Source organism: Onychomys torridus, chromosome 12 (genome assembly GCF_903995425.1).
Source record: "Onychomys torridus chromosome 12, mOncTor1.1, whole genome shotgun sequence".
NCBI lineage: Eukaryota > Metazoa > Chordata > Mammalia > Rodentia > Cricetidae > Onychomys > Onychomys torridus.
This window is the reverse complement of record NC_050454.1, coordinates 501,921-574,009: the sequence shown is the minus strand read 5'-3', so window position 1 is coordinate 574,009 and position 72,089 is coordinate 501,921. Positions and strand designations below refer to the sequence as shown.

The 72,089-nt window shown below is 41.5% G+C and overlaps 1 protein-coding gene across 1 annotated transcript; it reads left to right on the top strand.

Annotated features, from left to right (window-relative positions):
* The first annotated feature begins 16,779 nt into the window (after nucleotides 1-16,779).
* Nucleotides 16,780-45,876, top strand: Lamp3 (lysosomal associated membrane protein 3). The gene is made up of 6 exons (XM_036203285.1): nucleotides 16,780-16,828; nucleotides 23,077-23,771; nucleotides 24,609-24,737; nucleotides 34,673-34,730; nucleotides 37,059-37,229; nucleotides 45,743-45,876. Exons 1-6 carry the CDS (start codon nucleotides 16,780-16,782, stop codon nucleotides 45,874-45,876), a joined length of 1,236 nt encoding a protein of 411 aa, XP_036059178.1.
* The last annotated feature ends 26,213 nt before the right edge of the window (nucleotides 45,877-72,089 follow it).

Below are 72,089 nucleotides of genomic sequence, written 5' to 3'. Positions count from 1 at the left end.
TTTTACACATGCCGCCATGATAGTCAGCAGGTTGTTAAGACTTGTGGCCCACTGTTTCAGGTAGTGAGTAAAGTCATGTTTGGCAAACAGGCAGTACAAGAGGTGCTGTAAACAAAATGCTAAATAAATCAGTGTCCAATAGTTGGCCTTTGCTACTTAGTTTACTTCTGTATAATTCAGGGTTGTCCCAGAAAGTTGTAAAGCTGCAGCTATCCACTTCTGGGTGGTACCTGTATAACATGCAGAACCATCAGCAAACCAGGGCCTGCTCTTCTTCTTCTCAGTCAACTAATCATGAGGATAAGGCTGCATCCATGGTTTAGATCTGGAAATTGGTTTGTGTATCAAGAATTCCTCCTGTCATGATCCAATTTAGACTTTCTTTCATTTGAGAGGGTTTTGTTGTTTTATTTTTGTTTTCTTATACAAATCAAACAAAAATGCAGTAGATTTCTTATCTATGCCTAGAAACACCATGACTTAGTTAGCCAGTACCAAATGAATCATACAACCATGAAAATCACTTTGCCAGATGGGTTAGAGCATTATGGATATTGCTTTGCCTATGCTGCCCATTGCAATAGCTATGATAAACCTGTTTTGGGGGACTCAGTGTTGCCTAGACCTTGCTACCTTGGTGCCCAACTAAACCTATCACATTTAATTCATCCAGCTGAGCACCAGCATCTCTGACCCTAAGGTCTGGCACAAGGTGAAAAGGTGGTTGGTCACAAAGCTCTTCTCACTGCTTTGCATCTTATAGGATTAGTGGAGGGCATTTCTTCTGGGCCTTCCCATTGTAGAGGATCAGAGTTTACACAGAGTACCCACACTAGCATTGCAGTTTCCCTGAGCCTTCAAATTCTCTTCATCAACACTAAGATAAGGACTACCAGGGATCTCCAGCTCCTCTTCAGTAGGCCATCTTTTGACAAATACTTCAGCCAAACATTCAAAGAAAAAATTGACACATTTTAAAAACTGCTTAAGCTTCTATGTTAAACCTAGAATCTACTCAGAGGGCCGTTATCAATAAACTCAGCCTGATTCAGGGTACCATCTACCATTATCCCACTTAAAATCTATTCCAACACATATTCTCCAGATTTCTCTTTGAAGGAATTAGAACACTCATTAAGTTCTTTAGTAGTGTAGCATACCTCCCTATGAACTATACTTTCTAGCTCCCCTTTAGCCTTAAATCTGCTTATAGGTCTAGGGGTAACTGGTGGACCCTGAGGGACATCAGTATTGCCTTGTCTGGCATTTCCTTCAGGGAAAGTCTCTGCTGGTTTAGCAGACAATGAAGGATTGATTTTTTTCAGATAGAGGTGGAAAAGGCAATGCTTCAGGTGGTGGAAATGGGGGTTGGCTCTGCTGAAAGTGGAGAGACTATTTCCTCAGGTAAGAAAATCTGACAATCCAAGGGTTCAAAGTTCTTAGCCTCATTAGGGTCCTCCCACACACCTCCATCCTAAGTTACAGAATCCCATTCTTTACCAATTAATGTACTTGTTCTAACTGTCAACACCCTCTGAGGCTGGGACTTGAATTTTCACTGTAATCTAGCCAACCTCAGAATGAAGGCTTCAGTATGATTTTCTGAGACTTGTGCTCTGTGGCTGCTGGAGAGAAGATTCTCTTCCAGGGCACTCTTAGAAAGATTCAGACTTTTTTTTTTTTTCACATCTGGAGCTAGTCAGTTTTATCACTAAGTTCATTGCTATCCTTTGTCACCATTTCCTGTGATGCTAGAAACTGGTTAATTTTATCATGGAGCTCATTATTTTCCTTTGTAAATTTATTCAGAGATGCAACCAACCAAAATCCCATACTTTTTCAAAATTTTCTCACAATTTTTCAAAAGTTTTATACATGGAGTCACCACATTCCTTGCTTCTCAGAATAGGTGAAGTAGGATAACCAAATGTAATGATAAGTTTGTTAAATAGTTTGCACCATGGGGTTTTAGTGATCTCCAAGTTTCTAGAAGAGACAACTATAGGTGTTAGCAAGTTGAAAATCCTGTTTCTAGATACTTAAAAATTTCATTCTTACACTGTGTAGCTCTAGAACCACTTCTGGTACCCAAATATGTATTAGTTAGGGTTCTCCAGAAAAATAGAACTGGCAGAATCAATCAAAGAATCTATTTATATAAACATAGGATGCATTAGAGTGGCTTGAAGGTTATGGTTTGACTAGTCCAATAGTGGCTATGTCTCACTGAAAAGTCCAAGAATCCAGTAGTTCTGCTCATGAGGCGGGATGTCTCAGCTGGTCTTCAGTACCCATTGGAAAGCTGAAGAAGTAGGCTCTAATGCCAGTGAAGGACTTGCTTGCCAGTGGGAGGGAGGGAAAGCAGGCAAAGAGGAGCGCTTTCTTCCTCCATGTTTTACATAGGCTGCCACTAGAAGAGGTGGCCCAGATTTAAGGTGGATCTTTCTGCTTCAAAGATCTAGATCAGGGTCAGTTTTTCCATTTCAAATGATCCAATCAAGAAATATCCTTCACAGGAATACCCAGAACTTGGGTTTTAGTTAATTCCAGAAGCATTCAGGTTGACAACCGAGAATAGCCAATGTACGGCTATTTTTTTTTTTTTTTTTAATGTATGTCATTCCTGGAAACACTGTGATTCATCAGTCAGTATCAAAGTTCCAGCATCCAGAATCATGCCAGCATCAAAATACTTTACCTGTGCTTGTCTATTATAGTTTAGACAATTAAGACATTGCTTTTCCAGTTGGGGGCTGCCAACTAGATCAGGCCCTCTGGATAAGTAAGACAGTTCATTAGCTTGAACTGTTTGGGAGGTACCCAGGCAGTGGGACCCAGTCCTGTCCTTAGTGCATGAGCTGGCTGTTTGGAACCTGGGGCTTATGTAGGGACACTTTGCTCAGCCTGGGAAGAGGGGACTGGACCTGCCTGGACTGAATCTATCAGGTTGAGCTGAATCCCCAGGGGAGTCTTTGCCCAGGAGGAGATGGGAATGGGGGTGGACTGGGGGGAAGGTGGGGGCAAGGGGGGCGGGAGGGGGAGGACAGGAGAATCTATGGCTGATATGTAAAATTAAATTAAATTATAAAATAAAAAAAGATACTGCTTTTCTGTGCTTCTCATTTGTACAACTTTGTTCATCTTGACTTTGGTGATTCTCTGGGGCCCAGTTAAACCCATTACATTTAATTTATTTAATTGGGCAGTAGAATCTATGACTCTTAAGGTTTGGTACAATGAAAACAGTAACTACAAAGTTCTCCAAATGTGCTTGTTTTCTTTTCCCCATTTTGTACCCTATAGCATAAGGGAACTTCACAACTTCTGGGCCTTCTCATTGTGGAGGTTTCTTAGCTACTGTTCTTTCTATTGATGCGAAGAGATGAGCCACAGTGATCAAGGATATTCTTATAAGAGAAAGCATTTAATTGGGAATTTGTTTACAGTTTCAGAGAGTTAGTCTAATGATGTTTGTGTGTGTGGGAGCATGGTAGCACTCATGGTGTGTGAGCAGTAGCTGAAAGTTACAACCTGATCCATAGACAGAGATAGAGATAGAGATAGATAGATAGATAGATAGATAGATAGATAGATAGATAGATGGATGGATGGATGGATGGATGGATGGATAGATAGATAGATAGATAGATAGATAGATAGATAGATAGATAGATAGATAGATAGAAACTGGACCTGGCATGGGCTTTTGAAACTTCAAATCCCAGCCCCACTGACACACTTCCTCCAACAAAGCTAGAAGTCCTAATCATTCTCAGGTAGTGCCACTCCATGGTAAATAAGTATTCAAATATACGAGCCGGAAGGGGGCCATTCTTATTCAAAACAGTACAGAAGGATTAGGTTTTACACAGAACAATCTCCCTAGCATTGCAATTTCCTTCCCCTTAAAATCCCTTCATCATCACTAAGCAAAGAGACATCAGGCATCTCCAGCTCCTTCCTTTCAGTAGTCCATCTTAGAAACGCTTCAGTCAACCAATACAACTTTTGATACTCCATTTTTACCAAATGAGCTTCCATATAAAACTTAGGGTCTCCATTCAGTAGGCCCATATTGATACTCCACCTTATCCAGTTTTATATTCTTTCCATTACTTCATACACTTAAAATCCATTCTCACATATATTCCTCCAACTTCTGCTTGAATGAAATAATGTATTCATTGAACTCTTTAGTGGTGTAGCACAGTTCATCATGGACTACATTTCCTATCTCACCTCTAGGAGCCTTTATAATCTTATTATAGGTCTAGAAGCAACTGTTGGTGGGCACTGAGGGACATCAGGATTGCTATGCCTGATATTTCCTTCAGAAAAAGTCTCTGCTGGATCAGTAGACAAAGAAGGAATAATTCCCAGGGGATAATGGTGGGAAGATTGATATTATAGGAGTATGCACAATCTGTTAAGGATGGAAAGACTTCTTTCTCAGATGAGGTAAATCATTCAGAAGCTGACTGCTCAAAGTTTTCTACTAAGGTCCTCCCACACAACTCATCCAAAGTTTCAGATCTTATTTCTTACCAATCAGTGTTCTTTAATGGCAATATACTCTCTGAGGCTGGGAATTGAATTTTCACAGCCAATCTTTTTTTGTAAAATTAAATTACTTCATTTATTGTTTTCCAGCCCAATCATGTTTTCCTCTCTCTCCTCTCCTTCTAGTTCCCCCACACCCTCCAATATCACCCCCATATTTACTTGCTCTTTTTTCTCTTCAGAAAAGGGCAGGCCTCCCCTGTATATCAGCTAGCCATGGCATATCAAGTTGCAGTGAGACCAGGCACTTCCTAACCTATTAAGGCTGGACAAGGCAACTGGGAGGAAAGGGTCCCCAAAGCAGGCAATAGAGTCAGAGATAGCTAATGCTTTTACTGTTAGGAGTCCCATAAGAAGACCAAGCTACACAACCATACGTACAAAGGGCCTAGGTCAGTCCCATGCAAGTTTTTTAGCTGGCAGTTTAGTCTTTGTGAGCTCCTATGACCCCAGTTGATTCTGTGGGTTTTCTTGTAGTATCCTTGACCCTTCTGGCTCCCACAATCCTTCTTTCCCCTCTTCCACAGGATTCCCCTAGCTCCACCTAGTGTTTGGCTGTGGTTCTCTGTATCTGTTTCCATCAGTTTCTGGGTGAAGCCTCTCTGATGACAATTAGACAAGGCAACCATCCACGAGTATAACAGAACATCATTAGGAATCATTTCATTGACTTTTTAAACATTACCAGTCATGTTTGCTTCTATTCTAGGTCTGTCTAGGCTGTCCAGTCTCTGGGTCCTGGCCCTTCAGGAAGTGTCAGGGATGAGCTTCCTCTCATGGTATGGGTCTCAAGATGGATCATTTGTTGATTGGCTACTCCCATAATTTCTGCCCTACCTTTACTCCAGCACATCTTGTAAGCAGGGCAAATTGAAGGTCAAAGGTTACATGGCTGGGTAGAGGTCCCAATCCCTCCACTGAAGGTCTTGCCTAATTACAGGAGATGGCTGGTTCAGGCTTCATATCTCCTATTGTTAGAGTCTTAGCTAGTGTCACCTTTACAATTCCTAGGACTTTCCAGTGCTCTATGTTTCTATCTCATCCCAGAGATGCCCCCTGATTCCAGTTGTCTCTCCCAGTAGTCTCTCTCTCCATCCTCCCCCAACCTGGTGCCCCCTGTTCCCATCCTACTTCCTCTATCCAGACCCCTCCTCCAGTCTACCTGAGTAGTACTCCATTGTGTAAATATACCACATTTTCTTTGTCCATTTTTCAGTTTATGGACATCTAGGTTGTTACCAGTTGCTGGCTATTACAAATAAAGCTGCTATGAATGTAGTTGAGCAAGTATATTTGTGATACAGTAGAGCATTCTTTGGGTATATGCCCAGGAGTGGTATAGATGGGTCTTGAGGTAGGTTGATTCCTAATTTTCTGAGAAACCACCATATTGATTTCCAAAGTGGCTGTATAGGTTTGCAATCCTACCAGCAGTGGAGGACTGTCCCTCTTACTCCATATACTCGCTAGCATGAGCATGTCCATTGTGTTTTTGATCTAAGCCATTCTGATAGGTGTAAGATGGTATCTCAGCGTTGTTTTGATTTGTATTTTCCTGATGGCTAAGGATGTTGAACAGTTCTTCAAGTGCTTCTTAGCCATTTGAGATTCCTCTGTTGTGAACTGTCTATCTCTGTCTCCCATTTTTAAAATTGAATTATTTGGTTTGTTGATGTCTAGTTTCTTGAATTCTTTATATATTTTGGCAATTAGCCCTTTGTCAGATGTGGGGTTGGTGAAGATTTTTTCCCATTCTGTAAACCATCCTTATGATAGTGTTCTTTGCCTTACAGAAGCTTTTAAATTTTATAAGATCACATTTATTAATTGTCAATCTTAGTGCCAGCACTATTGGGGTTCTGTTCAGGAAGTTGACTCCTGTGCCAATGTGTCCAAGGTTATTCCCTGCTTTCTCTTCTATCAGGTTCAGTATATTTGGTTTTATGTTGAGATCTTTGATCCACTTGGACTTGAGTTTTATGCAGGGTGATAGATACGGATCTATTTGCATTATTCTACATGCTGACATCCATTTACGCCATTACCATTTTCTGAAGATTCTTTCTTTTTTCCATTGTATAATTTTGGCTTCTTTGTCAAAAATTCTATGTGGATTTACATCTAGATCTTTTATTTAGTTCCATTGATTAATCCTTCTGTTTTTATGCCAATGCCATCTGATTTTTATTACTACAGTTCTGGAGTACAGCGAAATCAGAGGATGGTGATACCTCCAGAAGTTCTTTTATTGTACAGGATTGTTTTAGCTATCCTGGGATTTTTGTTTTTTCATATGAAATTGAGTGTTGTTCTTTTGAGGTCTGTACAGAATTATGTTGTAATTTTGATGGGAATTGCTTTGAATCCCTTGAATCTGTAGATTGCTTTTGGTATTTTGGCCATTTTTACTATGTTAATCCTACCAATCTGTGAGCATGGGAGATCTTGTCATCTGATAGCCTATTCTGTTTCTTTTTTCAAAGGCTTAAAGTTACTACCATACAGGCCTGTCATTTGCTTGGTTAGAGTTACTCCAAGATAGTTTATATTGTTTGTGGCTATTGTGAAGGGTGATTTTTCCCTGATTTCTTTCTCAGCCCATTCATCATTTGTATATAAGAGGGCTACTGACTTTTTTGAGTTTATTTTGTATCTAGCCACTTGGCTGAAGGTATTTTATCAGCTAGTAGAATTTTTTTGGTTGCTTATGTATACTATCATTACATCTGCAAAAAGTGATACTTTGACTTCTCCCTTCTAATTTGTTACCCCTTGATCTCCTTAAATTATCTTATTGCTCTCGATAAAACCACAAGTACTATTTTGAATAGACGTGGAGAGAGTGGACAGCCATGTCTTATTCCTGATTTTTGTGGAACTGCTTAGAGTTTCTCTCCATTTAATTTGATGTTGGCTATTGGCTTGCTGTGTATTGCCTTTATTATGTTTAGATATGTTTCTTGTATCCCTGATCTCTCCAAGACTTTTATTATAAAAGGTTGTTGGATGTTGTTAAAGGCTTTTTCATCATTTAATGAGATGATCATGTGCTTTTTTTCTTTCAGTTTGTTTATATGGTAGATTATTTTGACAGATTTTAATATGTTGTACTGGGGGATGTCTTTCTGTATGCTGTGAATACATGTTATTCTCATTGGTTAATAAATAAGCTGCTTTGGCCTATGACAAGGCAGCTTAGAGGCAGACAGGAAAGGAGAGAGACAGGAAAGAGAAAGGTGGAGTTGGAAGAGATGCCAGCAGCTACCGAAGGAGCAGCAAGATGCCAGCAGACCAGTAAAGCCATGGAATATGTGGCAAAACACAGATTAATAGAAATGGGTTAAGTTGTAAGAGCTAGCTAGCAAGAAGCCTGCTATAGGCCATGCAATTGGTAATTAAAGCTTTTGAGTGATTATTTTATAAGTGGCTGAGGGACTGTGGGGCTGGGCAGGACTGGAGAAAACTCCAACTACAATGTTAAACCATCCCTGCATCTCTACCATAAAGCCTGCTTGATCATAGTGAATGATCTTTTCAATATGTTCTTGGATTCAGTTTTCGAGTATTTTATTGAGTATTTTTGCATCAATGTTTACTAGGGAAATTAGCCTGTAATCCTCTTTCTTTTTTGAGTCTGTGTGGTTTAGGTATCAGGGTAACTGTAGTCTCATAAAATGAATTTGGAAATGTCCTTTTGTTTCTATTTTGTGGAACAATTTGGGGAGTATTGGTATTAGCTCTTCTTTGAAGGTCTGGTAGAATTCTACATTAAAACCATTTGGCCCTGGGCTTTTTTTTTGGTTGGGAGACTTTTAATGAGTGCTTTTATTTCCTTAGGAGTTATAGGTGTATTTAAATTGTTTATTTGGTCTTGATTTAACTTTGGTAAGTGGTATCTATTGGGGAAATTGTCCATTTCTTTTAGATTTTCCAGTTTTGTGGAGTACAGGTTTTTTAATTATAGCCTAATGATTCTCTGGATTTCCCAGTTGTCAGTTGTTAAAACACTTTTCTTTTATGATTTTGTTAACTTGAAAATTCACTCCCTGTCTTTTAATTAGTTTGGATAAGGTTTTGTCTATCCTGTTGATTTTATCAAAGAACCACCTCTTTGTTTCATTAATTCTTTGTATTGTTCTCTTTGTTTCTATTTTATGTATTTCAGCCTCCAGTTTGATTATTTTCTGCTGACTACTCATCTTGGCTGTGTTTGACTTTTTGTTCTAGAGTATTCAGATATTCTTGTAAGTTGCTAGTAAGAGATCTCTGAAATTTCTTTATGAATGCACTTAGTGCTATAAACTGTCCTCTTAACCCTACTTTCATCGTGTCCCATAAGTTTGGGTATATTGTGCATTCATTTTCATTGAATTTTAGGGAGTCTTTTTTTTTTTTTTAGTTTTTCCTTGACCCAGGGGTGATTCAGTAGAGAGTTGTTCAGTTTCTACAGGTTTGTAGGCTTTCTGTTGTTGAAATCCAGCTTTAAACCATGGTGGTCTACTAAGGCACAGAAGGTTATTTCAATTTTTCTGTATCTGTTGAGACTTGCTTTATGACTGAGTATATGGTCAGTTTTGGAGAATGCTCCATGAGATACTTAGAAGAAGGTATATTCTTTTGTATTTGGGTGAAATGTTCTGTAGATACCTGTTAGGTCCATTTGAGTCATAACATCTATTAGTTCCATTATTTCTCTGGTTTTTTTTTGGGGGGGGATCTGGATGATCTTGAGGGTGGGGGGAGGAAATCTCCTACCATTAATGTGTGAGGTTCTATATGTGATTTAAACTTTAGTAATGTTTCTTTTATAAAGGTGGATGCCCTTGTGTTTAGGGTATAGATGTTAAGTATTGTACTTTTGGTGGATTTTTCCTTTGATGAATATGAAATGTCCTTCCCATCTCTTTTGATTCACTTTGGTTAGAAGTCTAATTTGTTAGATATTAGAGTAGCTACACCAGCTTGTTTTTTAGGTCCATTTGCTTGGAGATTCTTTTTCCAACCCTTTACTCTGAGGTAATGTCTATCTTTGGTGTTGAGGTGTGTTTCTTGTATGCAGCAGAAGAATGGATTCTGCTTTCATATCCATTCTGTTAGCCTGTGTCTTTCTATTTGAGAATTGAGTCCATTTATATTGTGAAATATTAATGACCAATGATTGTTAATTCCTGTTATTTTGTTGTTGTTGGTAGTGTGTTTGTGTGTGTGCGCATGCACACACATGCGTGCTTCCCTTCTTTTGATTTTGCTGGTGTGAGATTATTTATTACATGTGCTTTAACTGATGTTGTTAACCTCCTTGGATTGGAGTTTTTCTTCCAGTACCTTCTGTAGGGCTGGATTTGTGAATAGGTATTGTTTAAATTTCACTTGGTCTTATATCTTGTTTTCTCCATTTATGATGGTTGAAAGTTTTGCTGGGTATATAGTCTGGGATGGCAACCATGGTGTCTTAGAGTCTAAAAGCCAGATCTAGCTGGCTTTTAGAGTCTCCACTGAGAAGTTGAGTATAAATTTAATAGGTATGTATTTATATGCTACTTGGCCTTTTTCCTTTTCAGCCTTTAATATTCCTTCTCTGTTCTGTACATTTAGTTTTTTGATTATGTGGCATGGAGTTTTTTTCTAGTCTAATCTATTTGGTGTTCTGTATGATTCTTGTACCTTTATAGTTATGTCCTTCTTTACACATACACATATACATGAATGTCTTTTTGATGCAGAAGTCTCAAAAATTGATAAGATTTAAGTTCTAGAATTGTTTTTAACCATAAAATTAAATTAGAAGTCAATATATTAGTAACATTTCTATATACTTAAAAATTGAGTAACAATATTTTTTAAAAAAAAATACCTGTGAATCATAGTGTATGGTGGCACATGACACATGGTACATGCCCATAATCCTAGAACTTTGAAGGCAGGAGGAAGAGTGAGGAGGATCATGAGTTCTAGGTCAGTGTGGACAAATCCTATCTCAAAAAATAGAATAAAATAAATAAAAAACAAAAATAAAGTAGAAGACAGCAAAGAATAAAAGAATAAGATAGAAATAAATTAAATAGAAAAGAGAAGGAAAATAAAGATATCCAATGAGACCAAATTTTGGTTATTTGATATCACAAATAAGACTGATCAACTCTGTTAGGATTTGAAAATGAAATATCCTCTATAGGATCATGTATTTGAAAACTTGGTCTCTGGTTGTTGGCACTAGGAACTTGTGGATTCTTTCATTATTTTAGATATTTGATCTAGCTGCCTGTTTAAGGTCACAGAGGCAGTACTTGAGGGTTATAGGATGGCTCCACTTCCTGTAAGAGCACTCTGCTTCCAATTTTCTTGAACTGTAACAAGCTAAGCTGACAGCCTCTTCTGTGGAAGACAGAGGCACCAGGGGCCTTCTCTGCCATGACCATCTATATTCTCTGAGTTATGATCTCAAACAATCCTTTCCTCTTATAAGTTGCTTCTGTCAGATTTTCCTGTTAGAATGATGAGACAAAGAACTAATACAAACCTCAAGACAGACTGATTATTAAAAAGGTAATATTAGGGGCTGGGGATTCAGCTCAGTGGTAGAGTGCTTGCCCAGCAAGTGCAAGGCCCTGGGTTCGATCCTCAGCTCCACAAAACAGATAAACAAACAAAAAAACACAAGGCCCTGGGTTTGATCCTCAGCTCAAAAAAAAGGTAATATTAGTTACCAATATTATGAATAAAAGAAGTTACATCACTGGATATGCTGGAATATTGCAAGGCTGATAAAGGAATGTGTTAAAGAACTTTATGATAATAAATTCAATAACTTGGAGAAACTGAAAGTCAGAGCTCTGGGATGTTGTGACTCATGGAGAAACACTTATTTGATATCTGGCCCCAGCTCCTAAGAACTTCTTAAAGACTTCATTAGACAGAGGTTTCCAAGAGACTCTCTTGCTCTGTTATTTGGTCCCCGCCTCCTACACTCCTAAGATTTTGTATTAATATCTTTTATTAATCAGTGCTTTCATTCTTTGATGTTTTCATGTATGGATACAATGAATTATATCATACCAAGCCTCCACTCCATTTCCCCTCCAGCTCTCCCTGGAGCCCTCTGACACAATCCCTCCAACTCCATGTCCTTTTTTTTTTTTTTTTTTTTTTTTTTTTTTTTTTTAAATACATCTTTCCTCATGAAGCTAGTGCTGGCCATACTCATGGTTGTACAAAGATCTGCTGGAGCCTGGGCAACCCACCAGTGGTCATAATCCCAAAGAAAATTCACTATCTCTACCCTAGCCATAATCAACTACTAGTAGGTGTTCAGATGGCTGTAGTGTCTCATAAACCCCATGCACATCCATGCTGAAATATTGACTGGTTGGATCTTCAGGTCTTGTGTAGGTAATTAAAGGTATTTGGTTTGAGTGCAATGGCCACAGGATGTTCCACAGATAGCACTTCATGGCACTCACCCTCATCCTCCAGCTTTTACATTCTTTCTGCCTCATCTTCCACCATGCTCCTTCAGCCTTGGGGAGGGATTTGATGGTAATTAATAGATAGAGCTTAGAATTCGCAGTCACACATTCTCAGTGTTTTGAATGGCTATGAGTCTGCATTGATTACTGCCCACTGCAAAAGGAATCTTCTTTGACTGAGTCAAGATCTATATAAGTATTTAGAAGACAGTTTGGCAATGTGTAAGTAAGTTTCTGACTAAAGCCTATGGCCTCCTTTATTTCTTAAAAGGAGCATGGCTTTCAGGACCTGAAATTTATCTTTGTGGGTCCTCAGGAACTAGCAACTGCTTTATTATTGGAGGAGTAAAATCTCTCTCTCTCTCTCTCTCTCTCTCTCTCTCTCTCTCTCTCTCTCCCTTTCCATCTCTCGTTTTAACTGCTTCTAAAATACAGAAGTGACATCACTCCCAAATCAAAAACAGGAGCCATGAAATAGACCCTTAAGATTATGATCTCTTAGGCACCTTCCAAGGATACTGTACCCAGATATCATCCAGTAAACACTGGAAGAGTGATGGTTGAGCCTTTTCTCAAATCCACCCAGCTGAACTTCTCTGTCTCTTTTTCAGTTTCCCAAATGTGCTTCTGCCTGCTTTCTGCTCTGTGGGTCAATTGTCAATTTACCTTTCAGTCATATTCACCACTGCTCCTCAGAGACTTCTAGTGAAGCCTATATCACTCCTTCTAAGATTCTGATCCTTGTGGACCATCAGAAAAGATAGAGGCTTCAGAATCACATAGGCCACAACTCAAATCATAGCCTGTGGTGTGATGTTGGGTAGTCCACTTTCACATCATTAATACAGGGATTTCATTTTTTTTTTTTACCTTAAAGAGTTGCTATTTGTATTACATAGTATCAGTTACACTGGAGAAATTCCTTAGGTAGAAATTGTTATCATTACTATACAATTATGCTATTACAGTTGTTCTCCAAAGAACTCAGATTCTCTGACCTTCAAAGACTTTCCAAGGGCCACCCACAATGAACTCATCTATGACTATTGTATGTTGTGGGATAATCTTTTTGTACACTGTGAAGATGTCTCTCTACCAAGGCACCTTCTGATGGATTTAATAAAGAGCTGAATAGTCAATAGCTAGGTGGGGAGGATAGGCAGGACTTCTGGGCAGAGATATGAACTCTGGGTTACAGTCTGGTGTAGGAAATTCACCAGCAAAACACTAGGGAAGTTGGCCATATAGTAAGGAGGAGAGGTAATGAGCAATGTGGCAGAATGTTGATTAATATAAATGGTTAATTTAAGTTATTAGAACTAGTTGGGAAAAGCGAAAGCCAAGTTTTCATAATTAATAAGAAATCTCCATGTTATTATTTGGGAGTTGGCAGTCCAAAGAAAGTCCGACTATAATTGCACTCTTAAGGTAATGTGACTCCAGCAGAAAACTGCTCAGTCATTCTGCCTATTGCATATCATAGATACTGTTTCTCAACTAGACAGCAAATAACTTGAAACCAGATACCGTTATGTTAGGCTTGAACTTTTCTTCAGCAATAAGACAGTCTAGATTCTCAGTCTTGGATTCGTTGCTCAGCATTTTTATTTTTATCTAAATGATCCTGGACAACTCAATTACTTCTCTACAAAATGAGAATAGCATTAATAACAGTAGTGTGCACATAGGGTACTTGTGGGACTCAGATGGAATAGGAAGAGCACACGGAACATACTGTTTATTGTCTGTTGAAAGAGTTGACCCATAGATTGGAAAGTAGACAGTTATTGAGGCTTAACTAATGGTTTAACAAAGTTACATTTTCAATCCTAGTGCAAGTTTTGGGACATATACTTAATTCAGTCTTTTGACCAATAGGGTAAGGCAAAATAGTTGTGACAAAAGTTGTATGCAGAGAATGACTTGTGAATGGGCTCAAAGCTGAACATCAAGTCATCAGAAGAGTATGTGCATGCTCCTCATCCAGTTCTCAGCCCACAGACAGATTGCTGGCATCTTTTCTAACTAATAGAGAAAGGAAAGATGTCAAGGAAAGGCTGCCTTTCAAAGACTGCGGGTATTTTCTGTGTCCTTGGAATGTTTGTTTTGTAAAACTGAGTGTGACAAGGTGTGCTTACCTTCACCATACAACACAAGAAACCGAGGCTTAGAGAGTTGAGATCAGGCTGTGCCCTGCTCTAAGATACTCCACATTGTGTAAAACCGTGGCATTTCAAATTGTGCTTTGCACTTGAGAGACTCCCTTTCATAAGCAGATTTTGACTCCATTTTCAAGATAGATGGTGATGGCACCACCCATGTGGCACAGACAGATAAATGATTTATTCCTGGAAATAAAGAGGGGCCACTCTATACATTTATTAGGGTGAACTGAGATGGTAGGGGAACATGGGTATATTAAAATTGTATCAGGGAAATAGTACCCAAAAGCTTATTTTGCATACCAGACCTAGGGAAGAGTTTAACTTCCTTTCCAAACTCCATAAAGAGGTGAAGTTATAGCTCTGCAAAGGCTGTCCCACCAACCTGCCTTGTAGATCTGCAAAGGCACTGTTGTGCCCACCTGCTGTCTGACAACCTGTTTGTGGGAAGGATTGGCAAGCAGAGAACTCCCAAATGTCCCAGGGCTTCAGTTTATCTTAGTTCCCATTGTTGATATGGCTTTCTCACCTCTGTCTGTCCCTCTGTTCACTCATCTGGCCGTGCTCTCCATCCGTCTCCTCATTCCGTCATCTGGATTTGGTCCTGGTCTTTCACTTCTGTAGCTGCGCTCAACTTTGTGCCTTCTTTTCCACACCCATGGCACTCACAGCCACTGTAACTTCTCCATCTTCCTCCCTAAGTCTCAGCAGGCCCCTGTCTTACCAACAGGAACTCTGTTTACATTCCTAAAATTTACATTTAGATCTTGTCTCTCCTCTGCCTGATGGAGTTTATGACTTTGGTCTCTTCCAGGACTAAGCATTTTTGTTTGGATCTAGCATTTGAGGGTTCTGCCCTTCACCAAGGAGCCATCAATAGATGTTTAACCGTACCATGAAAGCAGGATCTCTTCAGGTGTCCTGAGAACAAAATTCCTCCGAAGATTCAGAAGGCCCACAGCCAGAAAGTTAGCAAAGGACCTGTGAAAGCTTACGCCTCACTCTAGCACCAAGCTTTCTTCCCCTCCACCAGAAGAGTGCCAAACCCAGGACAGAGAGAAAGAATTCTGTGTGAGGTTAAAGCTGCCTTTCCCGGGATGAGGTCTGGACATTACTGTCAGTGTAAAATGATCCAAGCAAAGTTGGAAAGATTTATGTGGGTTGGCAACAAACAAACAAATGCTTCTCTTAATGGAGACCAGAATGAAGAAAGAAGGGCTCCATCCAGATGTGCCTGTGCTCTTGCCTGGATCATGGACGGGATCCTTCCGAGAACGCAAAATAAGGGAAATGGCATGCAGCAGATGTGAAAGCTGGTTTTTGAGACTGACTTGCACAGCAGTCATTTTAATAATCTCTGTGTGAGTTCTCTGATGCATCTAGCTTCTTTCACTTCTCTGGTGCTGGAATCTCTTCCTAATTTGTCCCCAGTGATCTGTATGGAATATGCAGTTTGAAAGCATGTGACTTTCACGTTTTTATGTGACCCAAAGAAGCACAGGTAAGTCTCAAGTATTTTGTAATGTTTAGAAGCCTCAGGTCTGAGATGAAATTCAAGAACTTGGAAGAATATAAATAGAATTTAGGGTAAATGGGTTAGAGGGTAAAAAGTAGAATATATCATTGGATTTCTAGTTTTTAGATATTTGCAATAAAGGCAATTTTTGTCATTTTAATTTTTAGCAATAAATATATAGAACCAATTAAAATGGAAAAAACATTCACTTCCAAAAATTCTTTAACTCTGCTGTGACCTCTTAGCTTTTTATAGATATTCTGTAGACACACACACACACACACACACACACACACACAAAGTGTGGTGTGTGAGTGATCTGAGTTAATATTAATAATTAAGGTTGGAATGAAAGCAAGAGTATCTAGCAAATAGCTACCACTGAACCACTTGTGAATTTATTGTTATCTGATAGATCCTAACATTGTAAGAAAACACAAATGCATTTGTCTATCTTTTTACATTAGTATACTCACAGCAAAAAGTCACCAGCTTAACTCATCTGGTGAATGGCCAGACTCAGACTCTACTCGCCATCTCCCTAGTTCTCACAAGATTGCAAGTGAGGTAGCTATGAACATCACACTGGCATGCCTCATACTCAGAGACAGGGTTCTAGAACCACTGCTCAACCTCGTGACTGAAGGACTGACTGACAAGGATTTACATAAATGTCCTCAAGCTATTACATAAAGAGGAGACCCAAGTTATAAGGGAAGGAACTGCCATGGATCTGCTACCCTTTTTGGAGAAATGATTTCTGTTGCCCTTTACCATATCCAGCCCTCACCTACACCTTCACCTCCCACAAATACTCCAGGAAGAGGCAAGTGTTTACTTTCCCATTGTGAGTGGCCTGTGGTTTCCCTCAGGTGCAGCAAATCTTTAGCTCTATTAGCTACTTGTCTTCATGTGAGTGAGATCAGCTTCTCTGTCACAAGTGGATGGAGGGGAAGGCGTTTGGTGTTCCTGATGTTCTGTGAACCTGCTCTGAAACTGACTTCGTTCCTGCCATTCAGAAGGCCTACCTGTGCCCAGCTAAGCACACAGCAGCAGTGCATCAACCTCGCCTGACATGTCTGGGCAGCTCTCTGCAGTGGCTGTGCTCTTCCTGTCCCTAGCTGGTAAGCGGCATAGCCCATTTTCTGTGATGCCCAAGTTTTATCTAGTTCTCTTAAATCTAAATGCTCACTTGTGCTCTGGACCTAAGGTGAGGCAGGGTGGGCTATAGATATGGTTTCTGTTACTCCAGGTATTTAGTGTGAAGCCATTTAAAACCTGTTAGTTTACATAGATGGAGACCACCTTCTATTTTTCCCAAGGACCTTTATGACTTGAGTTGAATTTCTGGAAGTTAGAATGGGTATCAACCCCACAAGACATTGCCTCTGGCACCCATGTTAGTCTGAATATTATATAACAATGCGAGTTTGTAAAAATCACCTTAATCTAGGAGAACTGAGTCATGGCTTAGGAATTGGAGCTGTTATCTAGTCACATACTGCATTCTCTGTTTTCCTTAAATGTGAGTGGTTTATTTTATGTAAACAATGACGTTTGAAGCTATATCAGCTGTCATCTGACCAGTTAAACCATCTCACAAAGGTGTAAATTGAGGCGTCAAAAAGGTTATTAAAATACTGCCATTCCACAATCAACTCAGAAAAGTTGCTTAGAATAATCACTGGCTGTCTTAAGTACCTACTCTTACTTGAGTGTTTTATACACAAGATATTGAGTTCTATTGGGTTGTTGTTCTATTCTGCTTGCAAGTGTACTGGTTAATTTCCAGTTTCTTCTAGAACCACTGAATTTAGCTCATGAGACCACTGACTCAGTCTACCCTGCACTGGTGAATGCAGTGGAGGACAGAGGCCTTCATTGTTTTATGAATATTATGGAAGCTGTGTGAAGGGACATGGCAGCTGCCTTAATCCAAGTAGTTTTTGTTTGTGCTGTTCTGTCAGGATTATAACTTTATGTTCTCAGAAGTACAGAAAGAAATAATTTGGGGATATAGTGAAATGGTAGTCCTGGCTTGGCATCAGATCCACTCACTAGCACTGTGGGAAAAACTCACAGCTTATTATTTTAAGCTAACATGAATAGTAAAAATTGCTGCCTATGCACATACTCTCATCCAGTTGGAAGTGAAAGCAGGATGATTTACTCCCCCAAACACAGGCTCAGCTTACAGTCAAGGTTTCATTGCTGAGGAAGAGGCTGGGCCTTGGAGGCATCACCTTCCCCTCTTTTGTTTTGTGAACACATTAGTAAACATTTTGTCTTTTTAATTACCATTTCATGTTCTCTTTTCTAAGTGTCACACTGAACACATTTGTTTGCTCACCTGTATACATTATTGGTTAGTACTCGCACATGGGGGATAGATTTTTTTCCTTCTAAGATCGGGTGCCACCACTTTCTTCTTGTTTTCTTATTTAAAACAATTTTAAAACTCAAATATATTTTGATCATATTCATCCCCTCTCCAAAGTTATTCCAGATCATCTCCCCCTCCCTACCCACACAAATTTAAGTTCTTTCTCAAAAAACAAAAACCCAATATAACAACAACTACCCCAAAACAAGTAAGCAAAATAAAACCACACCCCAGAAGAAAAACAGAACAATAGAAACAACAACAACAAAAAACCCTCCAAACTGTAACCAGATACAAGCACACTAGAACACTGTGGAATCCGTGATGTATTGGCCAACTACTCCTGAACACGAGGCCTGTCCTGGAGCGGTAAATATACCCAGTGTCACTCCGGACAAGGAAACTTTCTTTCCCTTTAAAATCCAGCAGGTATAAGTGACAGTTCAGTTATTAATCTTTACCCTAGTGGCTAGGTTTTCATTCATTCATTCACTCACTCACTCATTTATTCACTCATTCATTTAAAAATGTAAATATAACATAATTAGAGGAAATAAAGATTACCACAGCAAAGTTGGACAAGGTAATCAACAGAAGGAAAAAAAGACCAAGAGAAGACAGAAGAACTGGAGACCCACTTGTTTGCACACTCAGGAATCCAATAAAACTACTAAACTGAAAGCCGTAATACATCCACAAAGGACCTGGTACAGACCCCTGCAGGCCCTGTGCATGGTGCTTCAGTTTCTGAGTTCATACCAGCTTTGCTTGTGTTGATTTAGAAGGCCTTGTTTCCTTGTTGTCCTTAATCCCTTCTGGCTCTTATATTCTTTCCAGCTACTCTTTCACAGGGTTCCCAGTGCCCTGAGGTAAGGGAATTGATGGGGGCATCACATTTAGGGCCGAGTGTTCCAAGGTCTCTCACTTTTTACACAAAGTCTGGCTGTGGGTCTCCGTAATTGTTTCCATCTGCTGCAGGAAGAAGCTTCTCTGATGATGGTGGTGAGCAAGGAACAGATTTAAGAGTATAGCAGAATGGCCATTAGGAGTCATATTTATTGCTACTTTTTTTTTTTTTTTAGAACAGTAGTGTTTGATTTTATCCTAGGTTCCTATGCTGTCTAGTATCTGGTTCTTGGTCACCCAAGCAGTGTTGGGTATGGGTTCTATCTCATGGAGTGTGTCTTTTTTATTATTAAGAGATTTTTCTATTCATTTTACATACCAACCACAGATTCCCCTGTCCTCCCTCCTCCCACCCCTCAGCCTTCCTCCCCAACCCACCCCTCATCCCTACCTCCTCCAAGGCAAAGTCTTCCATGGGGAGTCATCAGAGCCTGGTACATTCAGTTGAGGCAGGTCCAAGCCCCTCTTCCCTGCATGAAGGCTGCCCCAAAGTATCTTACCATAGGCACTAGGCTCCAAAAAGCCGGCTCTTGCACTAGAGACAGGTCCAGATCCCACTGCCTGGAGGCCCCCTAAACAGTTTAAGCTAAACAACTGTCTCACCTATCCAGAGGGTCTAGTCCAGGACCATGGAGACTCCTTAGCAATTGGTCCACAGTACATACATGTGTTTCCACTAGTTTGGCTAGTTGTCTCTGTACTTTTTCCCATCATGGTCTTCCCATCATAGAATCTCTCCTGTCTCTCATCAACTGGATTCCTGGAGCTCTGCCTGAGACCCAGCTGTGGATCTCTGCATCTGCTTCCATCAGTCACTGGATGAGGGTTCTATGATGACAGTTAGGGTATTCAGCTATCTGATCACCAGAATAGGCCAGTTTAGGCACCTTCTTAGACTACTGCAGTAGTCTAAGGTGGAGTCATCTTTGTGGATTCCTGGGAACCTCCTTAGCACTCTGTTTCTCCCTATTCCCATGGTGCCTTCATTTATCATGGTATCTCTTTCCTTGCTCTCCCAATGGAGTGGGTCTTAAGTCAAATAAGATGTTGGTTCGTTACTCCCACACACAAGCTTTATGCCACCATTGACCTGCATATATTTCAGGAAGGTCAACATTGTTGATTTGTGGCTGGGTTGGTGTTCGTGTTTCTTTTTTAGTTTAATGTGCAGAGTAGTGTCCTCTACCAAAGATGCTAGCCCGTGGGGTGAAGGCTCTGTATATGCACCAGCTTGATTTCTCCATGTTTAATGAGTTGTGTAGGTTTTGTCTTCAGCCATGAGGCTTTACCATCAGTTTGTAGAGAGAAAGCTCTAGTCTTGACAATAGCTTGGATTGTTTGGAGCTTCCCATGGGACACATTTGACCAACAGCTTAATTAGATGTAACCAAATCCCAGTACTGGAAACTTCATTTGTGACAGTTTCCTTTTGGGGCTCTGTCTCCTGCATTATTGGTGATATCATTTAGATTGCCTTCATACGTGTGTATGTTTTAGGAAGCTTCTACTGTATTAGGTTTCCATCCTACCTCTCAAATTGCCCTTAATTTTAACTGTCCCTCCACAAATTTCCTCCCCTTCTCCCTTTGTCCCCTCCCTTTCCCTACTTGATCCTCTTGTTCCAGCCCCTATCCATCCATCCATCCATCCATCCATCCATCCATCCATCCATCCACAACTATCCTATTTACCTTCCCTAATGAAATCTCTCTGCCTAAATTAGTCCCTTGTTCTATACCTAAACTCTGTGATTCTATGGATTGTAGCTTGGTTATCCTTGACTTAACAGCTACTATTCACACATAATTGAATACATACCATATTTGTCTTTCTCGGTCTGGAATACCTCATTCAGGATGTTTTTTTCTAGTTATATCCACTGACCTGTGAACTTCATGATTTCATGTTTTTAAAACTGCTGAGTAATACTCCCTTGTGTAAATGTACCACATTTTTTTGATCTGTTCTTCTGTTGAGGGACATCTAGGTTGTTTCCAATTTCTGGCTATTATAAATAGAGCAGCAATGAACATGGTTGAGCAAGTGTCTCTGTGGTAGGATGAAGAAGAAATACCTTTGACTTGAAGCCATCATGTAGTAAGTGTCTAGTAATTGGGAAGTTTTAAGGGTATGTAGTATAGTGTTTGCCTGTGATATACAAAGCCTTGAATTTGATTCTCAGTAGCATAAACACCAAGGGTTTTGTCATTACCTATTAACACAGAAAAATTAATCACTCAAAATGTATCGAATGGAAGGAGACCTTATAGATTATATTGATTGTAATGAACATGAGGATTTTATAAACACCAGGGTAAATCCATGACCCCTTTTCTCTTTGCATCTTTTTTCAAGTCTCAGCCCAGAGCCAGAAACTACAGCGTAAGTGTCTGAGTAACTGCAATAGAACCAAAGAAGTTTGAAGGGACAGAGCTGTTTCCCAGTACACCCAATCAAAGTGTTTCCAAGGGCCAGTTTAAAGATTTTGTCTACGTTTCTGGGTTTGTATGTACTTAAAAAGAGGCAAAGATAGAATCTGGATGAAAGAGAGACAGGTTTTAAACTCCCTGAAGGATATCCTTGGAGAGAATTTGTGACAGCAGCAGACACTGTATACTCAATTATTATGAAGGTTTTCAAAGAAATCAATTTATTTGAGTTGTATAATAAATCTAGAATGTCTCCAATTCAAAGCTACTGAACACTTTTTATGTACAGGCACTTGTGGTGAAAACTATGCACACAATTCTCAACTTTAGGCTTTAATCTAGTGAGTGAGATGCGTAACAAAGAAATAAACCAGCAAGTAAACATTTCTTCAAGGATAGAATTCTACTCACACCTACTGGCAATGTGTAATTAAATATTTTGATATTTTTGCCATAAGTGAGTACAAGAGATGATATGTGAACTGAGATGGAGAACCATGGTGACTGGGGAAAAGTGAGGATACTGTGAAGAGATAGCATTTAAACCAAAGCATGAAGGACCAGAGCAATTATAGCTTGATTTTTAAAAAATTTTTTTTAGTTAATAAAGTCTGGATTGCTCAAAAGATTAAGAAAATAATAGAAGTTGATCTATATTTAGAAAAAATAATATGGAAGGGACTATCTTTCAACAAAGTAGTCTCTCGGGAGGTGCTGGAAAGATGGCTCAGTGGTTAAGGCAGGCTTCCTGCCTTATCAGAGGACCTGAATTCAAATCCCACTATGGGCAGTGCACAAACACTTATAATTCCAGCTCCAGCTCCAGCTCCAGGGTATCTGATGCCCTCTTATTACCTCCATGGGTACCTGTACACACACACACACACACACACACACACACACACACACACACACAAGAGATTAAAAAAAAAGAAAGTAGTCTCTCATCATTGGAAGCAATTAAGCATAGATTGCATGAATATATATCAATTAGGCACAATTTATCCATCCAATTAATGGGTAAACTAAATAGCTTGTTAGACTTATTTTAACTTGGAATTACACATTCCATGAAAAATAAAAAACCCTATAATATATAATGCTGCCTCAATCTATCAAATAATTGGGGCTGGAGAGATGGCTCAGTGGTTAAGAGCACTGGCTCTTCTAGATGGTCCTGAGTTCAATTCCCAGCAACCACATGGTGACTCACAACCATTTGTAATGAGATCTGGTGCCTTTTCTGACATGCAGGACACTGTATACACACTAAACAAATAAATAAATCTATAAAATAATCATAGCCACTGTTCACTTCAGGATATCTTATGAATTCCTTTTGGTTTCACAGTTGAACATGATCCCTTTGGTGTGCATTGGTACCAAAACCTATGTAGACAGAGGGATTACATGCAGAATGCCTGGCATATGTAAACATGTAAAGAACATATGTATAAACCAAAACATTACAGTGATGGCCTAGTATTGGAATCTTTAGTGATCTTCACTTCATTGTTGCAACCTTTGAAAGTTTTCCCCAAACATGAAACTGTGCACACTGGTTTACTTATGAACACATTAAAGTGGGGATGGAGGAGAGACCTTGTAAGCATTTGGTCAGTGCTTGTAATGTGTTTACTTTCTTAATTTGCAGTAATTTTACATGGCCATCAAGTAAGAGAAAAAGAATTTACAAAAACCAGAGACTATCTTCAATATGCCTCAACAGCAACAGGACAGACCACAACAAAACCTCTTCAACAGCTGACTAACGAAACACGTCATGAAATATTAGCAGTGAGGTCAAGGGATGATCACATTCAAATGGCTGGGGGAACCTCCACCTCTGAAAACACAGATCATACAACAATCAAAACAATAATCCCAGGAACTACGAAAAGCCTTCTCCCCAGCAGCCCAGTTAGCTCCACCTTTGTCACACCTAATACCTCACACATGACTGCTTCATCTACTGAAGGTACCATTGGCTCTGGTTCAATGGCACATTTACCAATTCATACAACTGGAGCGAGTCTATCCACTGTTAACCATATAACTGGAAGAACTCCCCAACCTGGTGGTCAGACTATCCTCTTCAAAACATTTTTCACAGCATCACACAAAAGTACAACCAATCAGAGGCCAACGCCACCCACCTATGTGCCAGGAACATCAGTACCTACACACAAGGACAGCTTGACAACCTCCCCTACTCCCTTGGTTCCTGGGCCCACTCTTGCAACCCGGTCATCACCAGCCAAGACTGGAACTTATGAAGTCCTAAATGGAAGCAGTCTCTGTATAAAAGCAGAGATGGGGATAGAGCTGATTGTTCAAGAAAAGGATTCGGTAAGTTGGGGTCATAGGATGATAAAGCTATTTTCAAAGTCTGATTGGAGTTGTTTTGCTAAGAATGAGCAGTTCTTGCTGGGTGGTGGTGGCACATGCCTTTAATCTCAGCATTCATGAGACAGAAAAGAGCAGTTCTCTACAAACTGTCTTTAGGTGAGACAGGTAGCTAGCTGTGGATTCATCTTTCCAGTGTTCTCTACCATAAAGGAATGTGTTCCAGACAAAAGTTAAAATGGGGAAGGCAAAGAGAACTTCAGCATGTGTACTTCTCACTGGGAGCCATCATTGGCAATAATAGGGATGCTGAAGGACAATCACAGCCTGGCCTTGTCTCTCTCTATGACTTCCCAGTCCCAGTTCCTCTCTCAGAACCTGATGTTCCCCATGGTTCCTGCCCACTATGATGTTCATACAAAAATCCAGTTAACAAAAATATATAAAGCACTTTATTTATGAAGGAGACATCATAAATTATTTTCTTTTTAGTTTTTATCCTAAAAAAGAACTCACGTATCTGTATTTGAGGCAGAAGTACCTTTAATACAAGCTCCTCCCTCTATCACCTTTCAATACATTGAACTGAACAAAAATTGAATTCCATGCAGTTTGCCTCCTAGGAGTTACCCATTAAGAAGTCCCTATCATGGGGAATGTCTTCAAAGAAAGCTTTTAAGCACTTGCTTGGGTGTGAGATGGTGCCATCCACCAGGGGAATCTGTGGTATTCAAATGAACATCCATTTATTTATTACTCATTTAATAGCTTGTACTTCTGTGTCTCTGGCTTGAGTTTCCTCTGCTCTCTTACTAAATGGATCTATCTTATTTGGTTTAGGATTTTGCAACTCAGAGACACTTCAACATTGACCCCAGCCTAACCCACGCATCTGGGAAATGTGGCTTCCAAAAATCCCACCTCTTCTTGGATTTCCAGGGTGGATCAGTAAACATCACATTTATCAAGGTGAGGCATGACTTTCATCACAGTGACTGACTCTAACATAGCTTGGCCTCTAGTGTCAGTAGTCAGTGCTGAATTTCAAGCTAAAGCCTGGCAGAAGTACCTAAGAACCTCTTGAGATCTTTTTAGATAAGAATAAGGAGCTTGGGAGGGAGAGGAAGGAAGTGTTGACATTATGTTTGCCTTCTTCTCCTGCAGCCTCCTCTGAGCAGTCCAAGAAGGGCTTCAGTGCCTCTCAGGAGAGCTGTAGCTTTGTATGTGGGGGATGGGGGGGGAGGGGTTTAGTCACCAGTACCCTTTGCAGATTGCTCAAGGAGGAAGTAGCAAGGATGAAAAGATTTGTAGAAATCCCAGTGGACATCAGATACATGGAATTATTCTAAAACCAACATCAAATACCAGAATGGGTTCCTTCCAATCCCTGAAGGCAAAACTCCTGGACTAGTAAGGCTCTGAGTTTTCCTGACAGGAGACAGAGACAACTAAGTAGAATGGAGAAGGCTTGGGGCACTAAGGCCAGAGTCTGCTGTAAATTTGACTCTGTCCCTAATTCATTTTGTGGCAGCAAGCAGGCAACCTTAATCTGTTTAACTTCTATTTTATTTCTTAAAAAATGAGAAAAGGGATTATTTCCATAAAAGCATATGCATTGTAGAGAAAGGATGATTATTCAACAGCTACCTACAATGGGTAGATATCTGGGAGCAGGCAAACAAATGAACTTGGTCATTCTACTGTCTGAATGGAACTTTACCCACCAAGGTGCTGAAAGGAGCTGGTAGAGAAAAATTACTCTGTTGGGAGGATGAGAAGTGTGCATGTTTAACACAATATTTATGTGTACATGGAAATGATTTAGCTTGGAACATAATTATTAAGGACAAAACCTAATTAACTCTTAGTTGTGATTCTGGATTGACTAACACTTCATTTTATAAGTTGAGGTGGTGGGATGAGCTCAGCCTTGAAGGTTAACTTGATAAAAAAGGAGGTTTCTCAAACTAGTGGGAACTCATGAACTTTAGACCAACAGCTGTGGAGCCTGCGTGGGACTGGACTAGGCCCTCTGCATAAACGAGACAGTTGTGTAGCTAGATCTGCTTAAGGAGTCCCCTAGCAGTAGGATCAGGATCTATCCCTGGTGCATGAGCTGACTTTTTGGAGCCCACTACCTATAGTGGGACACCTTGCACAACCTTGATGCAGGGGGAGGGGCTTGGACCTGCCTCAACTGAATGTATAAAGCTTTGCTGATTCCCCGTGGGAGGTCTTACTTTGTTGGAAGAGATAATGGGGGTGGGGTGGGGAGGAAGGCTGGGGGATGGGAAGAGGGAAGAGAGGGGGATCTGCGGTTGGTATGTAAAATGAATAAAAAAATTTCTTAATAATAAAAAAGAAAAGGAGGTTTCTGGGGAAAGCAGAAATAAAATATAAAATGGATCCTACATTTGAAAGTAATTTTTCTTATAAAGGTTAAAACAGAGGGAGTTTTCATATTGTGCCGGCTAAAAGTGGCTATGTAAGGATTTGACTATTATAATCTGATTTCTGGGCAGGTCAGATAAACCAAGCTCAAACAGGACAGGCCACTAGCCTCCTTCCTATGCATTATGTTTAACAATGTTAATTTATTCAATAAAATATGGGGGCTGTAACCATTGTTATTAACTTGGTCTCAAGGGCTTTGTACCTGCTTTTCTCTGTAAAATGGAGACACACTTGAGAATGATTATTTTCCTGTCCGTATCACAGTGAAACGCATTTTCCCTCTACCCCAGTGCTACTTAGGACAGAATAAGGACTGTATCAATAGATAACCAACATAAAACCATGCAACTGTCAGGAAATCTTTTAAAAGTTACCTTAGAAAAATGAAATATGCAGATTAGGGAACAATGCCTTGTTACAGACTCAGTGCCTTGGAACTTGTCCATATGCCTGCAGGAGTATGTGCCGGTGGGAGCAATGAGCAACAGCTTTTGTGAAATGTGATGGCCACTGCCCAGGACCTCAGGGAGAACTGCTGGCATGGGTCTCTTTAGTGCCCTTTTGCCCCTCCCACCTCTACCTCATGTGTTTGTCTGTCTCTCTTTTTTTCTTTCCTTTTGTGTCCTGATGCTCCTTACTTCTCTTTTTGATGCCTTTGGGATGGACAACTTGACCAGATCCCACCTAAGTCTTGAGACCTTGTCTTTCTGAAAACCCTATATGCTCCCATATTCTAGATGAGTGGACAGGTAATCAGAATTCAAATGGAGATAGAAGCCCTTCCTGTCTCCGCCCACCATCCTAGAACGACTTGCTAATGGAGGTCCAAAGTGTGGCTTTGGCTCCTTTGCTGGAGTATCACAAGCTAACCATCTTCAGTCACTCAACTCCCCAGCATAAGTTCCTCGAGCATCTGCTGAGGTTCCAGGACAGGAGAGAAGCAAAGAGGCTGTGAGCCTTTTTCTTCTTGCAGAGTTTCTGCATCTCACAGAAACTGTTTAAGCTAAATGAATGGACTTAAATTCAAAGTTTTAGAAGCTAAATATGATATAGTAGAAGCAGACTAGTGGAAATATTTTTTCTCTTTTGATATTTTTAACTTAAGGCACTTTAAATGTTTTGATGAAGATTAAAACTGACCTTTCTTAGGACTTGGAGAACTTGAGCTGGATCTGAGCTAGAAGTCTCTTCCTTGAGGAGCAGATCTCATAGTCCCAGAAGGTGCTATGTAAGCAGCCACATGAGAAAAGAAATCAATAGTTCCACCAAGCTGTGATGCCTGAAAACCACACAATGAGCAGCATAGCAACATATTCCCAAAGAGGCAATAGTCACACTTTTGTAATCGACAGCCACTTAATTGGATTTAAGGCCTGCTTTGTAGGGAATTCTTGTCGGATGCTATCAACCTAGACAGCTACCCATACTGGTGAGGCCATGGAACTTACTGCCAATTTACTTAAATCAGTACGATTTACTATTCTAAATACTATTCTTTCAGTCCTTATCAAGGAAGAATTTTTTTTGCAGCAGGCAGAGACCACTACCCAACCACACTTGGTAAAAACACAGAGAACAGCTGATGATGGATTTCCCAGCCCCAATCAACACAATTATAACATCCTTTCATCTAAGGCTCAGGAAACGTCAAGAAAATGGAGAGGGAAATCAAGAGCAGGAGGACCAGGACAGCTGCTGTGAGATTGTGTCTTCTGTGCATGACAGGAAGCTTGCACCAATGAAATCCCAATAATATATTAGCCTACAAAAGACCTGAACAGTGACAACATCAGTTGACATGCCAACATAGATGAGGGAATCCTCACAAGGCTCTCTTTTTGAGGAAGAGCTACAAGCAATTAAGGGATTCTAAGGGGGTGGGTTCAGAGTTTTCCATAGAGAATCCCCGAATAGATTATCCAATCTCAGCTGGTCAGGCCTAAATGCATATTCCTGCAAGTGACTCAGCAACTATCATCTCAATAACAATTAAAGAAAAAAGAGCCATGAATGTGAGAGGGAGCAAGGGGGGGGGGCATGGAAGGATTTGGAGGGAGGAGAGGGAAAGTGGAGATGGTGTAAGTATAGTATTCATATATGAGCTAAAAAAAAGCTACACCCCCTCAGAACTGAACTTTCTTAAATATTTGAATACGAAGAGACCTCACTTCTGCCTTTAATATGGAAAACATTAAGGTGAGAGGGAATGATAAGGAGCAAGTGACAGAACTGGTGTCTTGACCTGGAAATTTTCCATTATGTTTTCTGTTTTTTCAGGACTGGAGATTGAACCAAGGTCTTCATATGCTAGGCAGGTGCTCTACCACTGACATTTGTTTTATTAATTTGCAACAAGGACTTACTAAAATTATCCAGGTGGAATCATTTTGTAGCCCTCAATGGCCTTGATTCCTATTCCCTTCCCTCAGCCTTCCCAAGTACCTAGAATTAAAGGCCGATACCACCAGGCTGGCCATCATCCTTTCCTGCAGACAGTTCATCCAGGAAGGTCAAATGCACATTCTGAGCACCTGCCATTTTTTTTTTCCCTGAGACAAGGTTTCTCTGTGTAGTTTTGGTGCCTTACTGGAACTTGCTCTGTAGACTAGGCTGGCCTTGAACTCACAGAGATCAGTCTGTCTCCCGAGTACTGGGATTAAAGGCATGTGCCACCACTGCCTGGTGAAACCTGGGCTTTTTAATGCAACTTTTAATTGCAACTTTAAATGCTGCAATACATTTTTTTCAACATTTTAATACTATATCAACACAAATAAGGCAGATCCAGGCCAGATTTTGCCTGGGTGCTGTGATTTTGATGTAACAGACCTGCTTTGTGAAAACAGAAATACATGTGAAGTAAAAGTTTGTAGATTTTTCCAAAGCTGTAATGGATTCTACTTTTCAGTCTGTCACTCTTTAAATGTTGCTTCTGGATGAACTGATATTTCTTAACAACTGTAGCATCAATATATAGAGCTAGATAAACTTTTGGTATGGGATATATTCTATGTCTTGTAGGGTATTTAACAATAACCCCTGGCATCTGTTAGAAGATTTACAAGTTTTTAGAAACTGCTCACACTCAATTTGAGCCCCAAATAATCACCATTTATCATCAAATGACACGTAGAAAGCAAAATCACTCCTGCTTGAGAACGACTACACAGAGAAAAGGCAAGTCCTGGAACCACAAGGACTTTCCATTCCTTACAATGTAGTAGATGTCATAGCTAAGAGCCGAGTGGAGGACTGGCAAGAGGATAATGATTACCAGGACTCTTGTTGATGAGGATTGTTCAAGAGGATAATGATTAACAGGACTCTTGTTGATGAGGATTGTCCAATTGCTGTCTAGCTCTGGAGACTGCTGGTGGGGAAGAAATATAATTTCTCCTTATGACCACAGGCTCCCAAGGCAAAGGACGTACTCACAAGAGCACAGAACCACCAGGTTTCTACCTTGTCCTCAAGCCCAGATGATCTTCACATGCTGCACTCTGTCACTACAGCCTTCCACTGAAATGTCAATTAGACTTACTGAGCTTTTCATTTCCAATATAATTTACTTTGATTTTTCTAGTGGTTCTTTTTAACTGAATTCTATTTTCTTATCTCAAATAGATTTCCTTATCTCACTCAATGCTTTGCTCTTTTGTTCATTCGTGTTTTCTTCGAGTTGTTTGAATATAGTAATAATTATTCTTTTTTTTTTTCAAATAGTTCTCATTGGGAGCTATCACTATGAAATGAGGAATTATGGCGGAAGACATGATACTTTAGTGTTTTGTTTCTGTGCCAAGGCTTGTACATCTGGGGTTAGTTTGTTAGTTGAGTCTTTATTTCCTTTTTCATTTCTTCCTTTCTTCTTTTTTAAAAATCAAGGTAAAAAAAATCTTCTTTCAGTGTAGATGTTTATGATGTTCAGAAGAAGACTAAGTCATAGTAGCATTAGTCTGCTCTGTGGAATTGGTATTTAGGACCAAAGGCATTATCTCTAGTCTTCTGAGAGTCAGGTATTGTCCAGGGTCATGCCTGCAGCTTTTGCTGGGAGTTGTGAGACTTCTGAGGCCTGTGGGTCTTACTCAAGGACAGACATCTTGGGTTTCCTCCCTGGGTTTACAGCTTCTATCACATCATGCTGTGGAACTCCTCTCGCATGCCTGTGGCCTTACGCAGGGTCAGATCTGGTCCTCTTCCTAGGTCTGCAGGTTTCACTGCAGAGATTGTTGAGTTGTGATGCTCCTGGCACCTGTGGGACTTGTCCTCGGGCCTTGGGACTCCTGACTATGTCTGCAACTTGAACCTGGTGTTACAGAGTTTCACCACTATTCAAGATGGAAACAAATTTTCATTCTCATGAGATGAATGTTCTATTTAATTTTTACATAAAGAACCAAACTTTGGCTTTAATACAAGATACTGCTGGAAATGGAGCATCTCCATAAATGGTTTTTAGAGTTGATCAATATTTTGATTTTAAAATCATCAGTGCTGAGAATGCTGCTTTGTACGTTATATGCAACACAGAATGGCAGAAGTATAACCAAGGCTACTCCATAAACTGTTAGAAATTCTGTCCTTATCTGTGGTGGTTTGAATAAGAATGTCCACCACCAGCTCATATAGGTGTGGCCTTGTTAGAGTAGCTGTGGTCATGTTGGAGGAAGTGTGTCACTGTGGGTGGGCTTTGAAGTTTCAAAAACCCACACCAAGCACAGTCTCTTTCTGCTGTCTGTAGATCAGGATGTAGAACTCTTAGCTATTTCTCTAGTATCATGTGTGCCAACCATTCTCCCCACCAGGATGGAAATGAACTAAACCTATGAAATTATAAGCAAGCTTCCATTCAAATGCTTTCTGTTGTAAGAGTTGCTGTGGTCATGTACCTTTTCATATCAATAAAACACTGACTAAAATATTCTCCAAAGGCAAAATCCATTTGCCACTTTTCCATGTTTTCATTTTATCTTTTATTATTTATGTGTTTATGTATTTATTTCTGCTGTGAATACACATGGTCAAGTGACCTGAGATGTCCAGAAAACACTTGTTTTATTGCAGTCATCCATGGCCTCTGGCTCTTACAACCTTTCTGCTCCCTTTTCCACACTGATCCCTGAGCCTTATGGGGAAGGATGAAACACAGATGTCATATTATGGGCTAATTCCTCTGCAGTCTTATATTATCTGCATTTTGACCAGTTGTGGGTCTCTGTGGTAATAACAACATACTGCATGAAGAATCTTCTCTGATGAGAAGATGTACTAATTTACAGGTCTGCAATAAGTCATCAGAAATCAGTTTAAAAATAGAAGCAGGTTCTCCACTATGATCTATGACCTATCTACTACAGGTTCTTACCCATGATAGCCATGCCAGGTCACCTCTATTGTGGACCGAGCCTTAAATCCAGACAGAAAGTGGTTGGTCACTTCCACGACATTTGTACTACTATACCAATGACTTCCCTTGCCAGGTTGGCTGTAATTATAGCTCTCTGGGTTCACAGCTGGGTGAGATGAATGATTACTTTTTGCCTCCAGTTGCATTCACAGCAACTTCCAGTACTATGAAGGCTAGTCAGTAAGGATGAAGCTTCCAGGTGAGGACCAGTTTGATCTCTCCATGTTCTATGACTCAAGTATGTGGTAACTTCAGAAATAGGGTTTTACTGTGAAGTTCTTGAGGGTAAAAACAGGAAGCAGCATCTGCTTCATCTCACCTACAAACTGTGAATCTGAGGGAAATGCATAACTACTCTGAGCTTTCTGATCGGTCAGTCTAAAACTGGCTGATGATATTATTGTGTCTTAGAGGGTTATTGTGAAGACCAAATGGGGCAACAGAGTGGAAAGAGTGTACTTGGTAAACTATGACACCCTTCTAGAAATGCCAAACACCTATACCCAAGGTCATGCAGATACCAAGGGTAGGGAAGATTCAGAGTAGTATTGTAACAATTCTTCTGCTGCTCCTTAAATGAGTCTAACACCATAGCCTAAGTAATGTGCAAATACAGCATCCAGCATATTATCCAACTTAAAACCCTCCAACAGATCCTTTCTTTGCTTTAATATGTGGTAGGAGTCTTTTCTTCTGTCAGGAGTTGAGATAGGTTCTCACTATGTATCCCTGGCTGGCCTGGAGCTCACTAAGTAGACCAGATTGGCCTCAAATTCATGGAGACCTGTCTGCCTCTGCTTCCAAAGTGCTGGGATTAAAGCTGTGTTCCACCACACCCAGCTGGGGCAGGGAGATTTTGAAATCTAGACTGTGGATTTGAAAGTAAAGTTTTCTTTTGTACTGAAATAAATCCTAGGTAAAGGATAACTTGAATAGATGGCACATGAAAGCAACCCAGACAGGACTTAAGCCACAGATACTTTCTCCTAAAGCAAATTTTAAATGGAGGCAGAGCTTTTCTGTCCCAATTGTCCAGTCCCAAAGAAACACACAAATGCTTATATTAATTACAAAATGCTCGGCTGATAGCTCAGGCTTATTACTAACTAGCTCTTACATTTAAATTAACCATTTCTATTAAGCTATGTATTACCACATGGCCCATGGCTTTATTGGTCCTCTAGCATCTTGCTTCTTGAGTGGCTAGCTGGTGTCTCTCTTGATTCTGCCTGCTGTGGGATATCTTTCTGTGTGCTGTGAATATATGTTGCTAAATAAAGTCGTTTGGCCTATGGCACAGCAGGATGGAGCCAGGCAGGAAAATCCAAGGGAGATAGTGAAAGGAGAAAGGAGAGGCAGAGAATTTGCATTCCTGCCACCCAGGGAACAATATGTAATGGCACACAGATAAAGCCATGGAACATGTGGCAACATATAGATTAATAGAAATGGGTTGAGTTTAGTTACAAGAGCTAGCTAGCAAGAAGCTTGAGCCATAGGCTATGGCCATACAGTTTGTAATTAATATAAGCCTCTGTATACTTATTTGGGTGTGAGTCGCTGCAGGACTGGGTAGGACACAGGAAAATTTCCAGCTACATGTGCCTTTCTTTACCCCAATCCTTAGTTTGATGTCCCACCTAACTTTATGCTGCCTTGCTATAGACTAAACAGCTCTATTATCAAACAAAGAGAGTAATACATATTCACAGCATACAGAAAGATTATCCCACAGCAACAAATAGATAGCCCAAATGTCCTCTTCCTCTTGCCTCTAAGACTGATGACATTGAGTACTTTGGAGGAGAGCCTGTTCTTCCGCCAGGTCCTTGAACAATGTATGACATGGAGTGGATATTAAAGACAAGTTAATTCTAGTTTGGACTTAGCAGTGGGTAGTGATATCTTACCCTGACCCCATAGTGCTGTGTCCTTGAATAACACTCACTCTTCATTTTTTCTTGTAGTTGTGAGAATTAATCAGGAGTGTCTGCTACAGTGTATGGTACAAACTAAGAAGGCAAGATGAAAGGCCAGCCAGTGAATTGCAGGATCTAGAATTCCTGTATCTTATCATTGGTCTTTCTAAAGTAGGTTGTACTGTGTAATGAAGCATCACTTCATCTATGAATAACAGGGATATGGACTATAATGTAATCATAATTATAAAATTTCTTTCATGATTACATGTGAAACTTTTAAAAGTGATTGGATTTTATATTCTGATTTTGGTTACATTATCATTATTTTTACACTTTTCTGGTGATAACAATATAAATCACTAACTTTGAAAAACAGAAAGATGTCAAGGATGTAGCTCAGGGGTAGAGTATATGCTTATTATGCATGAGACCATGGATTCAATCACCAAATAGATACACAAATTTACTTTTAAATTGACTCCTTCATGCCCAAATTAATTGAGCATTCTGTGGCTCCAGTCTTTCAAGATATTGTAGGGCTATTGTGTAGTTTATTTGGATTTCCAAAATGAAAACTCCTACATAAAATGTGGGGGTAAGATATGGACTCCAGGAAAAATGGAGTCTTTCCATTTTTGGTGGCCCATTTAACCAATCTGAAAAGCTGAATCTATTTATCTTTCTAGACCAATTGACCTTTTACCAAGGAAAATGCATATACAGTTATTTTATTTTCTCCAGATTGTTGATGAAATCCTCAAACTCCACCCAATGTATTTTGAGGATACATAGTCTAAGTTAATACCATCTACCTCTATTAACCATTCATCTTTGCTTTTTGGATGTAATTCCATTTTGGAAATGGCAGAATTGAAATTCTTCTGGTAAAATTTTAGGTTTAGGCTCTAGCAACAAGTAAGAAATAGAGAAATCTGGATCCAGGAGTCATTTATTACTTTTTAAAATTTATTGTGTGGTGTGTTTACTTTGGTTGAATTTTTCAAATATAATTTTGACTAGCACAAACATATACTTTAGCTCTCATATCAAGGACTTAATAGCCAAGATTATAAATATAAAAATGGAGATTATCCAAAGATTAACACATTGCTGTTTTACAGGAAGAAAACTCATATTATATCAGTGAAGTGGGAGCCTATTTGACTATCTCCAATAGAGGTTAGTAAGAGAACAACTGTCATATCACTAATTCCTGGTACATTTGTTTTCTTATCATTGACTCTGATACTCTTTGACTTCTTATTTTTAAAGAACAAAGTAGTAGTATACAATAAAACTAAAACTTTGGGGGAATTTACAACATGTATGTACTTCAATTTATCTGATCATGGAGGATGGTGGTCTAGATTATACTGACAATCATTATCTTTAGAAATTGCAAGTTCAGTACCCTTATGATTTGTTGTTGGAGTTTATTCTGTACTATAAATTGTATATTATTCTACAAAAATATGAAATAGCTAAGTATCCAACTCTGTCTGTGTTAGACACCAAAGAGCCATAATTATCCAAACTGATAAGATTCTGTCATAGTGGAGCTTGCATTCCAGAGGAGAAGAACATTATACACAGGCATGTTAAACAATATGTTTTAATTTTCTTTTCATTTTTATTTTTTTCCTTTTTAAAAATTTATTACATTTGTGTTTCAATTCCACAATCAGCCATGGGTTCCCCCGTCCTCCCCCTCCCGCTCCCTTCCCCACCTTAACCCCATTCCCTCCCCTTCACTCCCATCTCCTCCAGGGCCAAGACTCCCCTGGGGACCCATCCAAACCCGGTGGATTCAGTACAGGCAGGTCCAATCCCCTCCTTCCAGGCTGAGCAAAGTGTCCCAAGGTTCCAAACAGCCAGCTCATGCACCAAGGACAGGTCCCGGTCCTACAGCCTGGGTGTCTCCCAAACAGTTCAGGCTATTCAACTGTCTCACTTATCCAGAGGGCCTGATCCAGCTGGGGGCTCCACAGCCTTTGGTTCACAATTCATGTGCTTCCATTCGTTTGGCTATTTGTCCCTGTGCCTCTCCAATCCTGGTCTCAACAATTCATGCTCCCACAGTCCCTCCTCTTTCTCTACAATTGGAATCCTGGAGCTCCACCTGGGGCCTGCCTGAGGATCTCTGCATTCACTTCCATCAGTTATTGGATGAGAGTTCCTGCATCTGTCAGGGTGTTTGGCCATCTGATCACCAGACCAGGTCAGATCAGGCTTTCTCTCGACCATTGCCAGCAGACTACAGAGGATGTATCATTGTGGATTTCTGGGGACCTCTCCAGCACTCTGCCTATTCCTGTTCTCATGTGGTCTTCATTTATCATGGTCTGTTATTCCTTGTTCTCCTTTTCTGTTCTTGATCCAGCTGGGATCTCCTGCTCCCCTAAGCTTTCTTTCCCTCAAACCTTGCCCTTCATTACTCCCAATGTCATCCAGGTTGTTCATGTAGATCTTATCCATTTCTCTGTCATTGGGCTATCCCTGTGTCTTTCCTAGGGTCCCGTTTTCTAGATAGTTGTGTAGCAGTCTAGTCATCTTTGTTTTACATCTAGTATCCTACTATGAGTGAGTACATATCATGTTTGTCCTTCTGAGTCTGGGTTACATCACTCAGGATGACTTTTTCTAGATCCATCCATTTGCCTGCAAACCTTATGATGTCATTGTTTTTCTCTGCTGAGTAGTACTCCATTGTGTATATGTACCATATTTTCTTTATCCATTCTTCAGTTGAAGGGCATCTAGATTGTTTCCAGGTTCTGGCTATTACAAACAATCCTGATATGAACATAGCTGAGCAAATGCCCTTGTGGTATGATTGAGCATTCCTTGGGTGTATGTCCAAGAGTGGTATAGCTGGATCTTGGGGGAGATGGATTCCCAACTTTCTAAGGAAGCACCATATTGATTTCCAAAGTGGCTGTACAAGCTTGCATTCCCACCAGCAGTGGAGGAGAGTTAAGTAGAGCTTGCATTCCAGAATGGAAGAGTACCATACACAGCTTTGTTAAACTATATTCTTAAGTGGTAATGAGTTCTATGAGTAAACCCCACCAGAATGTTGGAGAATGGAGAGCTATTTCATGTGTCCTTTGGGAAACCTTCAGAGGAGAAAGACTGCTTTTTATCATGCACTATAAGTGTTAGAACAATGTCACTCCTCTTTCTAAAGTCTTTAAGAAACTCTCTATAGCTCCAGGAATTGAAAATTGTCTCCAATGATGTGAACAAATCCAGAGGAAAAACACTCAATTCACTTGTTCCCACATGGGAAACTATGGGAAACATTTACATAAATTCCAAGCAGAGCCACAGAAAACATTTGCATACCCAGAGTATTTTTTTTTTTTTTTTTCATTAAGAGAAGATGGCAAAACTCCAAGGCCACATCTGAACAAAGGCAATGGTCTGGGCATTAGCAGGTCAGTAACACTGGAACTTAATTGATACTGTCAGGATTCTTGCATATCACAGTTTACTCTTTGTCTTTAGAGAAGACTTACCAGGGAATGAAGCATGCTATGATGATGTTTGAGACAGTAATTGGGCATTCCTTCAAGTGTGTGACTGAACAGAGCATCCAGCTGTCAGCTCAGCTTCAAATGAAAACAACAAACATTCGTCTCCAAGCCTTCAACTTTGAAGGAGACCACTTTGGAAATGGTAAGTCCTTAAGTCACAAGCAGCCTTCAGAAACCTAGGGGGCGGTTCCAAGGTGTGTTTGTTCTGAAGCTGTTAAGGAGCCAGAGCACATGACTTACTATAATGGAAGAGCCCTGTGAAGTTCTAAGGGCTGTGCTCCCCCTACACTCATATGTGAAAACTATATATATGCATGTCTGTAGTGGATAGCCACTACAGACATGTCCACTGCCTTACTCCAGCACAATGACTCTTTAACTGACTGAGACAAAAATTTCTCACTCATTTAAACACATAAACACACACACACACACACACACACACACACACACACACACACACACACCCCAGGAAGGGGGTTACTGTGGACACTTCTTGTAAATGCTGTTAAAGAAGACTGAATAACTCCAGCATGTTAGAGCACACTTTAAATGTCTTAAGTAAGAGGGCTTTTTTTTTTTTTTTCCATAATAGATTCTTCACACCCGCATAGAGGAAAAAGCAGGATGTACCTTCCCCACTTTCAAGAAAGAAATAAGTTCTGTGATCCTTGGACATTTCCTCAAAGCCACTTTAGTTGACACTTGACTTTTTCTTTGCATTTGAACCACTCCACTGAGCTTGTCTGGTACTTCCCAAGGTGGAAACTAGCCCTGAGATGAAGGCCAGGGAAGGCAAGTCACTTTTTAGCAAAGTCCTTGTCTTAGTCACTGTCCTTTTGCTGTGAAGAGACACCATGACCACAGAAACCCGTAAAAAAAGGCATGTAAGAGTTTCAGAAGGTTAGTCTATTATCATCATAATGTGGAGCATGGTGGCATGCAGGTAGGCATGGCTCTGGAGCTGAGAGCTTTATATCCTGGTCCACAGGCAGCAGAGAGAGAACCTGGGTCTGGCATGGGCTTTTGAAACCTCAAAGCCCACCCCAGTGATGTAACCTCCAACAAGGCAACATTCACCCCAATAAGGCCACTTCTTCTCCAACAAGGCCACACCTCCTTATCCTTTTATTTCTTCTCAAATAGTGCCACTCCCTGACAACTGAACGTTCAAAAATAAGAGTCTACGGGAGCCATTCTTATTCAAATCACAATCCCTTTCATGTCTGAAAACAGTGTTACTAGGACTTCTACATTCAACCAGAAGCGTCATAAACTTCACCTAAAATACGTTTCTTGGAGGAACCTAAAAAATATTGTAAAGTACTTTTTAATCATCATGCATAGAGTCTCTGTGTGAACTTCTAATATCAATCAGATTTTACTTTGGATCCTATTATATAACTAAAGATGTGTCTAGCAAAACAACAACAACAACAACAACAACAACAACAACAACAACCACAACAATCCTCCTCTCATTTGTCAAATGGAGTCCAGGTGTTGTCTGTGGCGCCTGTGCTTTTGAAGGGTTTCTCTGCATCCTAGCGTTTCTGCTTTGCTTGCTGCCACTGTCACATGTCAGTAGGTATCACCACAGCAAAACTGTTAAGCCAATCTTAGAGCATCCGCCTCCTAGGAAATATGTGTTTCTTTGCAAATTCACCATGAAAATTTCAAAAACCACTGACATTAATCATGTGGTTTCAAAATAAGGTGCATGCTTGTCTACTTGTGAAGACTCTCGGAAGCAGGGAAGGTCTGGTGGATAAAACCTTTCCCATGTCTAATTACCATTATGAATGCTCATAGGGAGGTGCATAAAAGAAAATGAAACTTCATCAAAGAAAAAAACATCAGTTAGAGTGACCTCGAGCAAGAGACCAATGTTCCTTCACTCTTCTCCCTACCTTCCCCTTCTTGCCAAACTCGCACACCACCGTTCTGTTCTATCACTAAAAGACTTCTCTTTTGGTCACTGCTTTAGCTCAAGTCCACATCCCTAGATTTTGTAATTCAAACAAAAATTTTTAAATGATGCTCAAGTGGAAAGATAAATGTCATTCTATAAACACTACATTTTTACCAGAAACAGTCATTTAAAGAGGAGAAAGCTATTGTATGAATGGAATTTAAGAACATGTGTGCAGGGGTCATGGGCACTCAAAGAGAGCAAGATTAACACAGTGCTGATAGTGAGGGGTGGATTAAAGAAGGAAACTTTTCCATATTTTCCACATTTCCACTCATTATTTTTTTAACAGGAAGTTCATGCAATTTGGCAACTACCCCATGGTTATTGCTCATTTATGAAATGCACTTGTTCTTCTTGAAGGTGTTTTAGCTCTTTCCACATTCCTGAGGGGTTGAGGGAAAGCATCTGGAAGACTCAAGAGAGCCTGAAGAGCCCCAAAACATATCCAGAGTACTCAGAAACACCCACTTCCTCTTAAAGCAGGAGGTGTTGATCAAAAACTGGATGTGAGGGCCTGGCTTTCTCCTAAGTGATTCTGGTAATAGCACACACTTGGCTTGGAGAGATGTGATCTCCTTTGTCCTCTGTCAAACACTTCTGCTTTAGGTTCCCAGGTAAGCAATGTCAAGGGCCCTTGTAAAGCTCTACAGAGCCAAGTCAGGGGTGTTGATTCATGATGCCTTTAGCTATCTTGAAGAACAATCACATTAAAGTTTAATCTATTGTGTGGAAGTGGCTTCCACACCAGATGGGAACAAGAGGCAGAACTTAACATTAAGAACAGAGCAATAAGATGTTTTGTCAAGTTGTACATCTATCATCTTCAGCGAGTTCTTTCAGCTCTCCACGTTAACTTGGATGAATATTCCAACAGTCACAAGATCAGGGTTTTTGCTGGGAATAGCTGGTACACCAATACTTGGATATGTTCATTTCTCACAGCTTTGCTTACTTTCTCCAGTACAGCGTGAAGGGTAAGCTGAGGCAGGCTCCTAACTTTGTCTCTCTCTTCCCATCTACCACACACACAGTCACTGTAAAAACCTTTCAACAAGTGGACAAGTAGGTGCCTCCTTCTGTCTGTAACAAATAAGAGCAGTTGCTTCATAGTCTTCTTTTTCTTCTTCCTCTTCCTCCTCCTCCTCCTCCTCTTCTTCCTCTTCTTCTTCTGCTTCTTCTTATGGATTTTTGAGACAGGTTTTCTCTGTGTAACTTTGGAGCCTGTCCTGGAACTCACTTTATAGCCCAGGTTGGCCTCGAACTCAGAGATCTGCCTGGCTCTGCCTTCTGAGTACTGGGATTAAAGGCTTGCGCCATCACTGCCTGGCTGTAGTCTTCCTTTTCAGACCAATGATAGAAAGCGTGACTAGATAGAAACATAGGGACTGAAGGAAGTGAGCTGAGAGCCATACCAACAACAGGATAATTCCATCCCATAGCTAGTTCCCAGACTACATAAAAAAGAATTGATCCCCAAACCTCAAGGAATTCATTTATAGAGTTTCAGTATAATGGGAATAACAAATGTAAGTCACCCTCATATTATCCATGAAAACTGAATTTCTGGACTGACATGATAAAATGTGAGCAAGATGAAAATAAAGTGCATGGCTACTGGCAGAAACACTGTAGAAAATATAAGAATAGTTTGAAGCTAAGTAGATGAAATATTAGGGTTATTACTTTGCTGGGCATGCCATAGCAAAGTACTACAGGATGGGTGTTTTAAGCAATAGAAATTTATGTTCTCACAGTTCTGGGAGCTAAAAGTGAAGATTAATATGTTGGCAGTGTTAGATTCATTAAAAATGTTTTATTTTATTGAAAATAGATTTTTTTCATACAATGTATTTTGATTATGGCTTCTTCTCCCCCTAATCCTCCCAGTTCTTCCTCCTCTCTCCTCTCTTTCAGATCCATACCCCCTTGCTAGAACAGTCTTTATACAGAGCTTTCGTAGGGATGGGGGTGGACACGGTGAAGGTGTCAGGTGCCTGCTTCAACCTCTAGCACCTGGGCCCAGCCACTAAAGCCCATGTCTTTGTGGATCTGCACTAGTTTGGGGCTAGAGGCTGGCTCCTCTGGTACCACAAAGCACTTTTCCTGGTTCTCAGAGATGGTGACTTCCACAATACCCCCACTTGGGGCGCACTTCCTGTTGGCTGCATGTGTCCGGCAGCTCTGGCTCACTTTGTCGGAGCATGGAGCATTGTAGTGGGCTCAGAGGCAACAGGAGGCAGGGAAGGGCTGGAGGAAACCCCATGGTGGTGACTGAGCTGGTGCCGCTTGAGGCTTTGATGGAGGGAATAGTCCATGCCACAGATAGGGCATTGGTAGGGCAGCTTGGTGGCCAGTGTGTAAGCTCAGCCATATTGGGGGCACCAAAGGGCCTCTCCTCCAAGTGTAGGCGCTCATGAGCACGCAGTGTATGTGGGTCTTGGAGGGCCTTCCCACAAGCAAGGAACAGGTAGGTTTCACCAGTGTAAGAGATGAGATGGCACTCCAGCTCGGAAAACTGGGGGAAAGTATTGGCAGAGTGTGGACATCGATACGGAAGCTCCACTGTGTGCAGCCTCAAGTGTCCTTGGAGGTTGCCCGCTGGCGGAATCCTCGGTCACAGTGTGAGCACAAGAAGGGCTTTTCCCCAGTGTGGAGTCTCATGTGGTTCCTCAGTGAACCCTGGGTGGCCAGGAGCCTACACACTGGGCATGGGCACGGGGAAGGGGCATCTGGCATCTGGTGGGTCTTCCGGCATAGCCTCAGGGAAGGTCGGCGAAACAAAGGCTTTGCCACACTGCTCACACGCCAATGGTCGGGCACCTGAATGGACCCTCTGATGCTCCCTGAGGTCTCTGAGAGTACCATACGCCTTGTCACACTGTGAGCAGGGGGTGGGGGGTGTCCCTCGATGACCCAGCTTGTGGGCTTTGAAGCTTTCCTCGGGCTGAAACTCTAGCTACACCCAGTGCACAGGAAAGGCTTGTGGTCTGTGTGCACAAATGCATGTTTCTTGAGTGGCATTGCTGCAAGAATGCCTTGCCACACACACCCCTTACACCGGTATCGTCGCCCCTGCTTTGAGGAGCTTCCTACTGGGTCAGGAGGAGAGTTGCATAGCCCAACAGGGAAATTAGGGCGCTGGATTCTCTGAGATCTTTAGTGTAGACAGGCATTCATTGCTGGGGACATGTAACTTCTTGGCTGGGCAGGTTTGCACCTGGAGCCCTCTGGGAGTTAATAAACTAGCTTCATTGCTCTCTGGGCTCTTCTGGGCAGCTGAGTTGCCCTGAAGTTCATGTGGTGTCTATGGCAGACACTCCTTATCCATGCCGTCATCTAGAAGCAACAAGCCAAGGGGTTGGCTATCCTTGAAAGGCTGATCCCTGGTTTAGGCCACAGGTCCAGAGCCTACTATATTTTCTCCTTGGAGACTATGGGGTGACTCATGACCAGGATCGGTGCAGGCATCCTCTCAAGGGGAGGTTACTTCTTCCTGTATAGCAGACTCCTCATCTGCCACCACCACTATAGCTGCTTCTTCCTCTAGCTTGGGGTGCATGACACTTAGACTCTTGGAGGGAGACTGTGGGCACAGCAGCAACTCAGAGCCTGACAACACAGTCTGGTACACCTGCAGGTGAAGCTTCTCATTAATCCAAACCAAGGACATACTTCCATCACTCTGCAGCCTAGATTGCTGCACCAAACTGATCCAAGCTGAACTTTGCTTCCAGGTGCATATGCCTCCTGACCAGCCTAGTGACAGGTCTTCCTCATGTGGTGGCTTCACTCCCTCACTCTTCTCCTCCAAGACGGAGTCCACTTCTAGAGGTCCCCAATGAAGTCCAGGTTTTCTGACACACCAGATCCCCTGTTTCCTGGTGTGGGAGGGGCCCACAGCCAAGCCCTGGGGGAGGCTCTTTAGAGCCATTATGGCAGGGCTCATACCAGGCAGAAAGTCTTTGAGGCCCTTCTACAGAAGGGTTCAATCCTGAGTCCTGGCCCAGGCACAGTGCTTGTGGGCTGCAGGGAGCCTGGAAGGCAGTGAAGGAACTGTCCATGAGGGCGTGGGGTTGGGGAAAGATGAAGGAGGAAAGTGCAAGGTCAACTAGCCTCAGGAGTCCAAGGGATAAGCAAGGCTCTATCTACCTCAGCCCTTGAAAGGTTGGAAAGGAGTCCAGGCTCTTAAGCCTGAGAGCCTTGGAAGGCATTGGAGCAGGATCCCAGGCTTGAGATAAAAAGGGAAGTGGGGGTAAGGTGTTGACCAGAAAACGCTGGGGCCGTCTAGTCCAGGGCTGAGGGACGCAGACATCACAGGTCACTTATGGAGCGGAGGTGTCTTCCCCAAGAGCACCTCCTTCACTTCCTTCATCCTGGATTGGAGAGCTCCCACCACCTCTTTCTGTCTCTCTTTAGAACAACAAACCAAGCATCTAAGGAATAATAATACAATATAATATGATGTGATACAATGCAATATGATAAACCAAAATCAAACAAATCAGTATATGAGAAAACAACCAAACAAGAAAAAGAGACAGAAAAAGTACAAGAAACACATATAGACACACACACACACACACATAGGAATCTCATAAAAACCCCAAAATGAAAGCCATAATATATACACAAAGGGCATGTAAGATTAAAAAATAGTCCTGATTTAAAATTATGAGACAAAGAACCCCCAAAGATGCTGTTAAGTTCATTTTCTGTTGACCATCTACTCTCGGGCATGGGGTTTACCCTTAAGAGTGGTTTGTTTCCCCAGTGAAAAATCTAAGTTTTCATTTGCAAGTGGCTATTGATTGGTGATAGCTTCTGGCTTAGGGATGGGAGTAGATCCACTTCTCCTTTCAACTCTAGGACAACATCTGGTCCAGACCCATGCAGGTCCTGTGTATGCTGTCTCAGTCTCTGTGAGTTCACATGTGTATCTGTCATGCTCTGCTTGAAAGGCCTTGTTTCCTCTATGTTCTCCATCCCTTATGGCTCTTACAGTCTTTCTGCCTCCTCTTCTGCACAGTTCCCTGAGCCCTGAGAAAAGGGATTTGATGGGGGCATCTCTTTTAGAGCAAGGTTTTCCCAGGTCTCTCACTCTCTGCATATTGTCTGTCTCTGTACTCGTTTGCATCTGCAGCAGGAGGAAGCATCTCTGACAATGGTTAAATAAAGCCCAGATGTGTGAGTATAGAAGAATGCCATTAGAAGTCATTTTATTGTTATGTGGCTTTGGCAGAACAGCAGTATTTGGTTTCCCCTAGGTTCCTGGGCCATCTAGTTTCAGGTTCTTGGCCACCCAAGTAGCACTGAGTATGAGTTCCATTTCATGAAGTGGGCCTCAACTCGAACCAGATAGTGTTTGGTTACTTCTGTACCACTGCACTAGTGTATCTTGCAGACAGGTCTCTATTGTAGATAGAAGGGTCTGTAACTGGGTTGGCCTTTACCTTTCTCCTTTGGTAGCATTCAGAGTGCCTTCCAGTATCATGAATATTAATCTGTAGGGGTGAAGGCTCTAGGTAGGCACCAGCTTGACTTCTCTGTGTTCGGTGAGTTGTATAGCTGTTGTCTTCAGCAATATGGCCTGATCATTAGTTTGTGGAGGGCCACCAATAGCCTTCACAATAACCTGAGTGGTATGGGGGTTTTTGTGGGGCCCCATTGGCCAACAGCTCAACTATGTGTAATCCATTCCTGGCACTGGAGGTTTTACTTGGTAGCAAGAGGTAGCTATTTGGGGATTTGTCCCCCACTTTGTGGTGTTCCCATGGCTCTCAGTTTGTGGAGAGCCACTGAATTAGTTACTGCTCTATTGCTGTAAGAGACCCTGAGTCCTGTGAAGGCAACTCTTAGAGAAGAAAGCCTTTAATTGGGGGCTTGCTTACAGTTTCAGAGGCGGAGTTCATTATCATCATGGCAGAGATTATGATGGCAGGTATTAAGGCAATTTCCATAACCCATTTCTTCTATCCTTAATTCTAAGTCCAGAACCACTTAGCCAAAACTACCAAGTTCTGCTGCTTGCTGAGGCTGGAACATGACCCCCTTGTTCAATTACATCTTCACCAGCTTTCTGTCTTTCACTGCTTAAGTTTGGCTGTCCTAAAACTTGCTCTGTAGACCAGGCTGGCCTCAAACTCAGAGATCTGCCAGCCTCTGCCTCCTGAGTGCTGGCATTAAAGGTGTGCCACAGTACATCTGGCTCCAAACTTTTCTTTAATTCCTTTTCACAAATTGGAAATTTAGCTGGGTAGGATCTTACCCCAAGGTTACTACTCCTTTTATTCCATTTCTTAATCCATTCATCTTCTTGAACACAGGATTTAGCTCCATTCCACTTCCTGGTGCTCTTTTTTCTCCTCAAAATTTACATTTTGTTACTTACCCTGCTCAGCTTGCTCCTCTTCATTATAAATCTTCATTAGAGTTACCACTAATATCTACATGGCAGAATCTATATTAGGCTAATCAATTAAGAAATTCCATGATTCACTTTTTTATATTTAGAATTATGACAATAAATGCCACAGGAAAATTTTTTCCCAGTACTATTCATAAAATATATTTGTTAATTCATCGATTTATTTTACATTCTGGCTACAGTCCCAACCCCCACCCTATGCCCCGCCCCCCATGACCCTGTCTTACTGCTCTATTGTATTTGTTTTCTCTTGTAGTGGATGAGTGTTTGTCTGACTACACAGTTGTGCTTCCTGTGGTCGGGGCCATCGTGGTCATCCTCTGTGTTGTGGGTCTGGGTGTCTACAAAATCCGGCAAAGATATCAGTCATCTGGATACCAGAGAATCTAATTTATAGCCAAAGGAAATGCCAATAATGGAGTTTAGAAAAAAAATTCTATTATTTCTAGAACATTGGAGGCTTCTTTTATTTACTACCAACCTATAAAACCAATGAGTGATCAGTGATTAAAATTGAAACAACATAGAAATTTTGAATATTTTTGCTCATTTCAACTAAGGAAGATATTTGAGTACTTTCTAGATTTTGTTGGAAAATTTTAACTATTCAAATGAATATTTGAGAAATATTGAATTAAGGCAGTGTACAAAAGTGACAGGTTATAAACAAACTATAAACCAAAATAATTGAGTTTAATGGCCTTACCTGTGTTTGCCTAGAGAAATTTGTTTCAGCATTAATATTTTCATTTCAAAATATTTCACTGGATTTTCTTACCATCTCTGTTTATTTGATGTATGTGTGTCTGACATGGTACTTACCTTCTTTTCCATTTAAATGTTTTTAGTTATCAAAAAGAACAACTTATCTCATGTTGTTTAGATTTTTACATGAAAACAATTCATTTTTTTCCTTCATGATTTTTGCTTCAGAATTAATAGAGACTAAGAATTAACTGTCTATAGACAACATAGCAATAATAAAAAGCACCAATAATCACAGTCTATAGTTATTCAATATGTGTGTTAACTTAAGAAATGTAGTATCTTCATAACTTACAGAAAATAAAATCTTCCATCAATCACTTGCAGTGGACTCTTTCCTTTTTCCTTTATCCATTGAACAGAAAGCAAAATGAGAACTGGAACTCGCTGCTGTGGTCTTTTCTGCACATCTGGTCACCAACAAGAATGACACAAGTTCTGCCTAAAAGTTTTCTACCCATTTCTGCTTCATTTCTACAGGAGAATAGATTTATCTAAAATATTCATTGGGTAGATGAAAGGAAGATTGCAGATAATGAAAGCCCCTGCCTTTGACATATCTTTGACTCCCTTGGAGACCGTGGGGCCCTATATGTTGGGATTCTCCTGCTGCTCCAGCTGCATGATAGCACATGTGTAATTTAGGAGCTAGGCAAGGGGTCTTGTGGTTTATGTCATCAGTGTGAGCTGGTGATTACATGCATGTGGTGTGGTCACGCAATCAGCACATGCATGGCGTAGCTCTGTAAACTCACCTGCAGGAACCCTTAAAAAGCTGGATACAGACCCCCCTCCTCACTTCTCTATTCTCTCTTCCCCTCACGATCTCTTCTCTGTTCTCTCTCTCTCTGCATGTGCTTCTCCCCAGGCCTGGTTCTTTTGTTTCTCCCAATAAAGCTGGGTTTTTGTTTTGACACTGGGTTTTGTTGTGGCTCATGGCTCATGACCTTTCTGCGTGGTAACCAGTGTCGCTTATCATTTTTAACACTGTAAGACATGAGTTAGTTTCTCACTTTAATAAATGTGCTCACCTATATCTCTAAAGAGAAGAGAAAGAAATACACTTCTCAAGGCACTTTTTATCTTTTTTTTTTTCTCACAGAGTATTAGTTAGGGTTCTATATATTAGGGTGGCTTATCGGCAGTTGTCTGGGTAGTCCAACAATGGCTGTCCCTTGACAGAAAGGCCAAGTATCTGGTAGTTGTTCATTCTATGAGATTAAATGTCTCATCAGTCCCAGTCTGTTGGTGGAGTCCTGAAAGATAGCTAGAAAGCTGCTTGTCTACATTGGAATCCTTTAGAAGTAGGCTCTAATACCACTGGAGGGATGCCTCAGCTGCTGGACAGGTGAACTTGCCCATGAGTGAAGGCAAGCAGACAAAAAACAAAAGCTCCCCTTTTCCATGTACTTTTATATGCTTTTCCTTTCAACCCACGCTGTATTTTATCCACCAGTGGAATATTTTTTGTGGTTCTTGGCAGGCAGCAGGAAGTGACTGTGACACTAGACCTGGCTTGAGCATTTGTAGCCTCAAAGCCTGCCCCTAGTGGTGCACTTCCTCCAACAAAGCCACACCTACTTCAGCAGGGTAATGCCTCCTATTAGTGCCACTCCCCATAGGACTATGGTGGGGACTTTTATTCAAATCACCACATTCCACTCCCCGGCCCCCATAGGCCTGTAACCATATCATAATGCAAAATGCATTTAGTCCAACTTCAAAAGCCTCCATAGTCTATAATAGTCTTTCAAAGTTCAAAGTCTCTTCTGAGATTCATGTAATTTCTTAACTGTAATCTCCTGTAAAATCAAAATAAGAAAGCTGATCACATACTTCCAACACACAATGGCACAGGGTATACATCACAATTCCAAAAGGGAGGCAAGGGAGTAGAGTAAGGCAATGCTGGATCAGAGCAAGACTGAAAACCAGCTGGGCACTTCAAACACTCCATCTCTCTTGTATAATATTAGAGGGACCAGCCTTAATATTATACATCCCAGGGGCTCAGGAGAGAGAACTACTAATGGCGAGGACTATTTTTGGGAAATAGAATCTCAGCATACCAAGTTTCATAGTCCACTTGCTTTAATTTCTCTGGCATAACACCCTATATACACAGTTTCAGTTCTGTTCTTGTGTCTAGCTCCTTTCTTACCTGATTTCTCTCTATACTTATCTACTGCTCCCTCTAAATTCTATCTTAATTCTGCCTCACCTAGGGCCTTTTCAGCTTGTTCTTACCCAGCTAGTACTTCCCCATCTGGCTCTTCCTCATCTTCTACTCATTCCTCTAGTACTCTCTTCTAGTCCTTCAGTCTAGTTCTTCCCCATCTCAGTTTGTTCCTATCAAGTTCTTACCCACCTAGTTCTTCCATTCTCTTTTCTCTTCTCTCTTCTCCATCCCGTGCCCTGAAGTTCCAGTATAAGAAGGGAGGGTCCTAGCTAAATTGTGTAGAGCTATTACTTAAAGTCCACCTGACCTAGGCAATGTCCCCTTGTGGAATTTACCTTAAGTCAGGAGACTTGTATTGGGCTGCTGTCACTGTTAGTCCTTGAAAGTTGGGCGCCCACCTGGGTGGTATCTCCTTGTGGAATTTAAGTCAGGAGACTTGCACATGGGCTGCTATTGTTAGTCCTCGGAAGTTGAGCACCCATCTGGATGGTGCTTCCTGTAGTCCTTGAAAGTGGCTAAGGGAGATATCTGATTCCAGAGGAAGCCTTTCCTGAGGCTTTTCTCCAAATTCCTGGAATGTGTATGTCCAGTCCACACTGTTAGCCCTTCTAGAGGAAAAGTCAACTGGGCAAACTATGAAGGCACACATGATTTTCATAACAGAAGACAGCTGATATATAACAAGCCAAGTAACACCAAAAACTCCTTGGGATTTGGCTTCCTCTGGAGGAAATCCCTGATCCCTCCAGGTAGTGACTTTGCCATAACAAGCTGAGTTCTTATGATATATTCCTGCTGCCCGCAGCATATCTCCATGTCTGATGTCAGAGCACTCTTCAGGTCTCCAACTCCTTTCAACTTTGTTGACTACAACATACTCTATTCTCTTGGCTGGTTTCATTTCCAATTAACAGCATTCCTTGACAGGTAATGTTAGAATTCCTAGCCACTCCCCCAGCTATATGACCGAGTATGCACTGTCCAGTAGCCAGGCAAGCTGCTTAGTCAACCCAGGGCCTTACATCCTACATAATCTGTGTGCTATGTGATCATGTAATTTGTGTGCAGTGTGAACACATAATCTTTGCGCATGTGTGGCATAGCTATGTAAGCCCTTATGTGCATGTGCAGGGGTGTGGGGACTTATAAAAGAGGGTTCCACCAACTCCCTCCCTCTCTTCTTGCACTATCATTGCATAGGCCTATGCACACCCCCTCTCTATTCCCTTAAAAAACTCTTATAGTAGGTTTTGTTGTACCTTGTGACTTTTCTCTCACTGTAAATAGCAGCACTTAGTGAATAACATTGGTGCCAAGATGAAGCAGGCCTTCCCAGCTCCTTGTGTCTGGAATCCTGCACTGAGGTTTGCTCTACCTACAACTGCCCACTTTTCCATTTGCCCAGCTGCTGGACCACTTTGCATAGCACTGGCTGCTTCAATTAGTGAGTTTTCCCTTTCCAGCTAGTGTAAACAGTCCCCTGTACCTGTGGGAATGATCACCGCTAGCATTCTTCTGCTGCCCCCCAGGAATGGGGGAACCCTTGTTCATGCCTTCAATGGCTACAGCCGCCCCCCATCACTGGCTTAAATCGATAGCCATTTCCCATGACTGCAGTCTGAGATTGTTCTCTCTGTTGGACCCCCATCCTTGGGCTGCATCCACCCCGTCCTCATTCTGTGGCTTGATGATGAAACATTGAATGACTGGTCTCAGTTGCTGAACCTCACTTGATCTCAGGGATGCCCGAGATTGTAGTCTTGGATCATGATTTTTTTTTTTTTATTTATATTTTTAGTTTTTTCTCTCTGCCATGGTCATGGAAAATAAGGCTCCCAACCCTATTAGTTCCACCTCTCCTCTGGGATGTCTTCTAGAAACATTTAAACCTCTCAGTTTAATGCTGTATTTAAAGACCTCTAAGCTTGTCCTGCCTGTGCACTAAAAAATGGTCTAAATATCCCTTAGATAACAATAAAAATGGCCACCTAATGGCTTGTTGGACACCGATATTTTATAGGAATTATCTAACTTCTGCCAGCAAACAGGCAAATGGAAAGAGTTACCTTATATCCAGGCTTTTTTTAACCTCAGCTCCAAACCCTGCCTTCTTGATTCCTACTCTCCTGCCCACGTGCTCCTAGCTGTGCAACCCGAACCTGAGGAATCTCTGACTACTGCTCTGGACCCTGCCAATGAACCTCCACCTATCTGACCTTCCATTCTGGGTCCTCGGGTGTCTGCCCCTTTGGTTCCTCCTCTATCCCTGTCCTCTTCTCTGATGTCCTCTGCTCCGACCGCCTGACTCCGGCTCCAACCTTTGCCCCTCCCTTCACTTGTTCAGGAGCCGCTAAGGGACCTGACTCCAGTCATTTCAACTCAGCAACCTCTCCCTTTGTGAGAGGTGGTGGGCATGGATGGGCTGGTTAAGCTTCATATCCCTTTCTCCCTTGCAGAAGTTTCTTAGATAGAAAAAAAAAAAAAAACAAAAAAAAAACTGGGCTCTTATATCTCTGATTCTGCTTCCTTTATTAAACATTTCCAATATATTACCTGATTTTATAGCCTTACCTTTATATATACGTATATGTATATATAATACTTGCTAATAACCTACTTCCTGAGTAGTGCAGACTGGGACCAGGCTAGGACACATGCAGACGAGGTTCATCAAACTAATGCTTCCCATTCACCCAAGGCTGAAGCAGTTCCCAATCAGGATCCACACTGGGACTACAATAATCCAGGTGGCTCTCTAGCTAGGGATCAGTTTACAACCTGCCTCCTGGCAGGTCTTTGTAAGGCTTCCTTCAAACCAATAAACCATGAAAAGCTAAAGAATGTAATTCAAGATAAGGGAGAAAATCGATCTTATTTTTTAGAATGGTTTACCAAGACTGTCTCATAATATACTAGTCTGGATCCTGAGGGCCCAGAGTGCAGGCAGCTCCTTATGACACACTTTGTCTTGCAGAACTTCCCCAACATCAGGGCTAAACTTGAGCATCTGGAAAGAGGGCCTCTGACCCCCAGGGCAGAAGTCTTAGAGATGGCATTTAAAGTATATCATGTGAGAGATGAGAAAGCCCATAAACAGAACTGCCAAATGCTGGCACACACTATCCAACCAGTCACCTAAAGTCTTCCAGGTCCCTGTTTTAAATGTGGTAGAGAAGGCCATTGGGCTCATGCCTGCCCTGCCCCACATGGGTCACCATCTGGCCCTCATCCTAAGTGTCACAAGAGGGACACTGGTCAGCTGGCTGCCCCCATGCACCTCATGTCATGGGAACATCAAATGAAGATCACCTTCCAGCCAATCTCCTAGGCTTGGCGATGGATGAGTAACGATGCCCTGTTCCCAACCCCACCACAACCATCTCTCACAGGGAACCCAGGGTAGCCATTACAGTATTGGGACAATCCATTTCCTTCATTTTGGACACTGAGCCACTTACTCAGTCCTGAGGGAGTTCTGGGGTCCCACCTCTCCTTCTTGTCTCCCTATTGTCAGCCTTACCCACCTCACCAGACTCTACCTCTTAATTGTATTTTCAGGGGTTTCCCTTTCACTCACACATTTTTAGTTGTGCCAACCTGCCTGTGCCCCAATGGGGAAAGATTTTCTAGCTAAGGTAGGAGCTTTTGTTTCATTTTCTCCCCCACATTTGCCTCATTCCAGACACATCAGCAGCTCCTCTCCTCCTCCTTCTAGCCACTCAGCCTACTAGCTCTAACATTTCATTTCCCCTGTTAACCTCTCAGGTGGACTCCAAAGTCTAGGACACCCAGAACCCTTCTATTGCTAGGCACTGTCCCTCTATTGTTATCCAGTTGCAGGACCCTACCAGGTACATTACCCAAACTCAGTACCTTCTCTCACTCCAGAGCTTTAGAGGACTTTAGTCTAATATTTCTTACCTTCTCAGAAAACAAAACAAAACAAAACAAACAAACAAACAAAAACAGGAACCAAAAAACATGCTCCAGATTTCTCTATTGATAACACTAACCAATAAAATTCTGATAGCAGAGTACTGAACATTATAATGTCATGGCTGCCAGCTCAATTTTTTAAATTCCCTGTGGCTGCTTCTTAATATGTTTAAAAACTCTTCTGAACTCCAGAGCCAGCTTGAATCTACCTGGATATGTCAGATCACCTTCAGATAATTATAATTCAAGCTTTCCTGCTCCTGGAATCTCCCTCCCTCACCCTGAGACTCCCAAGTGATACCCCCAAGATAAATTTTTTTCTAAACTTCCTGTTCTGCCCTGCCAACATCCTGTCAGACCCAAACAGTCACAGAGCACAAAGCAGCAGAAGGGGATAAACAATTCCCAAAGCAGTGGAGGACAATCTGAGGACATCCGGCTACTCCAAAAGCCCCCTTCCCTACCCCTATAAGTTAACTGATACCCACTGAGTTAGCTGGAAGCAGTTTTGGGAGACACAGTGTCTCCATTCCCATTCACCTGCCATTTTCTTTTTTTTTAAATAAAAACAAAGATTCCGGAATGTTAGAATTCCTAGCTACTCCCCCAGCTACATAACCACACATGTGCTGTCCAGTAGCTAGGCAAGATGCTTAGTCATCCGAGGACCTTACATCCTACATAATTCATGCACTGTGTGGTCATGTAATGTGTGCACAGTATGTTGTCATGTAATTTGTGCACAATATGATCGTGTAAGCCCATATGTGCATGTGCGAGGTGGGGGGACTTATAAAAACAGGTCCACCTACTCCTCCCTCTCTTCCTGCATGATCATTCCATAGGCCTATGCACATCCCTCTCTATTCCCTTAATAAACTTACAGTGGGGTTTGTTGTACCTTGTGGCTTTTCTCTCATGGTAAACAGTGCCACTTAATAAATAACAGGTAAACCACACCTCAGGTATCTCAAGCATTTTGGGGTCTCAAGGCAATCCAGGATTTACCTTCACAGCTTCACACAATGGTTTTACAAGTAAGTGCTCATGTAAATTATAATCATAAACTAACCTGAATTCATTTCATTTCACTTTATAACTTGAGTTTTAATGGAAAAAGATCTCAGCTACAGCAACCTCAAAAAGTTAGGCTTGGCTACTTGTCCTGGTGCACAAAAACAAAACAAAACAAAACAAAACAAAACAAAACAAAACAAATACACCCCCTCCAAAAAAAGACCCCATAGTATACTGATGGGGGGCAGAATGAATGCTTCATAATGTGACCACACTCAGGGAGAGAGTACAGGAATCTGTAGAGCCTAGATTTTTCTTTTGGATACCTGTTAAGAACTCTAGTTCAAAGTGGATTCTTAGGATAAAAGATGAGGCATATGAACAATTCTAGTCAGTGTGCTATTACATTAATTCTTGTCTCAATTCTCAGTTTACAAGTGGGTTCAAGAAGTTTCCTCAAGGACTTTTTAAGGGACAGATTGTCCTTCAAGAGATGATTATTCCTACTCTAGGGTGCAACTTCCTACTCCTAAATGGATAATTGCTTTAATTCGGAAAATGAATCTTCTAAATTCCCTACTCTAAGTATTAAATGGATGACTTAGCTACAGGCTTAGAACAGGACACACATCTTGCCTCAACTCACCCCCCTCTGTCGATCGTATTTTATCCAGTCACACCCAATGCTAAATCTGTCCTGTGATCCAGCCTGGCCAACATTTCCACTGCTCAGGCAATGTCCTGACTCTGTCATTTTAATTCTAACTCATTTGTACTCACCTCAGACCTCAGTCTGAGCCTGGGACGACCTACATCCAGTCCCTGGCCCAGCCTGAGGATCTCCATCCATACCCTCACAATCTTCAGGCTTTTCCAGGATTTATATCCTTGCTGAGTCCATATCAGATACACAACCAATAAAAGAAGTCCATATGCACGGGTCTTATCATTAAAAGGAAAACAATGTGAAATGTCAAACAGTATGCCTACCCATAAATCTACCAATCCTATATAAAACTGTCCAATGAGAATTATCTAGTTGAACCCATGCAAGTTCTTAAAATAACAATCAATAAACTGCACTAAAGATTTCAAGATGTTTAGAGGAGACAGAAACAAACATATAATGAACTTAAAGAGAATAGCAATAAATGCCTGAGCGATGCCCAAGAAAACACAAAACTGAATTAAATGGTGAAGTTGATCCAGAATTAAAGATTGAAATAGGAAACTTGTAGAAAATTAAAGCTGAATTGGAGAAGAAATTTTAAAGCTCAATAACCTAATTTAAAAACTCAGGCCGGGCGGTGGTGGTGCATTCCTTTAATCCCAGCACTCAGGGGGCAGAGCCAGGTGGATCTCTGTGAGTTCAAGGCCAGCCTGGGCTACAGAGCGAGATCCAGGACAGGCTGCAAAGCTACACAGAGAAACCCTGTCTCAAAAGACAAACAAACAAACAAACAAACAAACAAACAAAAAACCTCAGGAGAGATTCTTCTACATAGGATGCCTCAGGTAGAAGATCAGGTCTTAAAGTATCATCATTAGACCACAGAAGGAAAGAATATGAAAATTAAAAAAAAAAAACAACAAAAACTCACATACAGGAAAGAAACATTCAGGGATTGTGGACCACCATGAAAAGAATAAATCTTTTAAATGTACAACTAGCTGAGGGAGAAGACTCTCAGGTCAATAGCATAGAACAGGTCTGCAGCAAGGTTGTAGAAGACTTTTCCAAATTAAGGAAATATATACCCATACAGATATAAGAAGTGCACAAAATACCAAGTAGACAAGATGAGAAAAGAAATTCCCCATGGAATATTATAGTTAAAACACTACAAGAAGTATTGAAAGCTCCAAGAGGAAACACATAAGTCACATATAAAGAAAACCCATCAGAATAGCATCTTTCTCAATGATGACTTAAACACCAGAAAGGTCAACAATGTACTCTACATACTAAAAGACAACAGATGCCAACCTGGACTACTGTGCCAGCAAAACTATCTGCCATTGTTATGGGAGAAAGAAAGCTTTGTGTAATACATTCAGGCTAAAATGATTCATATTCACCAAACCAGCCCCCTGTACAACACTGGAGGCAATGTCACAGAGTAGAGAAACAATAGGCAGAGCTGAGACACTTCAGAAAGAAAATAAATGAAGGTGTAATTGCTGAAACACAAAATACAACTAAGAAGACAAACTGCAACAAAAATCATGGCAGTCAATGCACAGTTTTCAAAAATAATTTTAAGTATTATTGTCCCAAACTCTGGATTCAATCAACAGACACAGGGTAGGCAAATGGATGAGGAAACAAAAGCCATCTTTCTATTATATACAAGAAACTCATCTTAACTTTAAAACCAGGCACCTCCTTAAAGTTAAAGAATGGATAACTGTATTCCAAGCAAATAGAAAAAGGAATCAAGTAGGCATTCATATCCAAATATCTGAAAAATATATGTCAAACTGAAACTGATCATAAGAGATGAAGAGGTCACTTTATTCTAACAAAACAAACAATTAAGTAGACATTACGACCCTGTAGACCACACTGCTCCCTGAAACAGAGCCTGTCAGTGTCTATTGAACTAAGGGGTGAGTCTTTGTTCTAGCAGATCACCCCAGCCTCTGGGCCTTGGGCCTGGGGCACAGTCCCATGCCCCCACACCACTACCCATTGCAGAACTAGTCTCAGGCCAACAGGCAGGTCTCCTGCAGGCAGGCTAGACTCCCACCATCTCTCACCAGACTCTATAACTTACAAGCCCTTCTCTCAACCCTCTGAGACTGCACTGCTCCCTGAGACAGAGCCCACCAGCACTGATTGGACTAAGAGGACCAAGAGCTCAGATTGGGCCAAGAGTGTCGATTGAACCAAGAAAGGCCCCCTCAGACACAGACACCACTTGCACCAAGTGGAGAAAGAGATGGGTAGATGCCAGTGCAAAAACATAGTCAGCAAAATGAAGACCAATATGGCACCACCAGAACCTAGTAATTCTACATCATCAAGACCTGAACATCCCAAAGCAGAAGAAGCAGAAGAAATCGACCTTAAAAATGACTTTAAGAAAATCATAGAGGCCTTCAAAGAGGAAATGAAAAATTCCCTTAAAGAAATTGATGAAAAGATGAACAAAAATTGGAGGAAATCAATAAATCCCTTAAAGAAAGCCAAGAAAACCAAGAAAAAGCAATCAAACAGGTGAAGGAAACAGTTCAAGATTTGAAAACTGAAGCAGAGACAACAAAGAAGATACAAACTGAGGGAATTCTGGAAATGGAAAATCTGAGTAAACGAACAGGAACTACAGATGCAAGTATAACCAACAGTAGTATTAGGGTGAGCCCAATGTTTCCTGGTGGGAATTTAGATCTTCTACTGTCCTTTCCCATTTCATAAAGAACCCAAATTTCACACTGCACAGCTACATTAAAACTGTCACATGAAGCAGCATGTTTATCATAATGATGAACAGAATGAGTGGCATCACTAAAAAGCAGAATATAAGCCACATGTTGCTGCTACTCATGCACAAACCATGGCCAGTATTTGCTGTAAAGGAGCAGTACATCTAACTTTGTAACTGGAGGAGGAGATGGCTGTAACTGTGTGGCTGTTCAATGTCTATCCTATTCACCAGCTGACAGACACTTGGTGGTTCCCGTTTCTTGGCTATTGTGAACGGCACTGCTGTGAGCATGTGAGTAAACCTCTGACACATTGGCTGTGTCCTCTGGATCTATACCCAGGAGTGTGATTGTTGGATCTTGTGGTGGCCATGTTACTGTTTCATAAATAGCCTCCTTTTATTTTTCCATTATATCAGGATATTTATGTTCATAATTTTTATTACTATTTAATCAGTAGAAATTAATGTAACTTTTTAAAAGTACTATAAATCTGGCCATGAGCCCAACCACATGGTTGGGGAGCTCAATGGTCCCATGAGTGTACCTATAATTATTATGCTAAATGAACTAGGTATGAAAATGTCTCTATATTCCTATGTTTACTCCCATAGATTAGTTCAGCTCTCTGATCTCATCAGTTTCATGTTTAGTTTAGTGTGGTTTACAGAGAAACTCACAACTGTTCAAAATGCAGAGAGTAAATGCCAATGGTGGAGCTCAGTCACTAATGGGACATCTGTATCACCCTCTTCTTGATCAGAGAACACCATGAAAGAAGAACAGAGAGGTCCAGAGTGAAACAGTGTGTTCTGGACAAGAGCAGACCACCACACTCAGGAACTCACAGTGTCTATGGTTGCCTCTATAAGACCTGAACAAGATCAAGCCTGTCACATTCCAGCACAGAGGGTCAAGGGGCTCATGTGCCTTCAACACTAACTGAGGAGCTGTGGGGAAGTTGATGGTTTCTGCTGAAGTAGTCTGTTTTCTCTAAGGGCGTGGATCCTGTTGTTTCCTGTGCTCCAGTGGGTGGACGCCAATCAGAGTAGGTTTGTTTTATTTTGAGGAATAACAAAGGTGGCAGGTAGGTATCTGATGGTTGGTCTGGAAGAAGTTAGAGGAAGGATCGGGGGTAAATATGATGAGAATACATCATATGAAATTCTCAAGGCATTCATAAAAATGTTTTTAAAACTCAATTTAATTAAACAGAGATGAAAAGGAGACATGCTCAGATTCCTTACTCTAATGAGTGTAACCAAGTCCCCTGTGGCTGTTTCTGCATCCACGGGCTTTAGGTGTGAACTGCAGCCTAATAATCCAGAGGCTGAGAGAAGCCACTAGGACATGTTTTGGCAATCAGCTGGTGGGGCACAGCTAGTCCATCTGGGGCTCTAGTGTGCAGGAAGCCTGCTGCCACACCTCACCTCCCCTTTCACCCCTAGCTACTGTTCTGCTCACTGCAGGCTGGGGTCTAGGACCTGCTCTGAAGGTTTTCAAGTTTGTGAGAAGATCAGTGCTCAGACTCTTTCAAGTTTAAGTTGTTGGTTCTTCACTGGACTGTGAAGGTCACCCATAATATGATGTATCTTGTCTTTGGGCCTGGTGTGTCAGAGGTCCCAGTATTGACCACTGGACTGTAAAGATCAACCATACTATGACATATCTTGTCTTTGGCCTAGTGTGTCCGAGGTCCCAGTATTGACCATGTAGAGAGAGGTACCTGGGATTTCTTTGGAATGTGGAAAGTCTGGCCATTCATGTGAGCCACATTTATTTCCCAGGCAGAAGTCCTTCATATTTGACTGATATCATCAATGAGACATTTATTTGCCCTGTAGTCTTTCCTAGCTATTCAGGAATTTTGTGTATTGTAACTAAACCTCTGTGTGATGATGGTCAACCTATGTGTCTATACACACAAGTGTATCTCTGGGAGCACTTATGAGGAAGGATTCGAAAGCCAGTCCTGGAACCTGTATGCTTTCCTGGTTTATATGAGACCAAAGCCAGGGTAATTTGAGAGGCTTGAGGTTTGTTGTATGTAGCTCCTCCTTGTCTGTCTCTATAGTGTTAGAGGTCATGGTGGTTGCAGCTACCTTCACATCTCTGTGGTTTGAGGAGGCTATCTTTTCCTACTTGTAGAATAGTGCAGAATATTCTGTTACTGAAAGATGGAGGTTTGGAGGTTGGAGTAACCGGGCAGAAGAGCAAAAAGCATGTTTCTGGTTTTGAAGACATGGGCCCCTGCTCTTTTTGACAATGTTGAACCCCAAATTCCTATGCTGTGAGGTACAACAAAACCCACCAAAAGTGTTTATTAAGGGATGGGAATAGAAGGGATATGATAGGCCGATGGGAATGATCATGCAGGAAGAGGGAGGAACTTGCTTTGATAGATTCCCCCACATATGCACATATGGGCTTATGTGGCTGTGCCACATATGCACATAGATTATGTAATCACGCTGCACCCAAATTATGTGATCACACAGCACATGGATTACATAGGATATAAGACCCTAAGATGACTAAGCATCTTGCCAGTGCACATGAGGTCATACAGCTGGGGGAGTGGCTAGGAATTCTAACATTCCAGACTCTTTTTTAAAAATAAAAAATGGTGAGTGAACAGGAATAGGGGTCTGTGTCCCCCAAAACTGCTTCCAGTTGAGTTGATGGGCATCAGTTAACTTTTGGGGATAGGGAAGGGGGCTTTTGGGGTAGCTAGACATCCTGAGGTCATGGATTGTCCTCCACTGCTTTGGGAATTGTCCATTGCCTTCTGCTGCTTTGGGTCTGTGACTGTGTGAGTCTGACAAGGTGCTGGTGAGGCAAAAGAGGGAGTTTATGAAATTTTTTTTACCTGGGGGGGGGTCTCTCAGGAGTCCCAGGGTGAGAGAGGGGGATCTGGGATCAGGAAAGTTTGAATTATACTTATTTAAAATGGATCTGACCTGCCCAGGTAGATTCAAGCTGGCTTTGGAGCGTGGAAGAATTTTTAAACATATTAAGAAGCAGCCACAGGGAATTTAAAATCCTGAGCCAATAGCTATGATATCATAATGTTTAGTACTCTGATATCAGAATTTTATTGGTTAATGTTAGACAGACAGAGAGAGAGAGAGAGAGAGAGAGAGAGAGAGAGAGAGAGAGAGAGAGAGAGACAGAGAGAGAGAGAGAGAGAGAGACAGAGAGAATCCTGGAACATGCTTTTAATTTTCACCTGAGATAAGTCTTATCTGAGATAAACCTCAAGGCACATGTTTTCTTTGTTAGTTTAAGCATCCAGGAGACACAGGTGGTCAATTGCTGAGGGCATTTAGCAGTAATAGATTGTTATATTAAAGTCTTTTTTTGCAGAGTCCAGACCCTTTTGAGTCTGGGCATGTGAACACCTCTAGACTGTTACTGTTCCTTAATGCCTCTGGCTCCATGGTGGTCCTGTAACAATTAGCTGAGTAGTTAATTAGAAGTTTGACTATGTTATTAGAAACACAGAGGGAAATTGATGAAGCAGAATATGGACAGTAGAGACAGGCGAGAGAACCAGGAAGGAAAAGCTTGTGGGGTGAGACCTCATTCTTCTGGAACTGGTGACAAGGCAGTGGATCCTGGTGTCCTCTGGAACTTGAGAGAGCAGAGCCCTGTCTGTGTCACTATGTATGAGGAGGAACTCTCTTGGGGTGAGAGTAAGATAAAAGGCTTCCGTTGACACAGGTGAATTCAATGGGGGAAAGCCCTGGATCTTCGTAGCTGTGGGATTATAAGAATTACCTTGAAGGGTTCCTGCTATTTAGGGGGAAAGGGTGGGGAATGCTGGCCTGGAGGGGAAAAAGGAACTGATCCCTAATGTGGATTGGGGGTGGGTATAGATTATCACATGGTTGAGGTAAGGAAGGGTCAGTGAAATTCACAGGAGAGAACAAAGATAACAGAGTAAGGGGGTTAAGAGGTGATCAGGGAGAGGTGAGGGTTTGGATATGAGAACTGGTGTTAAAGCTGGTCTCCCATACATGAGTTCAAGTGGGGAGATTGAAAGGGCCCACTTGGGAAGGACTCAGAGCCTAAAAAGAGCTAGAGGCAATAATTTTACTCAGTCAAGGTGAAATTCCTGTGATATCTTAGAAAAATGGATTTTAAAAACTGGTTGTGTGCTCCACCTTCTGTGGGGACTGAGGACAGTATGGGATATGAAAATGCCAAGGAATATTAAGAGCCTTAGCTAGTGTCTGGGAAATCTGGGAGGTGAACTCTGACCTTTATCAGACTGGCGAGAGGCAGGAATCCCAAATTGAGGAATAATTTCCCAGAGGAGATGTGCAACTGTCTGAGTCCATCTATTAGAAACCAGATATGCCTCCACCCAATTCAAAAGTGAGTCCACCATCATGAGGAGATGCTTAATTCACCTGACAGTGGGCATATGTGTTAGTATTACCAACTATTAGGATATATAGAAATAAAAATTAATGGTTAGACATTACAATTAAACTTGTAGTCATATTAGATATGTTGTCAAGATCAAACAAATATATTTTAGATAGTCAGGTCATCTTCAAACCCTTCAGAGATCTACAAAATATGGCATTTAAAATGTTTTAATAACTTAAAAATTTTTCTTTTTTGCTATGACTATAAGACATGATGGCTCCTGGCAGTACCAATCTACTTCAGAGAAAATATAGACATTAAAGAAACTGCATATGGAACTAACTTTCATTGTTACAAAAGTCAGCCACTGGACAACAAAGTATCCTTAAATCAACTGCTGACAAACAGGACAGACAGGACATGAAACCAAGGACTACCAATTCTTGCCAAAACAAGTGTGGTTATGGCTTTAACAAAAGGCATCTTCTAAAGCCAGGACAATATGGCACCATCCCTAAAGTGAATGACCTTTTCAATCTGTAAAAGGTACCATGTCCTTTTCTTTAAAGGCAGCTGAACAGGGAGTGGGCCAATGGCTTCTGATGTACAATGGAACAACAGATGAAACAGTTATTCTTGAGGAATAACTAAGCTCACCTCTCTCAATAGTAGAATGGCATTTAATAGAGAGATGTAGAGAAAAACAGGATGCCAAGATAAAGCCACATATACACAGCCAAAAAAAATAGACAGCTAAATTGAAAAGACATCAATAATTTCCAGAATTTAAAATCCTGAATCATGACATGACACTAATGAAATTCAGATGTTTCTGGTACATGGACTGCTCTCACCAAATGTGAGGTCAAACTGTTGACCTTGTATACATCTTAGTTCACAAAAGAGTCTGTCAAAAACGCTAAGCCTGTAGGCTAAAGATGATGCCCCAACACTGTGGAGAAACCTCAGATGACTGTCCAGGTAACTGGCTGTTTCTGTCAACTCACATTTTTTTTTAAAGCTGCTTACATGTACTTCTTGTTTTTATTTTTTATTAGGTAGTATTATTTCCTTCTTGGGTCTCTGAGGGAGTTGAAGATCAGTTAGTTATAGTTATAATTATCTTTGTTAAGGATTTCAGAAAAACTCACTAAGAGCTATAAATGTATAAATTTAAAAGACAGTTCCGTTAGCTATATAAGTTAGGATAAAAAATGAATCAGGTACATTCTGGACTTACCAAAATAAGATAGATAATAAAATTATTTTCTCTAAATTTGTCAATTACAAATGGACTAGACATTGTTTAGGTATTTATTGTTTGTATATATGATATATATAGTTATTGTACTTTTATATATAGTTTTTCTTATATTAATTATAACTTTTTCCTTTTTTTCTTTTTATTAAAATAGAAAAGGGGAAATATAGTGATATTTTATTTGTATTGAAATGTGATTTTATTTGTATGTCAATAAAGTTGCCTTGAGGTCAGAGCAAGCCAGAGCAGAAGCCGAGCAGTAGTGGGGCACGCCCTTAATCCCAGCAATTGGGAGGCAGAGCTAGGCGGATCTCTGTATGTTCAAGGACACAGCCAGCATAGCAGACACACGCCTTTAATTTCAATACCAACCATAAAAGACCTGGAGGTCTGTACAAACAGGCAGTGACGAGGAGGTCATGTGGCTGGGTTACAACCAATGAGGGAGGAGAACAGAAAGTCTTTAAATAGACAGGACGCACAGAAGTAGGTCTCTTGCGGAGAGGAGGAACCGCAGAAGCAGTGAAGGGTAAGGTTTTCTGCTTTGGCTCTGACCTCGTGGGTGGTTTTTAACTCTGCAACTGGCTCTGTGTTTCTTATTTAACAAGCAGGATACATCTACACATATGGGTAAAATCGAGTTGCCAGTCAGTCCCTGGAAGGGAACCTCTAGCCTGGTGGATGGGAAAAGGTTGACTCTGATATTTGGAGTTGGAATCTCACTTTTGGCAAATTTTATAAGAGGCAGTAATAGTTCTTAAGAAGTGGGCTGCAAGTAGGCTTTTATGAATTGAGACAGAGAGACTATTAGGGTGAAAGAGCTGGTGTAGACAGGACAGAATGTGCCCAGTGTCAGGGGCTGACTGTGAGGTGTGGGCTGCACTGTATGGACTTCCTGTAATGGATGGGGTAACTCTGGGCCCTGGAGGGCCACTGTCTTAGCTGCCTGGTCAGCCCAGTTATTTCCCTTAGAGATTATGGAGCTGTCAGTCTGATGAGACTAGCAGTGGATAATTCCTATTGCCTTGGAGAGATGGGAAGCTTTTAGCATGACCATTATTTGGATCCTCCCTTTGCTGTAAGTAGCCTATGCTCTTTCCAGATAGCAGCATGGGACAGGAGGATATGAAAAGCATATTTGGAGTCTGTATAAACATTTAGGGATTGCCCCTGTGCCAATTGGAAGGCACGGGTGAGAGCTATCAGTTCAGCCTGTTGGTTAGTAGTATGGGCAGGTAGTGCCTGTGCTTCTACCAGCCCAGTGTCTGACACTATGGCATAGCCTGCTTTATGGGTCCCCTCATGTAAAAAGGAGCTGCCATCTGTGTACAGGGTGTAAGTGGCCTGAGGCAATGTGCCCACCTGTATATGGGAAGGGTGGGATAATAGTTCCTCTAAGGTTTCAGTGCAGAAATAAGATGGAGAATAGTCAGTGTTAGGTTGAGGAAGGAGGCTTGAAATATTTATGGGTGGACAGGTCTGAAAAGTAATTGTGGCATCTTCCAGTAATGACACTTGGAGAGAAAGAACTCAGGAAGGAGGTAAAGTGTGTAAGCCTTTATAAGTCAAGAGATGGGACAGGTTATGGTGAGAGAAGACAGTGGTGAGTGACCCAAAGGTCAGCTTCTTTGATTCCCAAATAAGAAACTCAGCAGCTGCTAAATCATGTATGCAAGGTGCCGTCCCTGAGGGGTAAGGTCTAGTTTATTTGACAGATATGCTACAAGGTGCAAAGGAGGGTCCCAGCTGGTGCCTTAGGGTTCCCAGGGCAAATCTCCCCTTCTCTGCTACATAGAGGGAGAAGGGGCGGGTTAGGTCTGGGAGGTGAAGCACTGGGGCCTGGAGGAGAGCCTGTTGGAGCTTCTGGAAAGGTTTAGTAATGGGGTTAAGGAGGGGTTCATGCAGGAAACCCAGAGCTGCCTCATATAAGGGGCGAGAAAGGAGAGGAAAAAATGGAACTCAAGACTATAAGAAGCCAGCTATTCCCAGAAAGGACAGAATCTTCTGTTTAGTAGAGGGTACTACAAGAAACTGGATCAGATGCTTTCAGTCTACAGTGATAGCTTTGTTTGTTGGAGTAGTGGTTAGACCCAATACTTGACCTGAGTAGTGGACAGCTAAACTTTGGAGAGCAAGACCCTATAACCCCAGCTATACAAGAAATTTAGGAGAGAAGAGGTGTTAGTTTGACTAAGTTGTAATGATAGGCTGCAGAATAGAATGCCATCTACATACTGTATTAGTTTAGAGCCAGGGAGGGACAAAGAGAACAGGCGAGAGGCTAGGGCCTGAACAAATAGGTGTGGGCTGTCCCTGAATCTCTGTGGTAGGATAGTCCAGGTCAGCTGTATAGACAGATGAGTGTCAGGGTCAGTCCAAGTGAAAGCAAAGATATTTTGAGACTGAGGGCTGAGAGGAATAAAAAAAAAAAATGTGTCCTTGAGATCTAGGACTGAAAAGTGAGAGGTTCCTGAAGGGATAGTTGAGAGAAGGGTTAGACACTACCAGATGGAGGGGGACCACTGCAGATTAATGATCCAGAGGTCTTCAACCAGGTAGTAGGTTCCATTAGACTTTTTAACTGAAAGTATGGGGATGTTAAAAGGTGAAGAGGTTGGGCAGAGCAGCTTTTTCCTGAGAAGGACAGAAATGATAGGCTTAAGTCCTCTAAGGCTCTGGAGTGAGAGGGTACTGAGCTTGGGTAATGTACCTGGTAGGGTCCTGCAACTGGATAATAATAGGGGTGTGGTGCCTAGCAATAGACGGTTCTGGGTTTCTCAGACTTTGGTGTCCACCTGAGAGGCTGGCATGGGAAATGAAATGTTAGAGCTAGTAGGCTGGGTGGCTAAGAGGAGGAGGAGGACGAGGAGGAGGAGGAGGAGGAGAAGGAGGAGGAGGAGGAGGAGGAGAGGAGCTGCTGCTGAGTCTGGAGTGAAGCAAATGGGGGAGCAAACAAAGTAAAAGCTGCTACCTTAGCTAGAAAATCTCTTCTCATTTAGGGGCACAGGGAAGGTTGGCACAACTAAAATTGTGTGGGTGAGAGTGATACCCCTGAAAATACAATTAATAGGTGGAGTCTGGTGAGGTAGGAAAGGCTATTCCCCTACCCTGACAATAGGGAGCCAAGAAGGAGAGATGAGATCCCAAAACTCCCTCAGGACTGAGGCTCCAGTGTTCAAAAGGAAATGAATCCCTCTGATACTGTAATGGCTATCCTGGGTTCCCTGTGAGAGATGGCTGTGGTCAGACCGGAAACAGGGCACCTTCAATTGTCCATCGCCAAGCCTGGGAGATCGGCTGGAGGGTGATCTTTGTTTGATGTCCCATGCCACGAGGTGCATGGGGGGCAGTCAGCTGATCAGTATCCCTCTTGTGACACTTAGGACAAGGCCCCAGATGGTGACCCATGTGGGGCAGGGCAGGCACAAGCTCATAGGCTTTCTCTACCACAATTAAACAAACATATCCCAGGACAAGGGGCCAACAGTGGCAGGTACAAGTTATTCAATGCTTCATCAAGTGCGAGACAGTATTTACACAGCTCAAGAATGGGGGGGGGGTCTGTCAGAGCAATATTTCAGACTAAAGTCTTAGGAGATTGAAGCCTGAGATGGGCACTGACCATAGCCAATAAAGGCCATGGATGGGGGTTCCCCCAATCCTGTGGACACCAGAAGGATGCTGGACAATCTAAGGTCATTTCCATGGGCCCAGGGGACTGTTTGCGCTGGCTGGAAAGGGAAACCTCATCAATTAAAGCAGCTGGTGTTGTGTGAATTGGTCCAGTGGCCAAGCAAATGGAAATGTGGGCAGTCATAGATAGAGTAAAGCTTGGTACAGGGTCCAGGGGCAGAGCACCTGGAGGGCCTGCTTCATTTTGGCACCAATGTTCACCTATGTTATTTATTATGCAGCGCTGTTTATGGTGAGAGAAAAGCCATGAGGTACAACAAAACCCACTATAAGAGTCTATTAAGGGAAGGGGACAGAAGGGGTGTGCATAGGCCTATGGAATAACTATGCCAGGAGAGGGGGGAGGGATAAGTGGATCCCACTTTTACAGGTTGCCCTGCACAACTACTCTAACTAAGCATGTGAAGGAACTGCATGACAAGAACTTTAAGTCCCTGAAAAAAGAAATTGAAGATGTCAGAAAATGGAAAGATCTCCCATGCTCATGGATAGGCAGGATTAACATAGTAAAAATGGCGATCTTACCAAAAGCAATCTACAGATTCAACTCAATCCCTATCAAATTACCAACACAATTCTTCACATATCTGGAAAGAATAATACTCAACTTCATATCGAAAAACAAAATCCCAGGATAGCCAAAAGAATCCTGTACAATAAAACAACCTCTGGAGGCATCAGGATCCCCGACCTCAAGCTCTACTATAGAGCTACCATAATAAAAACAGCTTGGTACTGGCATAAAAGCCAACATGTGGACCAATGGAATTGAATTGAAGTCCCTGACATTAACCTGCACACCTATGAACATATAATTTTTGACAAAGAAGCCAAAAATGTACAATGAAAAAAGAAAGCACCTTCAACAAATGGTGCTGGCATAACTGGATGTCAACCTGTAGAAGGCTGCAAATAGATTCATATCTGTCACTATGCACAAAACTTAAGACCAAGTGGATCAAAGACCCCAACATAAATCCAGTTACTCTGAACCTGATAGAAGAGAAAGTAGGAAGTAGTCTTGAACACATTGGCACCACAGATCACTTTCTAAATATAACACCAGTAGCACAGACACTGAGAAGAACAATCAATCAATGGGACCTCTTGAAACTGAGAAACTTTTGTAGAGCAAAGGACACAGTCAACAAGACAAAGTGACAGCCTACAGAATGGGAAAAGGTCTTCACCAACCTCACATCTGACAGAGGGCTGATATCCAGAATATATAAAGAACTCAAGAAATTAGACATCAGCATGCCCAACAGTTCAATTAAGAAGTGGGCTATAGAACTAAACAGAGAATTCTCCACAGAGGAAGTTCAAATGGCTGAAAGACATTTAAGGAATTGCTCAACATCCCTAATTATCTGGGAAATGCAAATCAAAATGACTCTGAGATACCACCTTACACCCATCAGAATGGCTAAGATCAAAAACACAGAAGACAGCTTATGCTGGAGAGGATGTGGAGCAAGGGGAATTCTCCTCCACTGCTGGTGGGAATGCAAGCTTGTGCAGCCACTTTGGAAATCAATATGGCGCTTCCTTAGAAAATTAGGAATCCATCTTCCCCAAGACCCAGCTGTAGCACTCTTGGGCATAGACCCAAGGAATGCTCAATCATATCACACGGGCATGTGCTCAGCTATGTTCATATCAGCATTGTTTGTAATAGCCAGAACCTGGAAACAACCTAGATGCTTGTCAACTGAAGAATGGATAAAGAAAATAAGGTACATATACACAATGAAGTACTACTCAGCAGAGAAAAACAATGACAAATGGATGGATCTAGAAAAAATCATCTTGAGTGAGGTAACCCAGACTCAGAAGGACAAACATGGTATGTACTCACTCATAGGACAATGTTAGATGTAAAACAAAGATGACTAGACTGCTACACAACTCCAGGGAGGCTACCTAGAAAATGGGACCCTAGGAAAGACACAGGGATCACCCAATGACAGAGAAATGGATGAGGTCTACCTGAACAACCTAGATGACAGTAGAAGTAATGAAGGGCAAGATTTGAGGGAAAGAAAGCTTAGGAGAACAGGAGATCCCAGCTGGATCAAGAACAGAAAGGGAGAACAAGGAATAACAGACCATGATAAATGATGACCACATGAGAACAGGAATATGCAGAGTGCTGGAGAGGTCCCCAGAAATCCACAATGATGCATCCTCTGTAGACTGCTGGCAATGTTCGAGAGAAAGCATGATCTGACTTAATCTGGTGATCAGATGGCCAAGCACCCTAATGGTTGTGCTGCAATTCTCATCCAATAACTGATGGAAGTGGATGCAGAGATCCTCAGCCAGGCCCCAGGTGGAGCTCCAGGAGTCCAATTGTAGAGAAAGAGGAGGGACTGTAAGAGCGTGAATTGTTGAGACCAAGATTGGAGAGGTATAGGGACAAATAGCCAAACGAATGCAAGCACATGAATTATGAACCAAAAGCTGTGGAGCCCCCAGCTGGATCAGGCCCTCTGGATAAGTGAGACAATTGAATAGCTTGAACTGCTTGGGAGGCATCCAGGCTGTGGGACTGGGACCTGTCCTTAGTGCGTGAGCTGGCTGTTTGGAACACAGGGACACATGCTCAGCCTGGAAGGAGGGGACTGGATCTGCCTGTACTGAATTCACAGGGTTTAAATGAATCCCCAGGGGAGTCTTGGCCCTGGAGGAGATGGGAATGGAGGGGAGGGGCTGGGGGGAAAGATGGGGGTGGGTGCGGGAGGGGGGAGGACAGTGGAACCCATGGCTGATGTGTAAAATTAAAACAGAAATAGAATAATTAAAAAAAGAAAAAATAAAACTACAGAATAACAGAATGGATGTGAAAACAGAACCCATTTTTCTGCTGTATCCAAGAAACACACCTTAACATCATGGGTAGACATTAACTCAGGGTAAAAGTTGGAAAAAGATATTTTGAGTAAGTAGACCCAAGAAACAAGCTAGTGTAGCCACTTTAATATCTAAAAAATCAACTTCAAACCAAAACTAATCAGAAGAGATAGGGAAGGGTCCTATACACTCATCAAAAGAAAATTCATCAAAGGTACATTTCAATTCTTTTTCCCCCCTCAAAACAGTATTTTTCTATATGGCCCTGGCTGTTCTATAACTCACTGTGTAGACCAGGCTGACCTCAAACTCACAGAGCTGCACCTGCCTCTGCTTCCTAAGGGCTGGAATTAAAGGCCTGTGCCACTACTGCCTGAACGATATTGCAATCCCCAATATTTGAGCTCCAAACACAAGTGCACACAAATTTGTAAAAAACCACAAGTGCGGTTTCAATCACGTATTGATCATTGCATGCTGATAGTGGGGTACTTCAGTACCCCATTCTCACCAATGAACATGTCATCTAGACAAAAACTAAACAGAAATGAGGGATCTTCCTGAAATTATAAAACATATGGATTGAACAGATAGTAACAGAACATTTCACCCAATCACTAAAGAATATACCTCTCAGCACTTCGTGGAACTTTCTCCAAAACTGACCACATACTCAGAGACAAACCAACTCTCAACAGACACAAGAAAATTGAAATAAAAACCTGCATCTTGTCTTACCGTCATGGATTAAAGCTGTTTATCAACAACAAGAGAAACAAAAAAAGGAAGTCTATATACTCATGGAAACTATATGAAAAATGACTCAAGACAGAAAGTAAGAAAAAAAAAATGTAAGTTTTCTAGAATTGAATGAAAATGAATGCATAGCATACCCAAACTTGTAGAACACAATGATACTGTCCTAACAGGCAAATTTCTAGCATTAAGTGCACACACACACACCAAAAAAAAAAAAGAAAATGGGGAGATCTCATATTAGTAACCTAATTGCACACCTGAATGCTCTGAAACAAAGGAAGAAATCAAACCCCAAAGAAGTAAAGAGCAAGAAATACTCAAACTCAGTGGTGAGATAAATAAAATAGAAACAACAAAAAAAGAAAAGCAATTCAAAGAATCAATGAAACTAAGTGTGGGGGTTTGAAAGACAATGGCTGCTAAAGGGAGTGGCATTCTGAGGAAGTGTGCCCTTGTTGGAGTAGGTGTGGTCTTGTTGGAGGAAGTATGTTACTGTGGAGGCTGGATTTGAAGTCTCATATATGATCAAGATAATGCCCAGTATATCAGACCACTTCCTGTTATCTGCATGTCAAGATGTAGTACATGTAGCTACTTCTCCAGCATGCCACCAGGTCACACCATGATGATAATGGACTAAACCTCTGAAAATGTAAGCCACCCCAATTCAATGTTTTTCCTTTATCAGTGTAGCTGTGATCATGGTGTTTCTTCACAAAAATAGAAATGCTAACTAAGGAGTGAGGTTTTGCTGTGATAGGCCTGACCATGCTTTTGTTTGAAGGAATATGAACATTGGGACTATGGATTAGAAAAGCAGTTGAATGTATTAAGTGCTGCTTAATGGGACATCTTACTAGGAACACAGAAGACAGTGGTGCTGAGTTTGATTTGAATTCTGCAAGGCTGGCTCAAGTGCTCTCAGAGAAGAATTTTAACATTCTTGTGACATTTTGGTGAAGAATGTGGATGTGTTTTGTCTGGAGTCTGCCTCAGGCTAAAGTGAAAATATTTGGATTAATTCCATTGGTGAAGGAAATCTCAAAATAGCCTAGTATAGATTGCATAGGAGACTCTGAGATTTTAGAGATGTCAGAGTCATGAGATATCTTCTGAGGAAATCTGCCAACAGGGAGTGTAAATAGCCCAAGAGAAAAAAGTGTGTTGCAGTCAACAAAGACAAAAGGAATTGGAGAGGAATTTGAAGAATGTTCTGACTTCAGACAAGGAAGCTGCAGAGTTTGAAGTTTGCCAAGTGGGTTTTCTGTCTTGCTTTGGTCTGGTATTTCCTCACTATGTCCCCTTCCCTATGTTTTAGAATAGAAATGTGTATTCTGTGTCATAGTATGTTGGAAGTATGTGATCTGCTTTTAGATTTTGATTTTTTTATATTCTTTTTTTTATAATAAATAATTTTTTCTTTATTATTATGTGTTTTAAATTTTATACATCAGCCATGGGTTCTCCTGTCTTCCCCCCTCCCGCCCCCACCCCTACCTTCCCCCTAGCCCCTCCCCTCCATTCCCATGTCCTCCAGGATCAAGGCACCCCTGGGGATTCATTTAAACCTGGTAGATTCAGTACAGGCAGGTCCTGTCACCTCCTTCCAGACTGAGCAAAGTGTTCCTGTGTAAGCCCAAGGTTTCAAACAGCCAGCTGATGCACTAAGGACAGATCCTGGTCCCACAGACTGGGTGCCTCCCAGACAGATCAAGCTATTCAATGGTCTCACTTATCCAGAGGGCCTGATCCAGCTGGGGGCTCCACAGCCCTTGGTTCATAATTCACGTGCTTCCATTCGTTTGGCTATTTGTCCCTGTGGTTTTTGCAATCTTGGATTCAACAATTCACGCTCTTGCAGACCCTCCTCTTTCTTGACAGTTGGACACCTGGAGCTCTGGGCTGGAGAGGTGGCTCAGCTGTTAAAGGCTAGGCTCACAACCAAAAATATAGATTTTGATTTTACAGGTGATTACAGTTAAAAGATTGCGAATCTCAGAAGAGACTTTGAACTTTGGACTTTCAAATAAGTTTGGGACTGTGATAGACTATGGGAACCTTTGAAGTTGGACTAAATGCATTTTTTTTTGCATTATAATATGGCTACAAGCTTTTGGGGGTCAGGGAATGGAATATGGTGGTTTCAAAGAAAATGGCCCCCAAAGTGAGTGGCACTATTAAGAGGTATGGTCATGTTAGTGGAACTGTGGAGGCTGGCTTTGGGGTCTCATAAATGCTCAAGATACAATCCAGTGTCTCAGACAACTTCCTGTTGTCTGTAATTCAAGATGTAGGACACTTAGCTACTTTTCTAGAACCATGTCTACCTACATGCTA

Bases quoted from the DNA above. Each gene is read 5' to 3' on its own strand.
- Lamp3 (XM_036203285.1), top strand. From the start codon at position 16,780: ATGTCTGGGCAGCTCTCTGCAGTGGCTGTGCTCTTCCTGTCCCTAGCT. The intron at 24,738-34,672 runs GTGAGGCATGAC...GCTGTTTTACAG, and splicing joins TAAACATCACATTTATCAAG to GAAGAAAACTCATATTATAT. The intron at 37,230-45,742 runs GTAAGTCCTTAA...TTTCTCTTGTAG, and splicing joins AGGAGACCACTTTGGAAATG to TGGATGAGTGTTTGTCTGAC.